Source organism: Nicotiana tabacum, chromosome 22 (genome assembly GCF_000715075.1).
Source record: "Nicotiana tabacum cultivar K326 chromosome 22, ASM71507v2, whole genome shotgun sequence".
NCBI lineage: Eukaryota > Viridiplantae > Streptophyta > Magnoliopsida > Solanales > Solanaceae > Nicotiana > Nicotiana tabacum.
Window position 1 is genome coordinate 74078286 of NC_134101.1, and position 72089 is coordinate 74150374.

Here is a 72089-nt window from a genome sequence, read left to right on the forward strand (position 1 = left end):
TGAATACTCATGACATTCGAAGCCAGGTGGTTGCTTGACAAATACTTCTTCTTTTAAATATCCATTCAGAAATGCACTTTTGACATCCATTTGGAACAATTTGAATTCCATATGAGATGCAAAGGCAATGAGGATTCTGATGGATTCCATTCGAGAAACCGGAGCAAAAGTTTCATCATAGCTAATCCATTCTTCTTGATTATAGCCTTGAACTACTAGCCTTGTCTTGTTCGTTGTTGTGTTTCCAAACTCATCAAGTTTGTTTTTGAATACCCATCTAGTTCCTATAACAGTTCTCTCAGCAGGTCGGGGAACCAGGTATCATACGATGTTCCTCTCAAATTGATGGAGTTCATCTTGCATAGCAATAATCCAGTCAACACCTTCCAATGCTTTCTTGATATTGTTGGGCTCAATTTGAGAAAGGAAGGCCGAAAAGGCAAGTGAGTTTCTTGACTTTGATCGATTTTTAATCCCTGAGTCAAAAGGAGTGATCACGTTTTGAAGAGGGTGTAAAATTTTGTGCTTCCAGTTAGATACATGAATCTCATTGTGAGAGGATCCAGGTTCTTCTGAATGTGGTCCATTGTTGACATGAGTCCCGCTTCTCAGCTCAGCATCTGGGGTTCCTTGCACAGCATCAATAACTCTATTCTCAGCTTCAATTATTGTGATTGAGGGACCAGGTTCCTCTACATCAGTTGGAGATACAACTGTACCATCTTCATTTGATTCCTTGACGTGACTCATCATGTCGGCCTTTCCATTTTCCATAACAATGACTTCACCAGGAACCATTGACTGCTCTCTGTCTTGATCGATCTTATCATGTGAATCATTCCCACATAGGTGGTACGATTCATCAAAGATCATATGTATGCTTTCCTCAATACATTGAGTTCTTTTATTGTAGACTTTGTAGGCTTTGCTTTGTGATGAATAGCCCAGAAAGAATCCTTCATCACTTTTGGCATTAAATTTTCCAAGTGCTTCTTTGTCATTATTGAGGACAAAACATTTGCATCCAAATGTCCTTAAATATATTAGATTGGGTTTCCTCCCGTTTAGCAGCTCATACGGGGTTTTGTTCAAGAGGAACCTGATCATGCACATGTTCACCAAGTAGCATGCAGCGTTAACTACTTCTGCCCAGAAGCTTTTTTCAACGCCACTGTCAATCAATATTTTCCTTGCTATGTCTTTAAGAGTCCTATTTTTCCTCTCCACAACACCATTTTGTTGAGGTATTTTTGGAGCTGAAAAATTATGACTTATGCCATTTTCAGCACAGAATTCATCAAATTTTGCATTGTCAAACTTTGTGCCGTGATCAGATCTTATACACACAACATTATAGCTCATCTTCACCTGGATCTTCTTCACAAAAGCAGCAAATACTGGAAACGTTTCATCTTTGGTTCTGAGGAACAAGGTCCAGGTGAATCTAGAATAGTCGTCCACTATAACAAAAATAAACTTCTTTCCTCTTCTACTTGGCACCCTCATAGGTTCACATAGCTCCATATGGAGAAGATCAAGTGACCTTGAGGTGCTAACTTCCTTTTTGGTCTTGAAGGAGGACCTGACTTGCTTTCCTTTTATACATGCATCACACACTTTGTGATCTTTAAAGCTTGACTTAGGCAGGCCACGAACCAGGTCCTTCTTGACCAGTTTGTTTAGCAAAGTAAAACTTGCATGACCCAATCTTCTGTACCATAGTTATACATCATCATCAACAACACTCAGACATGTGAGATCCCCATTTTGCAAGGACTCAAAATCAGTAACATAAATGTTTTTGTATCTTCTTGCCATCAGGACCACTTCACCAGTCACAAGATTTGTGATTGTGCAAACTTTTGACATAAATTCCACTTTGTTTCCTTTGTCGCAGATTTGGGAAATACTCAGTAGGCTATATTTCAAGTCATTCACATAGTAGACATTTTTAATTGAGTAAGTGAGACTTCCCAATTCTTCATACTCCCAGAATGTATCCCTTTTTACCATTGCCAAAGGACACACTCCCTCATTGCAGGGCTTTGAGTGAAAGAAAATCATCGATGCCTCTAGTTATGTACTTAGAATAACCACTATCCATGTACCATTTTGGCTGTTTCCTTCCACTTCTCACTGCACAAGAAAATTAAGGATTAGACTTAGGAACCCAAACAAGTTTGGGTCCCTTGTAGTGAGGAAAAGGGCGGATTAAACTTCTTTTTATTCAGGCAAGCAATACACGTTTTTTAACAGAGGGACGGGGTTCCTTAACAGCAGTTACCTTTTCAATAAAGACCTTATTTTTCTGTTGGGACTGAATTCTAGCCTTACAGTTTTTTTTAAAGTGACCAGTGTTGCCATAGTGAGTGCAAAACCAGTTATCAGGGACAATAACATACTTGTTATGTGGATTGTAGGGAGTCTTTGTTTTTTGGAACCCGACTCCCTGCCTGTTCCCACCATTGCTTGGATACATGGCAGCAATTATACCAGAGGACCAGGTCCGCTTTAGAAATTTTTCTAGGTCATTTTTAACACTACCTAGATCTTCTTAAAGCTGTCTGTTTCTTTCAAGTTCAGCACACATACTAGATTTCATGGATTTGAGTTCATTTTCAAGCTTAATGTGTGCCTCACTTGCAACTTCCTTTCCCTTTTGGACAGTCCCAGAATTGTTTCCCCTTTTTAATTCCTCTATTGTTTCCTTTAGGTCCATTACGACTACCAACAAGTCATCTCTCTCATTTTCTATGCCTTCAACCTTTTTAATCAGAACACTTTTTTCTTTCATTAAATCCTCGATGGTTTCTTTTAGGTCATCAACTATGATTACCAAATCATCTCTCTCATTTTCTACCTCTCTCCTATCTCTATGGTTAAAGCATTTTTATCATTTATAAGAGTGTGATAAGCATCAATTAAAAAAAATTCCAAAGATATAAGCTTTTTCTGAGAGTAAGACTTCAGATTTCTTTGAACGTCTAGAAAGTTTACCTTTTCATCATCATTATCTTCATCATCATCAGATTTTGCCATCAGGTCAAAGATAGAATCATAATCAGCTGCCTCACTTTCAACTGCCATCATGGAGGTATCACCTTGTGCATCATCTTCTCCAGATTCGCTGGAAGAATCTCCCCATGCAGCAAGAGCTTGTTTCACAACATTGTCAGCGACTTCTTTTCTCTTGAATCTTTTGTCAGGAATCGGGTTCCTCTTGGCTGCTTTGTCTGTATTGTGCTTGTGCTGATATTGCTTGAGGAGAAGAAAATCCTAGATAAAGTGTCCTGGCTTTCCACATTTATGACATAAGTCATACCCTCTTGGCTTGCTGGAGCTACCCCTTTTTGGAATACCTCTATTCCTGCGAACCATTTTCTGAAATCGTTTTGTCAGGTTAGCCATATCAGCATCCTCACCACTTGAGTCATTGTTGTCTATATTGAGGACCATGTTCTTTTCCCTTTTGGGATCTCTTCTCTCCTGATCCTTCTTCTTCTTCTTCTTCTTCTTCTTCTTCTTCATTTCATAAGTTTTTAGATTACCAATGAGTTCATCAATGGTCAGCTTTTGTAGATCTTTTGCCTCCATGATAGCATTTACTTTGCTTTCCCAGGAACCAGGTAATACACTAAATATTTTTCTGACAAGTTTGTTCCTTAGAATGATTTCTCCTAGAGAATGGAGCTCATTGATGATGGAAGTGAAGCGAGTGTGTATGTCCTGAATGGACTCATCATCATTCATCCTGAAGAGTTCATATTCAGTGGTTAGCATATCAATCTTCGACTGCTTGACATGCGTTGTCTCTTCGTGTGTTGTTTGGAGAGCTTCCCAGATCTCCTTGGTAGATTGATAGGCGGAAATCATGTTGTATTCGTCTGGTCCAATACCACAGACGAGGATATTTTTTGCTCAAAATTTCTTTTATATTGCCTTGCGATCAGCATAGTTGTACTCCTTCTTTGTCTTGGGAACTGTCACTGCTGGTTGACCAATAATCTTCATAGAAACGAAAGGACCATCGCAGATAACATCCCAGAGCTCTGAATCTTCAGCCATGATAAAATCATGCATCATTGTCATCCACCATCCAAAATATTGGCCATTGAATCTTGGTGGTCTGTAGGTAGATTGACCTTCTTTAAAGTTTGGTAGAGCAACCATGAAGATCCTTTCTAGGTATTAGCCTAATAGAAAGAACCTGCTCTGATACCAATTGATAGAAACTTAGGGTCCACCAAACTGTATAGAGAACTGGGTTCTCTATCAGTTCCCACAGAACATACACACAAAGATAAGTAAATGAAACAACAGAGTTTTACGTGAAAAACTCCCAACTCATGGGATTAAAAACCATGACCTACACCCGTAGGATTTCAACTTCACTAACCGAGCAAGTTCAGATTACAACCTATTGTAACCTAGGAATTAACACCTTAATCCCTCATTCACTTGTAATAACTCTATTACAAGCCTCTTTGTGATAACACTATTACAAAGCTCACAACTTGACTCACTCTAGTCAAGACACAAATAAAAGGTTTATAATTTTACAAAAGGTTTCCTACACAATGCTTCCATCTAAACTAAGTAGGAATTACAAGTAAATTACTTTAACAAAGGTACAACATAACGAAGGACATATAATAACTTAATGCAAGAACCTGGTCCTTCGTTATGATGTTCTCTGTTCTTGAAGACCTAAGTGTTACTTGCAGGTTGGCAACACACTTGAAAGAAAGCTTGATGAATTCTGGAATGTGCAAGTGTGTTCTTTTCCCTTTGCTTCATGTTAATATTACACAAGTGACATCATTTGAATGATGCAAGTATATTTGGTACAAGGGCATTCCCCATAAAGTGACTGATGCACTGTTTGCACTGTTGTCTGTGTGCAGAGGAACAGTTGCAACAAATTTATAATTTTGGGGAGTTGACTGGTATAGTCAGCAAGGGAACTGATTTCCATCTGTTCCCTCTGTTGTTTCTTTGACTCTGAGTGTTGGAACATGTCCCAGACTTGAGACTTGTTGATCTTGAGCACATTGAGGATATGGAACAAGTTCCATATCTGGTTCTTATCATTAAGTTTGTTAGATCATCAAAACATAACATGACACATAGACACATAACCTATCACTTGTAACAGTGAAAACTTTTATTCTTCCACCTGACATAACTTGAGAAAAGGTTATGATCCGCTTTTCACCTGTCAGGTTATTCTTGCACAAATTTGTGACCAAGTTTAAAAAATTGTCTTAAATGATCATAATCATGCAAAATCTCCCATATGGATTGTAGGCCACGTCTAGTTACTTAGGCGAATGATACAAATAGAATACTTTTGTGCCCTTATTGATTTTTTTATTCCGATAATATACATTTTGGAAAAAGGGCCCGTGCCAGAATTTTAAAGTATCATGGATAGGATTTTCCTTAACAACAGTTATGGTGATTGCGAATATTTTACCACAAATCATGACTGATCAACAGATATTTTTAGCATTGTGACTGAAAATTCTAGTAACTGTCAGAAGTCCTAATGCTTTAAAATAGAATACTACGAGTGCAAGTTCAGTGGTGGAAAAAGGGCCCGTGCAAGACGTGTGGCTTGATTCACAAGTCATCCCTAAGAGAGTGAGTTTCAAGTACATTGGCTCAATTATTCAAGGAATATGGAGATCGACTAGGATGTCACATATCGTTTTGGGGAGGGATAGATGAAATGGAGGCTCGCTTCCGATGTTTTGTATGATAAGAATGTGCCACCAAAACTTAAAGGGAAGTTCTATCGAGCGGTGATTAGACCGGCTATGTTGTATGGGGCGGAGTGTTGGCCAGTGAAGAACCCCCATGTCCAGAAGATGAAGGTAACTGAAATCAGGATGTTGAGATGGATGTGCGGGCTTACCAGGTTAGACAGAATTAGAAATGAAGTTATACGCGACAATGTGGGCATGGTCTCTGTAGAGGACAAGATGCGGGAGGCGAGACTTAGATGGTTCGGGCATGTGAAGAGGAGAGGCATATATGCACCAGTGAGGAGGTGTGAGAGGTTGTCCTTGGAGGGCCAACGGAGAGGTAGAGTCAGGCCAAATAAGTATTGGGGAGAGGTGATTAAGAAAGATATCGCGTTGCTACAGCTTACCGAGGACATGACCATGGATAGGAAGGTGTGAAGGTTTAGAATTAGGGTAGAGGGCTAGGCAGTCGAGCGTTGTCATTGTTTATTACAGTAGCTTTAGTACATTACTTAGTTCCTTTCATGTATTTACATATTTCTAGGCTTCTGTTATTACTTGTTATTGCCTTCGATTCGATTTTCTAAATGCACTAGTGCTAGTTTTGTATTTTCGCTTGGTTTTTGATTGGTTTGCTTGTCATTACCCCTTCCATTTATCTTTCCAGAGCTGAAGGTCTACCAGAAATAACCTCTCTGTATTCTTAAATGTAAGGGTAAGTTCTACATACACACTACCCTCTCCAAACCCCACTTGTGGAAATACACTGGGTTGTTGTTGTTGTTTGTTAAGGAAAATCCTGGACAACGTTCTTTAAACTTCTTGCCAGGCTATTTTCCCAAAGCGTTTCTTAACGGAATTAAAATATAAATGGTGATTTAAACAATAAAAAATTGCACTGGTTGTCCCTCTAAGGGACCGATCTTTAAATATTATCCACATTTTTGACTTTATTGTGAAATAAGCTTCTTCTTCACCAAGAACACCATAGTTCTTTAATATTAGAAGCTTGAAATTCTTGTTTAGCGATGAAAACTGAAAGTTAATAATTGATTATTATTAAAATTGTGTGAATGTTAATAATTTATGCCTAAATGTTTAGTTCAAATACTGATTTAGTAATTTGCTTTAAAAATCTCAAAATTACATTGTAGGTCGTTAGAAAGTATTGAAAAAGACAAAGTGGGTCTTCTTGATGTGTTGTTATTTGACTAAATTGGTGATTAAGGATTTTTTGTGTTGGTATGTGGAGACTTTGTTTCAAATTTGATATCACTTGGAGTAGCTTTGGGTGGTTTTATCGAATTTGGAATTGAAAATTTAAAAAATATAATATTTTACAACACAGACAAATTATGCCTATCGGGTAAACATTGATGAACAATTTAATATATAGTCAATTGCAGTGACAATCAATAAGCATTGTTACACCTCCTCTTTCTCGGGATCGTGGAAAGAAAGAAATTTTTACAATTTAAGTGATATTATTTGAAATGAGATTGGTTTTATTAAATTTAAGAGTCGCCATCTAGAATTATTTATTTTTGGTGTTTCAAGTCACCAATTTATTTTAAATTCCAATTCAAGGAAGTTTTGACTCTGAATATGGTCAGTGAAATGCAAAAGATCGGATAAGAAAATTTATTAATTCGGGAGAAGGTGCGAGACACTCCCAGATTCTGTAGTTTTAGTATGGTCGCTTAACAATTACATTTGGCTTTATAAGTATTTGGATATTTACATATTTTTAGGACTTATGCATTTTACCTTTTATCGCTTTTAATTATATATTTTAAGTAATTGTCGAATTTATTCGTGCACTTGTGATTTTCATTTTGTACGTATTGCAAATCATGCCACGTGAACGTACCCATAATTTACAACATGTTTGGTTATTATTTATTTGAAGTTGATGGTCAAGGCACACGAGCGCACACTTGAACTTGAGGTTACATATCATAGCTACGCCACAGGAACCGTACACATAGTCATGATAATTTATTTTATAAATCGCGTCTGAAGCAAACTACGATTATTCATGAATTATTTTTCGAAACTAGTTTGAGGTTGCTTGTAGAGGTCATAGGTTGTGGAATACATAATTTGTGAAAAAGTGTATATTAAATAGAGGTGGGTCTATAGGTCAAATCAACTAATCATTTGATAGATTGAATTTTGGTTTGAAACTAATCATCGAAGTATGTGAATATAAAGGAGCAATTTGATAAAGAACTTTCAATTAGTTTATCTTAACCATTAAAGGAGTTTGTATTATATAACTAATAAAGCTTAATGATTTTTTGTCACATCTTTTCCTTTTATTTTGCTTAGCCGAAGTTGTTTGATAATTGAATGACAATATGATGGGCTGCATTTAATTGGGTATCACGTTAAAACCACCATCAGGACCATAGCATCAGGCCTTTGCAATAATGCGGGTGGCCACTTCTTGACCTTAATTTATTGGGCCAAACTGATTGTGAGATTCAGCGTCTACTTGATTCTAAAACCCACATATAGGCACATCTGGGTCCATTAGCATGTTCAAAGTCTTGTAAAGGCAAAGTCCCATTAACCTATACACATCCAACTCAAATCTACCCGATCTTTGTATACACAAGTACAAATGGAGGTAATTACATGATATTTACAACTTCAGCACTGTCACGATCTCAATTCCCCTCCGTAGGATGTCGTGATGGCACCTAATCTCTAAGACTAGGTAAGCCTAACAATTTGCGGAATAACTGAATATACAACTGAACTCAAATTCTCGACATATGAATTATAAATAAAAACTGTGATTCAAATAACTACAACTCCCAAAACCCGGTAGAAACAAGTCATAAGCTTCTAAGAGAAAAATAATAAGTGCCTCTATACATAAGAGTCCAAAGAGAATAAGGAGAATAACATAATAAGGATAGAGGGGGACTCCGAGGTCTACGGTCGCTGGCAGATGTACCTTGAAGTCTTCACATACAGTCTAGCTCACTGGTATCTAGTCTGGAAAGCAGTACCTTGATCTGCACAAAAGGATGTGCAGAAGTGTAGTATAAGTACACCACAACAGTACCTAGTAAGTACCAAGCCTAACCTCGATAGAGTAGTGACGAGGTCAGGTCAGGACCCTACTGGAATAAAAAGGAAATGAGGCAGAAATATAATAATACAATGAAATGACAAAGAAATGAACAATGAGAAATTACAGAAAGGTAGCAGCACAACAAATAGAGGTAAACAACAGGAGCGCTCCCGAGGTACCGCCTCGTAGCCCCAAATGTAAATACACAACAGGGGATCTCCCGAGGTACCGCCCCGTAGTCTCAAAAGTAAATATGCAACAGGGGAGCTCCCGAGGTACTGCCTCATAGTCCCAAAAGTAAATATGCAACAGGGGATCTCCCGAGGTACTGTCTCGTAGTCCCAAAAGTAAATACACGACAGAGGGAGCTCCCGAGGTACCGCCTCGTAGTCCCAAAAGTAAATACACGACAGGGGAGATCCCGAGGTACCGCCTCGTAGTCCCAAAAGTCTCATAAACTATGGAACAACGAATTTACAGCAAGGAATCATACAGTTAAAGACTGAATACAAGATCACAGAAGCAAGTAATTCAACTAAGTATGTTGCACAAATTGCAAGTAAGAGTCAAGGCACGTAGACATGCGACATTAGGCTAAACATGGTGACTACACATACTAGAACAACTCAATTTAGGATTTAAAATAAAACTACTTAGCAAGAACCGGATTTTTCAATATTTAACCCGAGTACGCACTCGTCACCTCGCGTACGCGGGCTTCACGTATTTCAGATATCGTAACAGTACCAAAACCTAAGGGGAGTTTCCCCCACACAAGGTTAGACAAGTCCATTATCTCAAATCTCGCTCAATCAGTTGATATGAATGCCTTTCCCTCGACTTTCCAACTCCGAACGGCCCAAATCTAGCCAAAAGCAATTACATACTATAAATACAACTACAAAAAATTAAATTAAATAATGAAACTACGACTTTAGCAAGAAATTAGCAAATCACCCCAAAAAGTCGACCAGACCCACATCTCGGAATCGGATAAAAGTAACAAAATACGAACACATATTCGACCACGAGTCCAACCATACCAATTTTACCAAAATCCGACATCAACTCGACCTTCAAATCCTCAAATCTTATTTTCAAATCCCTAGGCTCAAATCCTCGAATTTCACTTCATAAACACGTAATCTAGTCAAAATACTCAATGATAATTCAATATTATTGACTAACAATGAACACAAGTGATTAACTCAAGTTTTCCCGTAAATTCCCGCTCAAACATTGCCTCAACTAGTGTTTGAAAGGTCCAAAAATGTCGGACCTCTTCTGTTTTGTAGCCTGACCAACGTTTCCGCTTCTGTGGATTACTTAACCGCATCTGTGGTCTCGCAGATACGAGGTCCTCCCCGCTTCTGCGAACAAGAGGTCCGCTTCTGCGGCCTCGCTTTTGCTGTCAACACTGCCATTTCTGCTGAACCAGCTTCCCACTTCACTCTGCATCTGTGGCACCTGGCTCGCACATGCGGGCTCGCATATGCGGAAAGCTTCTCGTACCTGCGACACAGCCCCAGGCCAAGCCCCAAATCCACTTATGCGCCTTGCCATTCACCCCTACGGCAGCGCACCTGCGAGAATAGTTCCGCAGGTGCGATTACACCAGAAGGCAAAAAATCCTAGCTTTGTTCTAAGTCCGATTTCGATCCGTTAACCATCCGAAACTCACCCGAAGCCCCCGGGACCTCAACCAAATACACCAACAAGTCCTAAAATACTATACAAACTTAGTCGAGCCTTTAAATCACATTAAACAATGCTAAAAATACAAATTACACATCGATTCAAGCCTAATAAATTTTAAAACTTTAAACTTCTATATCCGACACCGAAACCTATCAAACCAAGTCCGATTGACCTCAAATTTCGCACACAAGTCATAATTGACATTACGGACTTATTCTAACTTTCGGAATCGGAATCTGACCCCGATATCAAAAAGTCAACTCCCGGTCAAACTTTTCAAAAATCATCCAATTTTTCACATTTCGCCAATTAACGCCGAAATGACCCACGAACCTCCAAATCAACATCCAGACACGCTCCTAAGACTAAAATCACCCTACGGAGCTATCAGAACTGTTGAAACTCTATTCCGAGGTCGTCTTCACACGGTTCAAACTACGGTTAATTCCTAGAACATAAGCTCCCAATTTAGGGACTATGTGTCCCATTTTACTCCGAAGCCAAAAACAAATCCTCCCGGCAAGTCACGTAACCACAAAATGAAATAGAGGGAGCAATAAATAGGGGTTCAGGGCAAATACTCTCAAAATGACTGGCCGGGTCGTTACATCCTCCCCCTCTTAAAACAAACGTTTGTCCTTGAACGAGTATAGAGACATACCTGAAGTAGTGAAAAGATGAGGATAACGGCTGTGCATATCCTGCTCGGTCTCCCAAGTCGCCTCCTCCACCGGATGACCCCTCCACTGAACCTTCACTGAAGCGATGTTCTTTGACCTTAAATTTCGAACCTGCCAATCCAAAATGGCCATCGGCTCCTCGACATAAGATAGATCCTTGTCCAACTGGACTGAGCTGGAGTTTAACACATGAGACGGATCGCCGTGATACTTCCGGAGCATGGAAAAATGGAATACTGGATGAACTGCAGAGAGACTATTTGGTAGTGCAAGTCTGTAAGCCACCTCTCCAAATCTCTCAAGAATATCATAAGGCCTGATATACCTAGGGCTCAACTTGCCCTTATTTCCGAACCTCATAACACCCTTCATGGGCAAAACCCGGAGCAAGACCTGCTACCCAACCATGAATGCAACGTCGCGAACCTTCCGATCCGCATAACTCTTTTTCTGGGACTGGGCTATACGAAGTCGATCCTGAATAAATTTAACCTTTTCCAAAGCATCCTGAACCAAATCTGTACCCAATAGTCTAGCCTCACCTAGCTCAAACCAACCCACTGGAGACTGCTTTCGCCTACCATACAAAGCCTCATGTGGTGCCATCTAAATGCTCGACTGGTAACTGTTATTGTAGGAAAACTCCGCAAGTGGAAAGAATTGATCCCAAGCACCCCCAAAATCCATCACACATGCACAAAGCATATCCTCCAATCTCTGAATAGTGCGCTCGGACTGTCTGTCCGTCTGAGGGTGAAATGATGTACTCAACTCGTCCCGATTACCCAACTCACGTTGTACGGCTCTCCAGAATCGCGATGTAAACTGCGTACCCCAGTCAGAGATGATAGATACCGGTACGCCATGAAGCCTGATAATCTCGGGAATGTAAACTTGAGCCAGCTGCTCTGAAGAGTAAGTAGTAACCACAGGAATGAAATGAGCGGACTAGGTCAATCTATCCACAATCACCCAAAATGCAACGAACTTTCTCTGAGTCCGTTGGAGCCTAACAATGAAATCCATAGTGATCCGCTCCATTTCCACTCTGGAATCTCTAGCTTCTGAAGCAATCCCCCTGGCCGATGATGCTCATACTTCACTTGCTGACAATTTAGGCAACAAGCTACGTATTCCACTATGTCATTCTTCATCCGCCTCCACCAATAGTGTTGCCTGAAGTCCTGATACATTTTGCGGCACCTGAATGAATGTGAGTACCACGAACTGTGAGCCTTCTAGAGAAATAACTCATGTAATCCATCTACGTTTGGCACACATAGCCTGCCCTGCATCCGTAATACATCGTCACCTCTAATAGTGACTTCTTTGGCATCACCGTACCGAAACCGTGCCCTTAAGGACAAGTAGATGGGGGTCATTATATTGATGCTCTCTGATACGATCATAAAGAGAAGACTGAGAAACCACACAAGTCAAAACTCTACTCGGCTCAGAAACATCTAATCTGACAAACTGGTTGGCCAAGGCATGAACATCCAAGGCTAAAGGCCTATCTGCTACTGGTAGATATGCTAAACTGCCCAAACTCTCTTCCTTGCGACTCAAAGCATCGGCCACCACATTGGCCTTACCGAGATGATAGAGGATGGTGATGTCATAATCCTTAAGCAGCTCCAACCATCTCCGATGCCTCAAGTTAAGATCCTTCTACTTAAAGAGATGTTGTAGACTCCGGTGATCGGTGAAAACCTCACAAGGGACACCATACAAATAGTGCCGCCAGATCTTCAAGGCATGAACAATAGCTGCTAACTTGAGGTCGTGGACAGGATAGTTCTTCTCACGCACCTTCAGCTGTCTGGACGCGTAGGCAATCACCCTACCGTCCTGCATCAACACCACACCTAGACCAATCCGTGAGGCATCACAATATATAGTATAAGACCCCAAACCTATAGGCAATACCAATACTAGGGCTGTAGTCAAAGCAATCTTGAGCTTTTGAAAACTCTCCTCACAATGCTCGGTCCACCTGAGCGGAGCACTCTTCTGGGTCTATCTGGTCATAGGTGCTACAACAGACGAGAAATCCTCTATGAATCAACGGTAGTACCCAGCCAAGCCAATAAAACTCCTGATCTCCGTAGCTGAGGATGGTCTGGGCCAACTCTGCACTACTTCAATCTTCTTCGGATCTACCTTGATCCCCTCACTTGATACTACATGACCCAAACATGCCACTGACTCTAGCCAGAATTCACACTTCAAATATTTTGCATATAACTTCTTTTCTCTCAAGGTTTGAAGCACAGTCCTCAGGTGCTGCTCATGATCCTCCCGACTCCAAGAGTACACCAGAATGTCGTCAATAAACACAATGACGAAAGAGTCAAGATAGTGTTGAAATACACTGTTCATCAAGTGCATGAATGCTGCTGGGGCATTGGTCAGCCCAAAAGACATCACAAGGAACTCGTAATGACCATACCAAGTCTTGAAAGCAGTCTTCGGGATATCTGGCTCCCGAATCTTTAACTGATGATAGCCTGAATGCAAGTCGATCTTAGAGAACACTCTAACACCCTGAAGCTGATCAAATAGGTCATCAATACATGGAAATGGATACATGTTCTTCACTGTAACCTTGTTTAACTAGCGATAATCAATACACATCTGCATAGAGCCATCCTTCTTCTTTACAAACAAGATAGGAGCACCCCAAGGCGACACACTGGGCTGAATGAAGCCCTTATCGAGCAACTCTTGCAACTGTTCATTTAATTCTTTCAACTCTGTTGGAGCCATACGATATGGTGGAATAGAAATGGGTTGTGTCCCCAATAATAAAATCAAGGCCAAAGTCAATATCCCTATCGGGTGGCATGCCCGGAAGATCCGTCAGGAATACATCTAAATAGTCCCTCACTACCGGAATAAACTCGACGGTAGGAGTATCAACACTAACATCCCTCACATAAGCCAGATATGCATCACACCCCTTCTCAACCATTCGTTGAGCCTTAAGAAATGAGACAACCCTGCTAGGAACATGATTTAAGGTACCCCTCCACTCTACCCGCGATAGACATGGCATAGCCAATATCATCATCTTGGCGTGATAATCAAGGATAGCTTGATAGGGCAACAACCAGTCCATGCCGAAAAAATAACATCGAAATCCACCATACTGAGCAATAATAAATCGGCTCTATTCTCAAAACCACTAAGAACAATCAAACACGATTGATACACACGGTCAACAACAATAAAATCACCCACTAGTGTAGATACATAGACAGGTGAACTCAGAGAATCACTGGATACACCCAAATACGGAGCAATATAAGATGACACATAGGAATAAATGGAGCCTGGATCAAATAAGACTGATGCATCTCTTTGACAGACCGGAATAATACATGTGATGAAAGAATCGGATGCAACTGCCTCCGTCCTAGCAAGAAGGGCATAGTATATGGCCTGGACTCCCCCTCTAGGGCGACCTCTACCTGCTCGACCTCCACCTCTAGCTGGCAGTGCAGGTGGAGTGGTAGATGGTGTTGTAATCATAGCATGAGGACCTAGTGGAGCACGCAGTGCCTGGGAAATCTGTGGAGGTGCACCCTTGTTGAGTCTGGGGAAATCCCTCAGCACATGACGAGTGTCACCATACTCAAAACAAGCTCTCGGAGGACATGACTGCTGCGACTGGCTCGGGCCCGATCGACTGGATTGACCACTGAAAGCACCACGTACAGGAGGTACACTAGACACTGGCGATGCATAATAGGGATCCTAGGGCCTAGGATTGTCCAGAGCACCACTGGCAGCTCGAAGTGCTGAATGAACAAGGCGACCCATATAACCCCTGCCCTGACGAGCTGCAGCTGGGGCACGAGTACCACCATAAGTGCCAGACTCTCGAGACCTCTTGGCCTCTCTCTCCTCTCTCTCCCGAGTCAGCATACCCTCCAACCTCCTAGCAATCCCCACTACCTACTGGTACGCAATATCAATCTCCAACTCTCGAGCCATGCTAAATCTGATACTGGGGTTGAGCCCCTCAATAAATCGACGAACCCTCTCCCGGACAGTAGCAACCAAGGCAGTGCATGCCTAACCAAATTATTGAATCAGACCGCATACTCTGACACGGTCATAGAACCCTGGTGCAACTGCTCAAACTCTGCGCGCCATGCATCTCTGAGACTTTGGGGAACATACTCCCTCAAGAACATATCTGAGAACTGAGTCCTAGTGAGTGAAGCTGCCTCGGCCAGACTACCCAACCCATATGCTCTCCACCAATGATAAGCCATTCCTCTAAGCTGGAACATAGTGAAAGAAACCCCACTAGTCTCTGCAACACCCATAGTACGAAGGATACGGTGGCACTCCTCAAGGAAACCCTGGAGATCCTCTGACACCAAGCCACTGAAAGTAGGCGGGTGGTACTTCTTATACCTCTCGAGCCTGAGCTGCTTCACCTCAGAAACTATTACTCTAACCTCGGGCTGATCTGGAGCTACAGGCTGCATCAGTATGATCTCTAGAACCTGGTCGACCTGGACCCGCTGCTCTGGGGTACCGGCGACGGGAATCTGTGTTCCTCCCCCGGCCTGAGATGTAGCAAGAGCAAGTAGTATCAATCCTGCCTGAGCCAAGGTACTGAACATGCTCAGAAATCCGGCTAGAGTCTCCTAGAGGGCTGGTGTAGTAACAGGCATCTCAAGTGCCTGCCCTCCAACTGGAGCTACTGGTGGCTCCTCTGTAGCAGCCCGTACGGGTGCTCTGACTGCACCACATGGATGTCCTCGGCCTCTACCCCGCCCCCGGTCTCTCACGGCTCTAGCAAGGGGCGCAGGTGTGTGGTCATCTGATCAAGTTGTACGTGTCCTCACCATTTGTGAAAGAATAGAAAGACAGAAATTTAGAATTCGAAGACAAAATCTCGCACGATAAGGAATCAAAGAAGTGAAGTTTTTCCTAACAGTTTCATAGCCTCCCAAAGATAAGTACAAACGTCTCCGTACCAATCCGCGAGACTCTACTAAACCTACTTGTGACTCATAACACCTATGAACCTAGTGCTCTGATACCAACATGTCACGACCCCAATTCCCCTCCGTCGGATATCGTGATGGCACCTAGTCTCTAAGACTAGGTAAGCCTAACAATTTGCGGAATAACTGAATATACAACTGAACTCAAATTCTCGACATATGAAATATAAATAAAAATTGTGATTTAAATAACTACAACTCCCAAAACCCGATAGAAATAAGTCACAAGCTTTTAAGAGAAAAATACTAAGTGTCTCTATACATTAGAGTCCAAAGAGAATAAGGAGAAGAACAAAATAAGGATAGATGGGGACTCCGGAGTCTGCGGTTGCTGGCATATGTACCTTGAAGTCTCCACGTACAGTCTAGCTCACTGGTATATGGTCTGGTAAGCAGTACCTGGATCTGCACAACGGTACCTAGTAAGTGTCAAGCCTAACCTCGGTAGAGTAGTGACGAGGTCAGGTCAGGGCCCTAGGCAGAAAATATAATAATACAATAAAATGATTGAGAAATGAATAATGAGAAATTACAGAAAGGTAGCAGCACAACAAATAGAGGTAAACAATAGGGGCGCTCCCAAGGTATAACCTCGTAGCCCCAAATGCATATACACAACAGGGGAATCTCCCGAGGTACCACCTCGTAGTCCCAAAAGTAAATATGCAACAGAGGATCTCCCGATGTACCGCATCGTAGTCCCAAAAGTAAATATGCAACATGGGATCTCCCGAGGTACCGCCTCAGAGTACCAAAAGTAAATATACGAAAGGGGGAGCTCCTGAGATATTGCCTTGTAGTCCCAAAAGTAAATACACGATAGGGGAGCTCCCGAGGCACCCCCTCGTAGTCCCAAAAGTAAATACACAACTCATAACCTATGAAACAATGAATTTACAGCAAGGAATCATACAGCTAAAGACTGAATACAAGATCACGGAAGCAAGTAATTCAACTAAGCATGTTGCACAAATTACAAGTAAGAGTTAAGGCACATAGACATGCTACATTACGCTAAACATGGTGACTACACAGACTAGAACGACTCAGTTAAGGATTTAAAAGAAAACTACCCAACAAGAACCATATTTTTCAACATTTAACCCGAGTACGCACTCGTCACCTCACGTACGCGGGCTTTCCGTATTTCAGATATCGTAACAATACCAAAACCTAATGGGAGTTTCCCCTACACAAGGTTAGACAAGTCACTTACCTCAAATATCGCTCAATCAGTCGATAAGAATGCCTTTCCCTCGACTTTGCGACTCCGACCAAATCTAGCCAAAACCAAGTACATACTATAAATACAACTACAAGAAAATAATTGAAGTAATGAAACTACGACTTTAGCAAGAAATTAGGACATCACCCCCAAAAGGTCGACCCGGACCCACGTCTCAGAATCGGGTAAAAGTCATAAAATACGAACACCCATTCGACCACGAGTCCAACCATACCAATTTTACCAAAATCCGACATTAACTCGACCTTCAAATCCTCAAATCTTATTTTCAAATTCCTAGGCTCAAATCCTCGAATTGCATCTCAAAAACACATAATCTAGTCAAAATACTCAATGATAATTTAATATTATTGACTAACAATGAACACAAGTGACTTACCTCAAGTTTTCCCATGAATTCTCGCTCAAATATCGCCTCAACCCATGTTTGAAAGGTCCAAAAATGACAAAAATGTCGAACCCCTTCTGTTTTGTAGCTTGACCAGTGTTTCCGCTTCAACAGAGTACTTAACCGCATCTGCTGTCTCGCAGATGCGAGGTCCTCCCCGTTTCTGTGGCTTTTTCCGCTTCTGCGGACAAGAGGTCCGCTTCTGCGGCCTCGCTTTTGCGGTCGACACTGCCGTTTCTGCAGAACCAGCTGCCCCCTTCACTCCGCATCTGCGGCCTCTGGCTCGCACTTGCGAGCTCGCAGGTGGTGAAGCGTGCGAGCTCGCAGATGCAGAAAGCTTCACGCACCTGCGACGCAGCCCCAGGCCAAGCCCCAAATACGCTTCTGTGCCTTGCCATTCGCACCTGCGGTAGCGCACCTGCGAAAATAGTTCTGCATGTGCGATTGCACTAGAAGGCAAAAAATCTCAGCTTTGTTCTAAGTCCGATTTCGATCCGTTAACCATCCGAAACTCACCCGAGGCCCCCGGGACCTCAACCAAATACACCGACAAGTCCTAAAATCATACTAACTTAGTCGAGCCTTTAAATCACATCAAACAACGCTAAAAATATGAATTACACATCGATTCTAGCCTAATATATTTTAAAACTTCAAACTTCTACATCCGACGCCGAAACCTATCAAACCAAGTCCGATTGACCTTAAAATTTGCACACAAATCATTATTGGCATTATGGACCTACTCCAACTTCCGAAATCATAATCTGACCCCGATATCAAAAAGTCAACTCCCGGTCAAACTTTCCAAAAATCATCCAATTTTCCAACTTTCGCCAATTAACGCCGAAATAACCTACGAACCTCTAAATCAACATCCGGACATGCTTCTAAGACCAAAATACCTTACAGAGCTATCGAAACTGTCAAAACTCTATTCCGAGGTCGTCTTCATATAGTTCAAACTACGGTTAATTCCTAGAACTTAAACTCTCAATTTAGGGACTATGTGTTCCATTTCACTCCGAAACCAAAAATAAATCCCCCGACTAATCACGTAACCACAAAATGAAATAGAGAGAGCAATAAATAGGGGTTCGGGGCTAATACTCTCAAAACGACCGACCGGGTCATTACATATCACTACAATTATTTTACTACTAGAGTATCCATTATATCTGAATTTTACATAATAACCAATTGTATAACATTAACCACTTCTAACTTCATACTCTTCCTATTCAAAATGTACCCATTCTACGAATGTGCAACATGAGCTTTGTCACTATTGGAAAAAAAAATACATTTTCAAACTTTGTCACATCCAACAAGTTCAACGACCCACTAACCAGAAGAAAAATATGAAATTCACACACCTATTGCACGTATCTACTTATGCTTCATAGGTACCCAAGATTCAACAAAATAAAAAGATAAATCACAAGGATTCATGTCTCAGGTAAAGTGATACAAAAAATATCTATAGTTCATATAGCATAGTTGAACAGGGGTGAAACCATGATATTTTATTTATGAAGAAGGAGAAAGTAATGACTAAACAGAAGAAAATGGGTACCTAGAAATGGATATAAAATAAAAGTAAATAGATACATCAAGGAACAAGATAATGAAGCTCAACAACTCAATTGAAATAACAGCAAGCACAACAGTAATTGTCTACCAGCTTTCAAACACTTGTTTCCCATAAAATCAGAAGACTTTTGATACTCTAAAAGACCCCAAAAAGTGAATTGAACACCGACTGATCTCTTTCCACTTAAGACATGTTAAGTATCTTTTCGATCTTCCTCCTAAATATCGATCAGAATCCCTTTATCCCTCTTTTCTTTTTCCCATAAAATTTCTCTAAGAGTTTTTGCTTCCAGCTCAATTAAATTCTTCTAGAACCTCCCCTATTTTATTTTTTTACCTCTCATTGTTATCTTTTTTTTTTTACTTTAAACCTGCCTGACCTCATAAAATTAGGCCTAGATCTATTACCTCCTTTATCAAACCTTATACCTAGTCAGTCCACCTTTCTAAATTCAATGCAGAACTAACCAAATCCTAGAAGACCCATTTATCAATTAAATGAAACAGAAAACCAACTAAGGAACTGATTTAGTATTCTAAAGAATGGACGATGACCTAAACAATAAGATCAAAAGAAACAGGACTAATCATGAAATTCGAACCATTCAACATGCTCAATAATAATTAATCATGTGACTAACATCAATTGTATTCAATCAATCGATCAAGAAATCTAAATACTCTTAGCATGCCGTGGCTACAACTAATCATGCTTAAAAACTAATATGAAACAAAATAGATAATAAGTCATGCCTTTTAAGCTAGGTAGAGATACAAGAAAGAAACAAATAATAATACAAATAAAAGCCAAAAGAAATAAAGGGAGAAATGTACCCATCGGAGTTCAAACGGATCGGCCAAAAGGATTTCCGGCAGGCCGAAGGGATTGTTACACTAACACTGGCCGAAATTTCCTTATGCAAGCCAGTGTTACATGTAACAATACCTCTAGCAAGCCGGAGGAATTTGGAAGGGGTCTAGCCGGATTTTGGGGGTCATGAAATAGTTTGGGACTAACACAAATCGATAGTTCTCATCGAGACTAGTCGATTGGTGTAGGTTTCATCACCAATTGGGCCGTGATTGAAAAAGAATCGAGAAAGAGGCAGATTGGATAGGTTCTCAATTTTTAGATCTGCTATTGAAGGAGTTCTGTGTGTTTTTAGAGGAAACTAATATCAGAATATGGATGGGGAGAGGATAGGGAGTGTATGGTGATAAATTAGGGATGTCTGGAGGTTTCCTGTGGCGGCGGAGGGCGACGAAAATGATTTTCGGCCACCCCGGATTCCAAATTGGGGCGAAGAGAATTGGGGTGGCTTCAAAGGTGATTAATTTTGTTTTAATGTGGTAAATTGGCGATACAACATAGTTTTGGAATGAAACTACGCCGTTTGAAACTCTTAGGGACTCGGGTGTGGATTGGGTGATGGGCCAGATGGGTATAGGGTTTCAAATTGGGCCATCAGACTGGCCAGGCCAGTTTACTAGAGCAGAAGTGGCCCCTTTCCTTTTCCTTTCCTTTGCACAATTAAACTCCTTTTAATTCTAAATCCAATTAAATTCTCCTTTTTGCACAATTGTCCTAATCACATAATGATCTAATGATCAACCATTAAAATTAAAATTAACCTACTATGCTAATTAATTATGCAACTAACAAATCCTAAAAATTGCAAAATGAATGATGATTAATCCTTTTTTATGATTTTTGTATTTTTAATGCAATCAAAATGCGGTTAGTGCTAAAAATACAACTAAAGTCCTAAAGTACAATAAATAAATAACAACAAATATTTTTTATTATTTAAAGTGTTCCTAATTATGCGAAAAATGCAAATAAATACAATAAAATGTAGGGGAAAAACACATGTGGACAAAATTTAAGAAATATTTTCAAAAACCTAGCAACAATAGGTATTTTACTAACATAGCAGCTAAATAAATACATATCTTATCAGAAAGCTATAAACATGGATCAATAATCACGTTTAAGAAAATATCCAAATAATTTCATTCCTAAAAAAGTGCCCAAAGTGATTCAGTTTTCTAAGAATGAGCAATAGTGCTAAAAATAAGCAAATATGACTGGAAACTTATTGGGAGGATTATTTCATTCCAAAAATAACTCCTTCCTCCCGGTCGGCATAGTATACCCTTTTTTGAGCGAAAATCTTATCACAAAAAGAATTTAATTCAATAAAAAAGTTATTTAATATTATTTAAAGTATATTATATGTTGAATTTTATTTACCGTATATTTATACATAAGGAATAACAATGGTATACATAAGCATGTAAATATTAAATTTGTTACTATTTATACAATTAATGTATATTGAATAATAAATAATAGATACCTCATATATATAAAAATATATATTCTATATGTCAAATATACATAAAATATATTCAGATTTTGTTAAATATAGATAAATTATGCATTAAATATATAATACATACACAGAATATGTACAAAATTATATATATACACACACATATCAAATATATACTATATAAATTAAAAGATATGCGTGTATTTTGTATATTTGTTTGAGAGAATAACAAAAATGTGATTTTAAGAGCAACTATTTATTTGAAGAAACATTACATAGACAAACGGTAAGTTTAGAAAGTTCAAATTAATGATGAGAGAGAATTGTGGATAGATTAATATGGCACAAAATTAATCCCTTAAATTGTAGGTTAGTGTTTAAATGTTTAAGAAATTGATAGCTATTAAATAAGGTAAGGAATCTTTAAAACTACTATAACTGTAAATTGAATGTGCTTTTTTTTGGAATAAACAAAAGTACTACTCTTTGTATAAAAAATATTTAATAAGAGTCCTACCATGTAAAAATCTCTAAAATAAAATAAATGTACACAAACAAATAAAGAGAAATTCTTACAATTCTATAAAAGTAAAAAATGATAAAAAGACCATTTTGAAGTATTTTAGGAGTAATTTCCATTGAGGCAAAAATTATGTACTCACAAGTATAAGTATGTGTGAGTCCAAAGGTTACTTTTTAATCGGGATCTTGGGCTTGAAGGAACACTATGATCATTTCTGCCTCATCCATCGGCGGTTTGACTCTCGCCGCTTGTTGTCTCCATTTTTTGGCGTATTAACGAAAACTTTCCATGGACTTCTTCTTCAAATTTGGAATAGAATTCTTATTGGGTGCAATATCCATATTGTACTGAAACTGGCGGACAAAGTCTCGAGCCAGGTCATCCCACACGTGCCAGTGCGAGTTTTATTGGTCCATATACCATTCTGAAGCAATCCCAAAGAGACTCTCACTGAAATATGTCATCAACAACTCTTTTTTACCACTGGTGCCCCTCAACTGGTTACAGTATCTATTAAACTTTGGTCACGTAGATCTTCTATTTCGCCGGAATTCGTTGATTGCTCCGTACGAATTTACAATGGAAAAACTCCTGTTCGTTGTAAGATTATTGAAGGAAAGGTTGGTCATAAATTTGGAGAGTTTACTTCTACACGGAAATGAAGACCTTCGATAACAAATATAGGACTGGGAAGAAAAAAAGGGAAAAACTAAAGTCTAAGCGCATATGGCACGAAAAGAAAATCCTATTTCGGTAAGACTTGATCTGAATCGTAGTTCAGATTTAAGTTGGTTTAGTGAGGGCGAAAGGTCACCACGCGCACCGTACTTCTCAAATTTAGGAGTTTTAAATTCGGTAGGTAGATGCACATGTGGGAACATGCACAAATCAGAGTAAGAAACACTTTTCTGGCCATTTAGGCCTTGCATGTTCTTCACGCTCTGTTCTAAACTTTTCATCTTTCAAGCCATTTCCTCTTGCTCAACATTCTTAGAAGGTCTCTCCACTTCAACTGAAAAGTTATACTGAGGGGTTTGGTTGAATGAATCGGGTGTAGCATTGGTGATCTCGAGCGAAAAATAAGAACCCTATGGAGTGAAAGTTGGTGGCTCAGTGTATGATCTTGGTATGTTTGGTTGTAGGATGGTGAAGGTGGGAGCCGCAGAAATGACCACTAGTTCTACTCTTGGTACCGATGCTTGGGGACGAGCAGCATAAGGCATTTTAGTAACACTGTTGGGTGTGGGACCGTACCCATAAGGGAAGAACGGGTTTGGCATGGGGACACTTGTAATCCTGGATGTCCTAGGAACCATTTCTGGGAACCCACGGATAACAAAAGGGGTTTTTTCCATTCACCCACACATCCCACATTTCTATCATGCGGACTCGAAGTAGTCTATTCTCTTCGGTTGTGGCTGATTCTGGCGGAATGTATGGTGTTAGACTATCTTCTAGGTTGACAAAAGGCAAGTTGCTTTTATAGGCCATTGGTGCACTTCTCTTTGAACGGGTGAAATATGGATGAGAGGCCACATTACCACAAACTAACCACCAAAAAAGTAAACTTTTTTGACACATACAACAAACTCGTTAGTTTAGAGCAATTAAAAGATAAGAAAATCACACGTAAAGATGCAATGCACCTAGCAGTTAAAACGCTTCTATCATTTGTTCGAACGGTTGCATGCCTCATTCCGGCTTCAGTTATTATTTCACTTCTTTCATATCCCTCTTTTCTTTACCTTTCTAACAACCTCTCTTTTGGTTTTATTACTCTCTGTTTTTTATTCTTTGTTTTGCTTTTCTTACTCGGGTTTTATTCATGGTTTAGATCGGATCCTTCGGGGATTGCCTACGTATCATGACGCCGCATGAATCACACCATTACATAATTCAGGGAAATGAATGCAAAAATAAAAGAAGACTATTTTTAGGTTTTTAATATTTTCATTAAACAAAATCTTTTTGGGTTTATCATTACATGACTCGAAAACGGCATCAAAACAGAATTCAAACTGAAAATACATTGAAAAGAACATAGCAGACTCAAAGTGGGAAATAAACAACAGACTCGACAATCATAAAGTTGATACAAGGAAAAAATAAATTGTCACGACCCAAAAATCACACTTGTCGTGATGACGCCTATATCAATACTAGGAAAGCTGACAACATCAATAACCCATATTTTTTTTAAATACTGAAAACATAATAATTAAGTTTAAGAGAAAATCCCACAAATACTGGATATAAATACATTCCCAAACCCTGGTGTCACTGAGACATGAGTATCTAAATGATAACAATTTCTGACTGCTAAAAACACTGTCTAAAAATTTAGAACAGTACAAAAACAGAAAGAGAAGAGGGTCAAGGTCTGTGGACGTCAAGAAGCTACCTCGATAATCTCCAACAGATAAAAATCTGAGAACTAGCAATCATCGTATACGAAAGTACCTGGGTCTGCACACGAGGTGCAGAGTATAGTATGAGTACAACCAACTCAGCAAGTAATAATACTAAATAAATAACTGAAAGTAGTGACTAGCTTCTCAGCTAAGTCCAATTACAATAATTTCCAATATAAGAAAGTAGGCATGCTTGCAAGTTCAACAATTAAGGCCCAAACAGTAATTTCATATCAGGTTGACTGAAACAGGAGATAATATCTTTCAGAAATTTTCCAGAACAGGGATATATGACAATTGTAGTACAAATCATAGAGATAATATCATCTTAGAGAAATTGTCACTCAGTCATCCCACTCACTCAACACTCGCACTCAGTAGGTACTTGCACTCATTTGGAGGGGGGGGAGATGTACAGACTCCGGAGGGGCTCCTTCAGCCCAAGCGCTATAATCTGCACGGACAACTCATGTGCTAGTATAATATCTGTATCCGCACGGATAACTTGCGTGCTATAGTATAATATCTCACAACCAGGCCCTCGGCCTCACTCAGTCATAAATCTTTCCAGTCTCTCGGGCTCTCAATAATCATGAAAATTAGCCCAAACAACAATGATATGATGCATCAATAATGAACAATAGAGACTGAGATAAAATAAATAAGTAAATTGTGACTGAGTACAAAACTACAATTTAGCAGATAATTCAATATGTACACGACCTATGTGGGTCCCTACGGTGCCAATACATAATCTAAACATGATTTATGGTTCAATTTATCCACTACATGGAGAATGTACAGATAACAACAAATTATTCAATTACATAGTTCCATAAAATTTGACCACGTCACAATTCCTACGGTGCACGCCCACAAGTCCGTCACCTAGCATGTGCGTCACCTCAACACCGATCATATAACACATAATCTGGGGTTTCATACCCTCAAGACCAAATTTAGAACTTTTACTTACCTCAAACCGTATAATTCTTTATTCTGCTATGCCTTTGCCTCGCGAATCGGCCTTTGAACACCTCAAATCTAGTCACAATTAATTCGATTCAATCAATTCAAATTATAGAAATTAATTCCATATGAAAATAAAATATTTTCCAACAAAATCCGAAATTACACTAAAAACTCGCTCGTGGGGCCCACATCTCAGAACCGAAGAAAAGTTACAAAATATGAACGTCCATCCAACCACGAGTCCAACCATACAAATTTCACCAAATTCCGACATCAACTCGACCCTCAAATCCTCAATTAAAGTCTTTGAAGATTTCTACCATTTTCAACCCAATCTTTACCCATTTGAACTCAACAATCTTTCTACAAACCTTATTGGTACGTGTATGTATAATAATATTTTCATACCCAAGAATCGTACTCTCAATCACCCATCTTTAGCCATACTCGAAATTGAAGACTAGGGTTAGAACCTTACCTCTTAGGTAAAGATCTTATGATATTTCTTATTGGATTTCAAAGCTTGAACAAGTGATGAACAAAGCACTTGGGCTTCTTTCTCTCTCTAGAACACTCTCACTTCTCTCTAAAATATCATATTTTTGCCTTCAAAATGAGCCCCAAAGGCTATTTATCAAAATAGAGGTCGGGTTATTAAAACCATAAAATGAAGCTCCGGGACAGGATCTGCGGTCGCATATGCGACCCCATAATGCATCTGCGGCCCGCGAAATGGCCCCTGGGAACTGGGCACATTCTTATTGAGTATGCGACCATTATGTGGTCCACATACTGATTCTGCGGTCACAGAATGGACAGCAAAATACTTCTGCGGCTGCATAATGACCCAAAATTTGCTCGAGTTTCCGCTTCATTCTTCGGTAAATCCGCGGTCCACATAATGTTTCTACGGTCGCAAAATAGACCGTAGAATGTCCTTCTTCTGTCAAAAATTTTCCTCAACACTTAAGTGCATTCTTCAACCCAAAAAGTTCGAGAAATTTCTACAACCTTTGTACTAATTAATCTACCTCGGCACCACAAAACCTTAATTTCCTTAGCAAAACTTTCCGGGGTCGTTACACATAAGTCCACATCCGGTCAACCTTTTCAACTTAAGTTCTAAACCTTGGAACTAAGTGTTTTAAATCATTCCAAAATCTCACCGGACCCGAACCAATTACCCGGCAAGTCAAATAACAACCGTAAAGCACAATTTGAGGAGTAAATGGGGAGACAGGGTCGTAATACTCGAAACGGCCGGCTGGGTCAGTAGACAAACTCTAGACTCAAAGCAAAACTCTAGCAAACACCTCTGGTGACATCCGTCAGTCACTACTCTGGCATGTTCTCAATCTCGTCATATAGGACCTCCAAATCAGTCATAACCTAATGAGTGAAATTCAACGTTGTGGCGAAAAACATAGCTTTAGTTATCTTTTCACAGTCATTGTACTTCTTGGCAGTGTAATTATCTATCTCCCGAATTCTAGTCTTTGTGGCCCTTTGATCCCGAAACATCCTTTTGATTTGCTACTCTCGGACTTCCACCAACTGTTGGGCTTAATCTCTCTGATTTCGCAGGTTTATCACATTCCCTTCTAGCTTGTTTAGCAAGTTGTAACAATGCTCCCTTTGTGTCTTAAAGTCTTTGTCTTGTCGACTTATTTTGTTTTCAAGGGCACTCAGATCTTTCCTTAAGCCAAAAACCTCTTCTTCAAGGTTATGTTTTGCTTGGCGAGCCAGCCTTAGATGATTCTCCACGTCTTCTCCCAATTTGATTATCCTCTATCGGGCGCTTCCCCGTTTTTTCACAGTTTTTGTCAAGTCGGTTGCATAGTCAAATATTTTCTGCCTCAAGTTGGCAGTGATCTTTTGATCCCTTTCACTTCTCACCGGTATCACCGATGCCCTCTTGATTTCTCGGAGTTGGGCTTGAAGGGCCTCATTTTTGCGAGCCAATATCTTCTTTTCTCCCTCATCCTCGTGGGCTTGCAACTCTTTACCAAAGTTAAGGACTCTTAATTGCTCTTTTAACTTATTGATAGTGGCCCGGTATTCTTCCTCCTTGTCTACTCAGGCCCATTGTTCCTTTGCCCCATCAGTAAACTGTTGGACATGCGACCTTTTGGCGGGCCTTTCTGGCTCCTTATTTACCCATACCATATGGTGTAACCTGATTTTACCTTCTTTTTTGATAAATCTTGCACCTGTGTGTGGGGCTCCAAACACCTACATCAATGTCAGACCATGTGAACCATATCATCAAAAACATCAGCTCTCGGACGCAATTCGACCACCTGTGTACTCAAATCTTCATCATGAGGGACCATTTGGTACCTACCCAGCTGACTTAAAAGCCTATGTGAGGCATAAGGCTGAACGCTCTGAAGCCCCATAAATAGCAAAAATTAGTGATCGACTGATATGTAAATAACTTCCTTAACTGAGAGCCAATCGAAAGTGCACTGGATTTGCCTTACAGTTAATGAAAAAGGTATGTAAACCAAGATTCGGTACCCTCTAGAAATTTGTATCCACTTATCCTTGTTTCGTATTCCTCAATGCAACTGACCCTACCTATCCCGTAGTTTATGTATCTGGGATGGTGACAAAGATGCTCTACCAACCACATTTGCAATAGCAAGTCACAACCCTCAAAGAACCAGACCACAACCCTGCAGGATGTCAAAACTTGATACATTCCTGAGAGAGCCATTGGCACGAGAGTACTATTGGTATGTTTGGTCAAGATGAAGGCGATTCCTGCGATGCGTAGGTCTATGTTTCCATCTTCCTTTAGGAACACTAAAGTTTGTAAAAATGCAACTATCAAAGTCAGGCTTCTGTGTGACTCCCACTTATCTTTCTTCTCTTTGTTGCACAACCCGGTGTCTTGAACCTCAAATCTCTTAGGATCCCTATACCGACTATGTAAGAAGATAGAACCCTTCAGCCAAATTTGTGCTTTTCACATGTCGAATGATACTCAAGAGATCCAGAAATTTATGAGCCTTGGTCACTGAACTTTGCCCCTCTTTTCCCAAGTCATCCCACCACATTCCAAGTCTCAAGGGAACCTCATCTATGACTTTGAACAGTGCTCATTCTGCACAAGAGATATGATAAAAGGAGTCAAAACCGACACTATTTTCAAAAATAAACGGGGTGACTTACTTTTGAAAGATTCATTTTAATGAAAGCGAAAACAAAAGGGGTAGTTATTTTTACAAATACAACCCTTCAGCATTTGAGGAAAGTTTTTAGGGTTGTGTTCACCAAATGGTGTGGATTTTGGGAGAATAGACTTACACAGGTTGACCTATGGCTATCCTTAGAAAGGCGGTCTTTCGGCGTTCGGGAGAACGTATTGAGGCTGCCTCGACAAGAACGGCTCAGAGGTGATGAAAAAGTTATTACATGACTCTATTTGAAATGTTTTTGATGTATTTTCATCTTTGGGTTATTTTGCAAAAATGAGGCCGAACTCAATGAAGGTTGCCTTTGTATCTCACGGCTAGTGAGAATCAAACCCGCGTAGTTTGGTGGGTTCCTAAATTAGGGGGTAATGCATGACACTCTTTTTTTGAAAAATCAGGTTTATTTTGCAAAAGTCTTTGAGAAACATTTTGACAGGGTCTTGGTTTTAAGATACCGGGAATTTAAAGAAAAAAGGTGAATTCCCCTCTTATTTTATCTCCCTTGATTGTTCTCCATTTTCGTTCCCTATTCTAGAAGATAATCAACATGAAAACCGAATAAATAATGTACAAATAGAACATAAGATGCAACATGATGGTCTTTAATTTGGGGTACACTTATCCTAGACAGACCAAGCCCCTGTGTTGTGTTGTATGTGATGCACACAAGCATTCCTACTAGGGATCCGACATGAGGACATATTCTTCTAGGGTTAAATCCTACAAGAAGTGAAGTTCTAGACCTAGCTTATCCGAGCGGATAACTCGAGCCGGGATGGGGGTAACATACCGGAAATACAGAAGCTTTACCGGCTTAGCAACTAGTCCATTTCTCATTCTAAAATTATGGGTGTGACACTTATAACATAAAAGGGTCATGCGTATATGTACTCCCAGTATATGTAAAAGACTCAGAGAGCAGAAGAGTTACGTAACAATTTATATAGACATTTCACGCAAATATCAAAGCAGTAAATGAGCGACAATTAACACATTAGAAAAAATATATAATATCAGATAAATCACAAAAGCAAAATATAAAAAGCACTCTAAGCTCAAATTCTGAACCCTAGACAAGAGATTTTGGGTTTGATCTCCAGCAGAGACGCTAGAGTTGTCACACCTCCTTTTTAGAGGGATTGTGGAAAGAAAGGAGTTTTTCAATTTATGTGACATTATTTGAAATGAGATTGGTTTTGTTTAATTTAAAAGTCGCAACTTGGAATTATTTATTTTCGGTGTTCTAAATCACCGATTTATTTTAAATCTAAACTCAAGGAAGTTTTGACTCTGAATATGGTCCGTGAAATACAGACGACCGGGTAAGGAATTCTATTAACCTGGCAGATGGTGTGAGGCACTCCCAGATTCTGTGGTTTTAGCACAGAATAATTATACTTGGATTTAAAATTATCCGGATATTTACATGTTTTTAGGACTTATGCATTTTACCTTTTACCGCTTTTAATTATATATTTTAAGTAATTATGAAATTTATGTTTTAAACAAGCCACGATATCGTGCACCTGTAATTTTCTTTTTGTACGTATTGCAAATCATGTCACGCGAACGTACCCATAATTTACAACATGTTTGATTATTATTTATTTGAAGTTGAGGGTCAAGGCACACGAGCACACACTTAAACTTGGGGTTACGTGATAGCATCCTAGGATACGTTATCATTATGTATCATAGCTACGCCACGGGAACCGTACCCATAGTCATGATAATTTATTTTATTAATCGCGCCAGAAGCAAACTACGATTGTTCATGAATTGTTTTCCGAAACTAGTTTGAGGTTGTTTTAGAGGTCATGGGTTATGGAATACATTATTTGTGGAAAAGTATATATTAATAGAGGTGGGTCTATAGGTTAAATCAACTAATTATTGGATAGGTTCAATTTTGGTTTGAAATTAATCATCGGAGTATGTGAATTTAAAGGAGCAATTTCATAGAGAACTTTCGATTAATTTGTCTAAACCATTAAAGGAGATGTATTATATAGCTAATAAGGCTTAACGATTTTTGTCACATCTTTTCCTTTTATTTTGCTTAGCCAAAGTTGTTTGATAATTGGATGACAATGTGATGGACCAGATTTAATTGGGTATCACACTAAATCCTTCATCAGGCCGAAGTGTGAATATTATTGGGCCTGGATGTATAACCCATAGCATCAGGACTCTGCAATAATGTCGATGGCCACTTCTAGACCTTAATTGGTTGGGCCAAATCGATTGTGAGATTTAGAGTCTACTTGACTCTAAACCCCACGCACAATAATGTCTAGGTCCATAACCATGCCCAAAGTCTTGTAATGGCAAAGGCCCATTAGCCTATACACATCCAACTCAAATCTACCCAATCTTTGTATACACGAGCACAAATGGAGGTAATTATAGGATATTTACAATTTCAGCACCCAATTGGCATCTCAGAATTTGCATTAATAACCATATCTGAATGTTACAGAATAACCAACTATAGAACATTAACCACTTCAAAATCCTGATAGTCTTGTTCCAAATGTACCCACTGTACGAATGTGCAGCATGAGTTTTGTCACTACTGGAATAAAGAAAGCACACTTTTAAACTTTGTCACATCCAACAAGTTCAACGGCCCACTAACCAGAAGAAAAAATAGGGAATTCACACACATATTGCACATATCTACTTATGCTTCAAAGGTACCTAAGATTCAGCAAAATAAAGAGATCAATCACAAAGAATCATGTCTTAGGTAAAGTGATCGGCAAAATATCTATAGTTCATACAACATAGTTGAACATGGGTGAAACCACGATGTTTTATTGATGAAAAAGGATAAAGTAACAACTAAACAGAAGGAGATGGGTACCTGGAAATAGATTAAAATAACATTAAATAGATACAATAAGGAACAAGGAATGGAGCTCACCAACTTAGTTGAAATAACAGCAAGCACAACTATAATTGTCTACCAGCTTTCAAACACTTATTTTCCAAAAAATCAGAAGACTTTTGACACTCTAAAAGACCCTAGAAAATGAATTAAACACTGACTTATCTCTTTCCGCTTAAGACATGTTAAGTATATTTTGGATCTCCTGCTAAATATTGATCGAAATCTCTTTATCCTTCTTTTTTTTTCCCCGAAAATTTCTCCAAGCGTTTTCGTTTATCATTGCTTTCTTATGTAATTTTCAGATTTTCAGTTGTATTTTATGGCTGATGCTCTATGTTAAAAATGAGGGGAAATGGTTCTTTATAGGCCACTTCTTAGGGTTTCCTTTTATCTTTTTCTTTTTCTTTTTCACCTCCACTCCCTTGTATTTTTCATTTTTCAGGCCTTCTTATCCGACCTATTTCTAGAGGTTTCAAACTTTTTTCTTGCTAATTTGTCCTTCCTACGCTCTTTCCTTGAAGTTTCTTGATAGTTACTCAAATATTTCGTAAGTCAAATTCTATAACGACCCGACCGGTCGTTTTAAGAATTAGCATCTTGTTAAGTGGCTTAAGGTCTCGAGTAGCTTCGTGTTATATATTATGACTTGCGTGTGTGGTCGAGTTTGGTTTTCAGATGATTCGAGATTTGGAAGGACGATTCTTGTCTTAGAAGCTTAAGCGGTAAGAGTAAACCGGAGTTTGACTTTTTTGTAGACGACTCCGGAATGATATTTTTATGATTCCAATAGCTTCGTATGGTAATTTTATACTTAAGCATATTTTCGGATTTGGATTTGGAGGTCTGTAGGTTGATTTGATATATTTTAGCAAAAATTGGAAAGTTTGGAAAGTTGAGAGGTTTGACCGGGAGTTGACATAGCTCTGTTATGTCATTTGGGACTTGCATGCAAAATTTGAGATTATTCTGGGTTGATTTGATATGGTTCAGCGCGAGTTGTAGAAGTTAAAAGTTCATAAGTTCATTAAGTTCGATTTTAGGTGCGATTCGTAGTTTTGATGTTGTTTGATGTGATTTTTGGCCTCGAGCATGTCCGCGTTATGTTACTAAACTTGTTGCTATGTTCGGATGGAGTGCCGAGGGGCTCGTGTGAGTTTCGGGTTGGTTTCAGACCATTTTTAGGCCATTTTTAGTTGCTGATTTTTGGTCACAGGGGTATGCATCGCGATTGCGGACTTTGGATCGCGTTCGGGAAGAGCAGATTTGCTATTTAGGCATTGTGAATCGCGATCGCTGAAGCCTTTTCGCGATCGTGTAGAGAAAATTTTATTGTCACTGACCCGACTTTAGAAGCTTATATCTTGCAATATATAAGGATATTGAAGATGATCCAAAAATGAAAGTTGTAGCCCTTTGAGTCTAGTTTTTAAAAAATTAAACCGTTTGTTATTTGTAGTTTTATACAAAATATTATGGTTATTACAGTATAGACTATCTAAGAATAGTTTGGGAAGGGTAATGGGAATTTATTCATCGCGATCGCGAAGAGTAAAATTTGTGCTAAAATTTTTTTGAATCGTGATCGTGAAGGGTACCTCTAGAGCAATATTTAGAGTACTCTATTTCAAAGGTCTTGGTCATCTTATCATATTTTGAGGATTTATCATAAACTTTTAAATATGTAAAATGCGAATTTGAAGGCCGATTTGATGTCTGAATTGGATAATTTTGGTATGGTTGGACTCGTATCGGAATGGGTGTTCGGATTTTGTAAATTTTGTCAGGTTCTAAGGTGCGGTCCTGGGTTGGCTTTTTAGTTTTCATTAAATATCGAAGCTTTATTATCCAGAATTATTTCCTATCATTTTTATTTATGATATTAAGTTATTTTGGCTAGATTTGAGCCGTTCGGAGGTTGTTTCACACGAGAAGGTTATTTTAGAGTATCAATTTAGCTTCTTTGAGGTAAGTATCTTGCCTAACTTTGTGTGGGGGAACTACCCCTTAGGATTTGAGTCGTTTGTGCCATTTGTGTTATGTGAAAGCCGTGTACGCGAGGTGACGAGTACGTACTCGGGCTTATGTGTGGAAAATTGACCGTCTTAGACTCTTAGGCTTCTTTCATGTACTTATTTAGAATTATGAGCACATGTTATATCTTTTATTCGTCATGTCTACTATCACACGCTTTATTTGAAGTTGTCGTTACATGTCACATTCTTCACTTTTCGAGTTTACTCTTACATGCTTTATTTGAAGTTGTTATCACTTTTCTCATTATGTGATTTCTTTTATTATGGAGTTACTCTTCGTTGAAATTGTTGTTATATGATATCCTTTTGTTGTCGGGTTATTCTCATGCATTTAGACGTAGTGCTAGTTCGTGCCATCTCTTTCATTGTTAGCCTATTCATATACTAGAATCTGAAGTTTGTCATTTCATAAAAATACTTTCACTATTGAGTTTATCCTTAAACAATTAATTGGAATTGAGGTTATCGAAAGTCATTAATCTATTTTAATTGAAGTTGTGTTTAAAGGGGGTGTTGTTCCTTGTTGAGTTACTTTCCCGTTCATTTTGTTGTTATTGAGATTCTATACACATTGTATTGAGCCGTGGGCTATTTGTTATAGAAATATTGATATTGTTGGATCTTTGAAAAGGTTGTGGCCTATGGAACTTGTGATATAAGTTGACATGCCGTGTTGTTGTGATGTTAGCATATGTGAGTTGTTTTGTGGTTGGTTGTTGTTATGCGGAGTATAAGGGCGACATTTCACCGTTGTTATTATGCGAGGAATAAGGGTGGCATCTCACTGTTGTTGAATGTACGGAGTGATATGAGTGGCTATTATACAGAGTGATACATGTGGCTATCGAAGATATAAGGGTGGAAATGTCTGGGATAGTGTGTTATGGCTTGGGGACATTGTGTTGGTGATTTTTGTGTTATGGCGTGCTTTTCCTTATGTATGTCATATACCTTGCGTGATTTGTTTTGTTGCTTCGACGAGCTACTCGATGTCTTTGATATTACTTGTTGACTTGGGCTACAGTAGTATACTTGCACAAGCATACACCGTAGCATGCCACTTATGCCAATTATTAATCATACCCATGTGTTCTTGTATTATTGGTTTTCATATTGATATTGAGCCTGTGACCACGCCAGGCACATTGTGATTATGAGCCTATGATCATGCCGGGCGGATTATGATTGTGAGTATGTGACCACATCGGGGGGATTGTGATTGTGGGCCTGTGACCATGCCGGGTGGATTGTGAATGTGAACTCATGATCATGCCGGACGGATTGAGATATTGGCACGTGAGTTTTCCGTGCAGTTGTGATTTAAAATATGGGCACAAGGTATCGTGAGCATAGGATGGTTGGTTGAGACTCGTGACTTGTGATTATCAAATGAGGTCTTTGCAGGTTTTTTGAGAGCGAGAAGCGCAAAAAAGCGACAGAGGCTCGCCTCGCTTCAAAAGCGAAGCACACGCTTCATTGAAGTGAAGCGCAATTCTTAAAAAACATAATATAAATATTGCAAAGACACAATATAAATAATCAAAAAGTTCAATTTAAAAACTTAAAAGTAGGTACCACTTCAATTTGTATTATTTTTCTCATTAACTTTATCGCGATATCGCCAAGCTGGGTCTTTCTCTTTCGAACTTTGAGACATTTTGAAATCCCTATTATGATATAAGAAAATACATAATCAAATAAACTGAAAATACATATAATATATATAATAATTAATTTTATAAACTGAAATACACATTTAAAAAATCAAATAAACTAAAATATAATAATTAATTTTATAAACCGAAATACATATTAAAAAAATCAAATAAACTAAAATATAACATATATAATTTTCTAAAATGAAATACATATAAAATTAATCAAATAAACTAAAAATATAACATATATATAATAATTAATTTTATAAACTAAAATACATATTAAAATTAATAAATAAGAAGAATAAAAGGGGAGAAAAAAAGAAAACCAATGCCTGCCCCCAGTGACTGCCCTAGTTGTGCAGACGCTGGACGAGAAAAGTAAAAAAGAGAAGAGAAGAAGAAGAAAGAAGAAAGAAGGAATAAGAAAGAAAAAAAGATAAAATACCTTAGCAGATGCTGGACGGGAACAAGAAGAATAAAGAAGGAAGAAGAAAGAAAAAAAGGAGAAGAAGAAAAATTACCTGGAGGAAGTTGAAACCCTAGCAGCAGCAATGGTCGATCAATTTGGGAAGAAGATAGAAATGGTCAATTTGGTCTTAGGGGTCTGTTTTGTATAATAAAAAAAATAGAACCAAACTTTTTTTTAAAAAAAAGGCCCCTCTGAACAGAAGCGAGCGCTTCTGCGCTTCACGATCGCTTCGTCGCTTTGCGCTTCTTCGACTGAAGCGAGCGCTTTATCTGGTCGAGTCACCTCAGGCATGGAAAAGTGAGAAACCATCGCTTCGCGTTGCTTTTCGCTTAAAGTGACGAAGCGATCGCCTTTTAAAACACTGGTATCACAGAGTGATTTTGTTGTGAAACTTGTGTTAGAACGGCTTGATTAATTGGTTGTTCTTTGTGTTCCTTGTTTGGTTTTAATGATACTTCATGGTGTTCTTATTGCTTTACTATTTATATCACTTGTTGATTCTTGTTGCCATTTACTGATTTCTGCTTTCATTATTAGCTTTATACTTCTATACTGCACATGTTATTTTGTCTAGTGAGTGTCTTGACTTGTACCTCGTCACTATCGAGGTTAGTCTTGATACTTACTGGGTACCGACCGTGGTGTACTCATACTATACTTTTACACATTTTTGTTCAGAGCCAGGTATTGGAGATATCGGACTCGGACAGAGTTAGCATATTGGTCGCGAGGATTCAAGGTAGAGTTGCTTGGTCGTCACAGTCCCTTGGAGTTCTTTCCTTTTATTATACTGTCAGCTTGTTATTTGAACAATATTGTATTTCGATCTTTGAGATCTTTCCATGTACTTAGCTAGAGTTCGTGACTCTGTATTACCAAATCTTGGGAGATTATTATAATTATTGTCGCGTAGGCTTATTACGCTTTTGTTTCGGTATTCATATAAGACTCGGTTTCAAATTATCATTATTAAAAATTTGCCTAATCGTTGTTAGTAATCGGCTTACCTAGTCATAGAGATTAGGTGTCATCACGACGCCTGCAGTGGGTTTTTGGGTCGTAACAAATTCCTAAGACACCCCTTTGACCCCTATTATTTACTCACCTCCAGCTCAATTAAATTCTTCTAGGACCTCATCCCCTTTTATTTTTTACCTTTCTTTTTTACTTTAAACTTGCTTAACCTCATAAAATTGGGCCGGGATACATTACCCTTTTTTATCAAACCTCATACTTTTTTTGTCCACCTTCCTAAATTCACTCAGAACTAACCAAATCCTAGAAGGCCCGTTTATCACTTAAATGAAACAGAAAACAAACTAAGGAACTGACTTAGTCTTCTAAAGAATGGACGATGACCTAAACAATAAAATCAAAAGAAACAGGATTAATTATGAAGTTGGAACCATTAAACATGCTCAATAATAATTAATCATGTGGCTAACATCAATTGCATTCAATCAATCATTCATGAAATCTAAATATTCTTAGCATGCAGTGGCTACGACTAATCATGCTTAAAAACTAATGTGAAACAAAATAGAAAATCTGTCACGACCCAAAATTCATTAAAGGTCTTGATGGCACCGGACACCGCTGTCAGGCAAGCCAAAAATAAATACTTAATTTGGTTCTCATTTTAATATTTTTGAAATCATATTTTCTTCAATTAAATAGTAAAAGATGGGATTTACAGAGTAAATAATAATATTTTTAACAATTTCAATACAGGACAACTCATAATCACCCTAAAATCCCGTGTCACAAGTGCATGAGCCTCAACTAGGAATGTAAAATAAAATACAACATCTGTCCGGAATACAAATTAGACAGGAAAAAATATAAATACTCTGAAGGAGACTCTGCTGACTGCGGATCGTAGTATAGAATGCAGCTCACCTAAGTCCCCGCGATAACTATGCCCCTGCGCCCACGAAGCCACTAGACATATATGTACCTGCACAAAAATGTACAGCAAGTGTAGTATGGATATGTAAATCAACGCGTACCTAGTAAGTATCCCATCTAACCTCGAAGAAGTAGTGACGAGGGGTCAACTCCAACACTTACTAGGGGCAAACAATATATACTGATATTATACTTAAGCATGGATTGTATGAAATAACTGTAAACTGAATAACAAGAAGTGAGTGGACAATTCTTTTATTAATAGGAATTTTTTTTCCAAACTTATTCTCGTCATTTAATAATTTATATCTCAAGCCAAAGAAGCAATATAAATTATAATTGGTTCCAAAGATTTATCATGCGCAAATTATGCCGAGGTCGTATGGCCCGATCCAACATAATATTTAAATTGTGCACTGCCGAGGGTCGAACGACGCTAACCATAGATGCATCTATCTGCTACCGAAGCGTTTGGCCCGTTCCACAAAAGAGAAAATATATTAAACAACCAATTCAAGATTTATTAAGCGGCAAATATTCTAAGAATTTCAAATTCTCATTTAACGGTCACGTAAATGAAGTTTAACCTTTTTACAATTCCTTTATCGAGTTTCTAAATATTTTAAACAATTAAATTAACTAGTAGGGTGCAAACATCACAAGTACAACATGATATGGGTCTTAGACTACCCAAACATAAGCATAATAGTAGCTACACACGGACTCTCGTCACCTCATGCGTACATAGCCCCCACAAATAGAAGCACATAATGATTTGATTCACCTATGAGGTTAATTCCCTCTTACAAGGTTAGAAAGGAGACTTACAACGCTCCGAAGTTTCATAGCCGGCTCCCAAGCCTTTAAAACGACTCAATTCGATGCCCAATGCTCCAAAACTAGTCAATAAAGGTGCAAATCCATAAATATATACTCTAATACTCATTATAATTCAATTTACGACAACTTCCAACTCTATTCGAAAAGCCGATAAAAATTACCCTCGGTCCCACGTGTCCGAATTTCAAAAATTTTCGAAGATAAACATTACCCATAAACCCACGAACTCAAATATATAATTCATTCCAAATTTCATATCCAATTTCGTGGTCAAATATCCAAAAATATAAATTTTTAGATTTCTTTCAAAATCCCATAATTTCTATCAATTTTCATGCTTGAATCCATGTATAAATCTTGTATTTAACTCACAATATACGGGAATCACTTACCTCATGAAGGATGATAAAATGGCACTCCAAAAGTGCTCCAAAATCGGCTCCCATAGATGAAATGAAGTGAAATTGAGCCAAACCCTAGTTTTAAAGAAACACACTGCCAAGCCCGACCTTCACACCTGCGATCCAATAGCCGCTCCTGCGGTTCCGCAGGTGCGGTCCAAATTCCACTACTGTGGTCCTCACTGCCCAGCCAAGAACTCGCACCTGCGGAAGTCTTTTCGCTTCTGCGGGCATCGCAGGTGCGACCTGCTCTCGCGCATCTGCACAAATTTTATGCACCAGCGGTAGCTTCCTCGCTCTTGCGCACTTCTCCAGTCCGCTTCTGCGGCTCCCCCAGCTCCAGTCCATTCTCGCTTCTGCGAGCAATTCGCCGCACCCGCGATCTCGCACCTGCGGCCAAAGTCACGCAGGCACGATTACACCAGAAGCATTAAGCTTCAGAAATTCTTAAGTCCAAAAATCGATCTGTTAACCTTCCAAAATCTACCTGAGGCCCTCGGGACCTTAACCAATTATACCAATGCGTCCCAAAACTCATTAAGAACTTAGTCGAGCCTTTGAATAACATCAAACAACGCTAAAACCATGAATCGCATCCCAATTCAAGCTTAATGAATTTTAGAACTTCAAACTTCTGCCTTCAATGCCGAAACCTACCAAATCACGTCCGATTGACCTCAAATTTTGCACACAAGTCATAATTGATATTACAGACCTACTTCAACTTCCGGAATTGGAATCCGACCCCGATATCAAAAAGTCCACTCCTGGTCAAACTTTCCAAAACCCTTCAAATTTCTATTTTTTATTCGTCAAATGACCCCTGAACGACCTACGGACCTCCAAATCCACTTTTGGATGTGCCCCTACGTCCAGAATTACCATACGGAGCTATTTCCATTCTCGAAATCCCAATCGTACTTTGAAAACATTGAAATTCACTTCAACCCAAATTTATGAAATCCTTCCAAAATGCCAACTTTCCACAATAGGCGCCGAAACGCTCCCGGGTCATCCAAAACCCGATCCGGACATACGCCCAAGTCCAAAATCATCATACCAACCTGTTGGAACCTTCAAATCTCGATTCCGAGGTCGTTTGCTCAAAATCAACTCGTAATCAATTCCTCCAACTTAAAACTTTCGAAATGAGAGTTTCCTTTCCAAATCAACTCTGAACTTCCCGAAATTCAATTCCGACCACGCGCGCAAGTCATAATACCTTAAGTGAAACTACTCAAGGCCTCAAACCGCCGAACGATGCGTTAGAGCTCAAAACAGTCAATCGAGTTGTTACATTCTCTCCCACTTAAACATACGTTCGTTCTTGAACGTGCTAAGGACTGCTCTGGAGTTGTCTGAAATCACTATTTAACACCTCGTGCACCTACCCATGCTACCACAACTTAGTTGAGCACATTAGCTCGAGCAAATCTGAAGATCCTCCCCTTTATTTAGGAAAATAAGCCTTAGACCCAAATTCCGACATCCGAAATTATCGACTAGGCCTGCTTCCAACATACGAACACCGTTTCAATCACTACACGATGTACCAATACATGATTGTATACTCTCACTGAATTCACACCATGCACCGCATTATTCACATGCCCATAATAACATCCTGTGATAACAATAGCCGAAATCCCACGAATCTGATGCTAACGACACACCTCATGACACCTATAAGTCTTGTTCCAACTCTTGAAATGCCACGACAGAGAAGATGTATAGAACTCATAGCCACCTGCCGAATTACAATTTATGGAGTCTCTCCTCCCGATAAGAACCATTACCTCATTCTGGAATGAATAACAATATTTACTCTTTAATATGCTTCATATAAATCTGATTGCATTGATCCTAGGTCCAAAAATCTTGTCTCACCCAGTACAAGCTGCTCAAACAATAAGCCACCTCAAACACTGCCAAAAGTCTCATGTGATGCCACAATGTGCCAACAAGCTACAAACTCGAATGTGATACATAAGGAAACGAACTCTGGAAAGATCTACTCAACCCACGTAACTAATTTAAACAACCGAAAAGATATTATGAACCTTCCTCAGGAACTGAGAAGCAAAACACACAATAATAGATATGGGAAATTGTACTTAATATCATATTGTTGCAGCGTGCAACCCGATCCACACATGATACCGTTGCGGCGTGCAACCCGATCCAACCATGATACCCGTGGTGGCGTGCCACCCGATCCAAACAATATATCTGTAGAGGCGTGCTACACGATCCAACCATATACCCATGGCAACGTGCCACCCGATCCACACATAATAATCTAAAGAAAACACACATCGAGCCGCAACGCTTATACTCACGAAATGCCCGAATATCAACCATAAGCACGCTAAGTGCATAATACAAATCCTGGGGAGACGGGTAGCATCATATGCTATAAAACTCAAGCACAACTAAGGTGCGATATATGATCTACATCTCGAGAGCCATCCTGTTCACATAACACCACCGCTATGCGGGACCTCAGCACATTGTACAAATAATCAAGCTGTCTCATAACCCACACGGCACAATAGAGTATTACATGAAGTAGATGATGATGAAAATAACATCCAACGCCCGAATACTCCTCCATAACGAATGCTATGCTGAATGAACACACCTAGGTTGGTGTAAAGTACACATCCACATTTGGACCCATCAACGAACCCCAAATCGATTCTGATCATACCATGCTTGGGCAAATACCCTCTCAAGGACCCACGATGACCTATTCACGACACATAAGAACATCCATCAAATCCAAAACAAACTCACATGGTCCACAACCCAAAGAATAGAATGCCTCTCAGGCATAAACTCTCGCACTTGTGATATTACCATGACCTACATATTCGGTCTCAATCTTTAACAATCAATTGACTGACATGCCACACTTATACAAATATCCCCGTGGGGCATGCTCCTACGGCCATTCCGCTCAGGTAGCAAGGTCCACACATCCATACCACCAGCCGTTCTAATTCTGTAGAGTGAGTTAAAAATCTGCAAGTCAATACACAAAGCCTCTTCCACAAGATACCGATCTTAGGTGACGCTAAAGACAATACCAGCTTACTCTAAACATCTGAATTCCTCCCCGGTCATCCGAACTCTTGACATTCTTGTCGACATCAACTGCAACCTTGATTCTCAACTTTCAATTCCCATGCCGCCCACTACAGCTAACATACCAATACGTGAGAGTACAAGAATTCCATCATAACTTCTGATCCACTAATAGAATAAATACTCCATCACATAACAACCTTTTACTTAACTCATTTCAGGAGAACCATTGCAACACGCGATTGAATTTCCATAACCGCAGAAAATACAATCCTCAAGTAGTGGTCTAAACCACCATAACTCTCCCAGGTCCCATCTACACATAACATGCCATAATACTTGAATGCCTTCAAATAAAATTGATTACGGCGGTCGTAAAGCCTCGCACGTACCGCCACAAATCACATGTATAACTTAACGCGCTGAAGGAACTGATCATTGCCACCATCGTGCCAATTCAACCATTACTAACCGATTCGACTTCTTCTAATTTATTCTGGACTTGCCTTAGAAATAATAATAATAATAAATCCATTCAAAACATCATGAACCCAAATCCGCACTTACCCTGAGTGACCTTATTTCACGAGACCACGCTGTCTCAAAACCCACGAACCATCTCATACCCTCCTTGTGCGCATATTCACATTTTCAACTTGTATACACATTCTGATAATTCCTCTATGAATCCGAAGTTACTTTCCCCCATTCCTCCAATGCTATATCGTAGACCGAAGATAACGTAGAACATTCCCGGCCACTTTTCATAATCCACTGCAAAAGCTCAATACTTAACCATACTACTGGCTCGAAATCCTTAGGCACCGCACTTTGAATCTTTGAACCCACTAGAACTATTGTTGAGAGTCACTCACTCTGACTTGTTCCCAATTATAATCAAACTCCAAGGCCCTGCTTAGCACATGAACACCTTCTCAAAGAAGCACTCGGCTGACTCACTTTCCTTGTACATCACATCTACACGAAGCATAAATTCCGAGTCTTCCCAAAGCCTGAACATGAATCGATAAGGCCAATTGTAGCCCACATTCCTCAAATCCTTGGCTCAAATCACCATTGATGTTCTCTTTCCTTAGTCTTAACAACCCACCAATATGTCGATAACCAGAAATCTCACAAGTAGACAACCATGCAATCCAATCGCAGGCGTTGGGGCTTTCCAACCGCCTTGGATTCCAAATTGGGGCGGAGAATTGGGGTAGCTTCAAAGGTGATAAAATCCGATCTTTACATCTTATTTTGTTTAAATAGGGTATATTGGCGATACAACATAATTTTGGAATAAAAAAGCACCGTTTGAAACTCTAAGGGACTCGAGTGTGGATTGAGCGTTGGGCTGGATAGGTATAGGGTTTCAAAACTGGGCCATCAGAATAGCTAGACCCAGTTTACGAGAGAAGAAGTAGCCCATTTCCTTTTCCTATCCTTTGCACAATTAAACCCCTTTTAATTCTAAATACAATTAAATTGTCCTTTTTACACAATTGTCCTAATCACCTAATTATCTAATGATCAACCATTAAAATCAAAATTAACATACTATGCTAATTAATTATGCAACTAACAAATCCTAAAAAATCCAAAAATGAATGATGATTAACATTTGTTTTGTGTTTTTAATGCAATTAAAATGCAGTTAGTACTAAAAATACAAAAAGAATCCTAAAGTGCAATAAATAAATAGAAAATAATATTTTTGATGATTTAAAGTATTCCTAATTATGCGGAAAAAAAAAACAAATAAATGCAATAACATATACACAAACAATTAAAGAGAAATTCTTAAAATTCTATAAAAATAAAAAAAATGATTAAAAGACCATTTTGAAGTATTTTAGGAGTAGTTTGCATGAGGCAAAAAATACGTGCTTACAAGCATAAGTACGTGTGAGTCCAAAGGTCATTTTTAAACATATTAAAAAATAAAGACAATATTTAAAGACCATTCGTGTTAATTACCCTTTAAAAAAAGAATTAGCTTAAATATGTGTCTATTCAAGCGATTAAACTTAAAATAGCCAGCAAATGTATAATATATCTATAATTCATGTGTAATATATTTATGATCGTGTATAATTATTGTATAATCTATATATACTGGCTAAAAAAGTAAACACTGAATTCGACAGGCTATTTGTGTAAAGATCCCTAGAAAAAGGTTCTATCTAAATTAGTAAGGAAAATGACGCGACACATCAAATATTTACATTGTATTTACCATTCATAGCTATACTTTCAGCAAATTTACCATTCGTAGCTATATTTTGAATTTTATAGCAAATTTATAAAATAAGAGATTAATTATTTTGAACTGAAACAAGAAAGCAACACGCTCTCGTAGCTCAGTTGGTTAGAGCGCTTGTTTAGTTAGCGGAGGTCTTGAGTTTAACTCTCTCAACAAGGACATTTTATTTTTCTGTTTTATGTATTTTACCTTAGTTGTATTCGTTGCGTGAACAAACATATTATATTCGTTGCACGAATAAATACAATTGCGCGAATGAATACAGTTGATACGTGTTGTATTCGTTGCGCGAACGAATACAATTGACACACGCTGTATTAGTTGTGCATTTGAATACAAGTGATACAAGTTACTAACAACTGAATAGTAGTTACGAATGGTAATTTATGAAAGTTTCCATATGAAACACCTAACGCACTTTCTTAAAAAGCCCAATAGATTGAAGTTGGTATCTTAAAGAAGGATCCCGAGCAACTAAAAGATCAGATTCAGAAACTAGAAGTGATGAGTAAGTTGCTGCACATTTTGAAATTTGTTGTATGCTACTTGTATATCTAGCTGGGTGGGACAGGTGTGGGACATGGCTGTTTTTTTTTTTTTTTTTTTTTATAAATATTTGTGTGGTGATGTTAAGATTGTGGAGCTGGTGTAGGGCAGTGGAAAAAGAGTACCTTGGTTCTCATATACAGGACAACAGACATAAGAGTATTTAAAGTTGTGCGAACTACCGTTGTTAAACTTACGAGACATTTAGAGAAACTTTGAGCAAGACTGATAGAACATAAATATCTTGCACCTGCTTGGTGCTTTGTTCTAGAAAAAAAAAACTTATTCTCCAAAAAAATGATGAAGTATAAACTTAGGGAAATTGCAAGAGTGACAAAGAACTAGTTTGGATTTGTTGAAAACCTAATTAAGTTAATAAAAATACCCATAAAAAATAAGTAAATAAAAGTGTGCTATTTTTAACTATTTTTAAATGAGATAGTCATACACTTCAACATGATATCAAAGCAAGGTCTTCTGTTCGACTCTCACACGTCATTCATTATCAAAAAGAATTTTTATGTGTTTGGTTCATAAAAAAGAATCACACTTGCATGTGAAAGAATAAATAAAAGTGTGCTCTCTCTAACAACTTAAGCTTTTAGGTGAAATAGTCACACTTCTATAGGATATATGCCCTGATATATTACATAAGAGATAATATTTATACTAACACTATTGATAGAAAATTTTAAGAGAGGTAGAAGGACCTTCACGTGATATTCATTGGCTTAGGAAAAAGTTGTCGTGTGTGATAATGTACAGACAAGATGTCCCCGATAAACATGCGTTTATACTTTATATTAAGGATCTGCCTTGAGACCTGTATTTGTTACCCTAGTTATGGATAGACTAACCAATATAAGATGATATTGTGTCAATTGACTAAAATAAAGAGAGAGTCAACCAAAAGTTAGAACTATGAAAAAGCACTATATAGAGTTAAGATTCTAGGATAGGTAGAAGTAATTCAATATATCATTTTAACACCACAAACATATTGATAAGACACATGAGGCGCTAAGCAAAAGCATGAAGTAAAGCACATGCTTCTACAAACTTCAAAGTGAAGTGCACTATTAATTGAAAATATATATACACATAAAATTGCAATTAAAATTAATATTTTAGCATCCAATATACAATAGTGACAATATTAATGCAATAACTCAATTGAAGCATTACCAAAATATAATTTTAACAAGGTCAACTAAAATGAGAGAAGGTCAGTTGAGATGGTTTGGCCATATCGTAGATCATCATATGCAATTATATGCACTTGTTCTAGGTGCGACAATTTGATTACTGAAGGTGATAAGATGAGACGAGGTAGATTTAAAATTTAATGAGAAGAAATTATATTAAAAAAATGTATAAGCTCTGGAAATCAATGCGAACCTAAAGGATTCATATAGACAATACCAACTACAACTAGTTGGGATTAAGGCTTAGTTCTGTTGTGGTACTTACATTAGGTCCGGTGCTTGTTAGGTGACCTTTATTCTAACTAGAGATTTTGTACAGGGTAGTGTGTGATTTTGAAAATATCTATTTTTAGAGAATTCTTATTGCTTGCGAGTCATTTTTTTTAGTAATCGCATGAAATGACTTGAATAGAGTGGGATGGGTATAGAGGATTTTTATTGCCAAATCCAATGTCCTAGGCTGGCTATCATGCTCATGGAATAAAATGGCATAAGAATTAGTTGTAGGGCTGGCTATCAAAATGTTCTCATGCTCAGGGAATAAAATGACATTAGAATTAGTTGTAGGGCTGGCTACGAGGAAAAAAAGATAAGTTGTTGGAGCTTGGATTGTCCAGAATTCCGTTTAAAATTTTGTGTGTCTTATTCTTATTTTATAATATGAAGATGTTTTGACATGCACAGAGGCTGAGGGTGCTCTAGACAAAGCAAGGAAACATAAAAAGAGACAATTTGAGGATACACTTAATCTTGTTCTAAAGAAAAGAAAGGTAAGGTTTCCTATGCAAAATATTCAGATACCTCTGTGCAGATTGAGTTATTTGAGATCTAATATAACCCAAAAAGAATAAACTAGAGTTTATTTCTTAGTTTTTCACAACTTGAGTTACTTAAATCTGTATTTTTTTCTTTCATGAGAAGCTAATCATTATGATCTAAATTTAATATGTGCAACTCATTGCTGCATGGCAAGGTTCTAGAGTTATGACAGGAAATGTAAATGTTGGAATACTACTACCCGGGCGAATTTTCTGGTCGATTTGAAGAGAGAATAAGCTATCTTTAAATGAAAAAGAGGTTGTTCACTAGCTAGGATGCATTAGATGACATTCTTCTACAAGTCTCAAAATTCGCAGGCCAAAGATGTCTGACGGTCTGCTGATGTATCCTCCACCGCCACCGTTTGACAGTGTGTGTTTTTTCCTTATCCTCTCTATATACATGTACAAGTTTATGAAAAAAATTCAGCTTAACTATTCTTAAAACCAAAAAAAGAAATATATATGATACCACCTCTGATCCAGTTTACGGACCCCATTTCCTTTTTAGTTTGATTTATCAATAATGACCCCCTTTTAGCCTTAATGACAAGCTTTTATAGCCACACAAACGTTATGACATGTTTGAAACTATAAGTTTTAAAAGTCTTATAGCCACACAAATGTTATGACATGTTTAACACCACAAGTTTCAAAAGTTTTCTCTTCTTTCTCATATTTCAGTCAAATAAGTTCACCTAAATTGAAACAAAGGGAGTAATAATTAAGATTTGGAGTAGGTATAGATATTGAGAGTGCCAATTAGCTCGTAAAGATATACAGATTTTTGGTGATATCAGTACTACTCGTCTTTCGTACTAGCTATTTGATAAAGTGAAATCACATGGAGTCGACAAATACTCTGGATTCTTCTGGAAACTCCTAATTTTGTTCCTCCACCTGATTGACAACATAGGTTGAAAGGTATTTTTTTTAGATTAATTCTTGTTTGATGTGTTGAAGTGTGTGACAATCTCTATTCTTGATTTACCCAATGTTGGACCTTATGTCATGTTGTCCACACTCCAGATGTCTAGGCCATTTGGGGGTGTTTAGAGTCTTACATCGAGAGAATGAGTTGTTTCTCCTTATATGGTTTTAGACAATCCTTACCTCATGAGCTAACTTTTGGAGTTTGAGTTAGGCTCAAGGTCCATTTCTTAACACGATATCAGAGCAGGTAGAGGTACTAAGTTCAAATTACATCGCCACCCATTATCAGAAAAAGAATTTCCAGATGCTTGGTCATGAAAAAGAATATGGCATGCACGTGAGGAGACATATTGAAAATATAATTAAATAGTAAATAAAAGTATGTTCTCTCTAACAATTTAAGATTTTAGATAAGATGATCACACGTTTCAGCACCCTATGAGGTGAAAACAAGCCAGACTCCTCTAATTGAATGTCTTGATTTAACCAATGAACGAAGAGTTGAAGTTGCATCATCTTAATTGTTTACAGGAGGAATCTGTCATTCACTGTGCTCTCTGAACTCTTCACTTTCTAGATAAAGTATCAAGAAGTGTAAGCAAGTCTTTTTTATTTCTATTCTCCCATTATATCTGAATGTTATGGTATACTGACCAATAAAATTTACCATTTCAAGAATTTAGATGTATTCTCTGTCATTTTAAAATGAAAGGACATCTGATTTCTGATGGAAAGGTTAAGGGGTTGTTTGGTTCAAGGGATTAGGTGGGTTACTACTTACTGGTATAAATTTTGGAATTTTATTTATCTCGCATTTGGTTGGAGGTATTAGTTAAAATCGGTATTTTTTAATACCAAAATCTTGGTATAGCTTATCCCATATAGAATGTGGGATATGTTATCCAGGTTTTAATCCTGGTTTTAGTCCCAGAATTATAATCCTGGGATATCCTGATTTTAAACCAAACAACCCCTAATTATTTTCACTAGGCTTGAATCTTTGAAGAATTAGTTTTAGAAGATACATCATGGTAGGCATGCTCCAAGTTTGGTGATGATATCTCTCATAGTTTAGCTGGTAGAGTTCAGTGGTTTTAGTTGGACTGTACAGGAAATAAATATACATTCAAGTTAATTAACAAAAGAATATACTTTCAAGTTAAATTTGTTTTGCTCGGTATTGGGATGTTTATGTTCTTTACCCTTTGATTTTATATCTTGATTTTGATGTCTTGTTGCTCACTGGTATTGCGTTTTTAGGAATATGAAGAGAGATTGAAAGAAAAGGGTGAAAAGCCAGTAATGTTTAGGTAAGAGAAGGCCTCTCTTGTATTATTGATGTTGTGAGAATTCCCCTTTCTCCTTAATACTTTATTACATCTGTTGTTCCTACTTTCTCTGCAGTCACCTGCCCCTCCCCCCCCCCCCCAAAGGCGGACCACTGCGGAAGAGGAAGAAAGGGTCAATCACCCTATACTTGAAGTAAGGTCTTGCTTCACTCTTATGTTTTATGGAAGTTGCTTTTGCCGATCCATGAATAACATGGCATATGTGGATGCAAGACTCGGTTTATTATCACCCTACACCGAATCCTACTGGAGCTCCTCCTCCTGGAAAACCTCCCATGTTTAAGTCAACAATAGGTGTCTATAGTTCATTTCTCATGTTAAATTCATATTGCTACTCTCTCTCCAGCTCTGATCCCTCATGTTTCAAACTACAGGACCTAGAATACCATTATCAGCTGCTTCATCTAGTAGTGCTGCATCATCTTCAAAGTTAGATGTGGAAGATGGCGCTTTACCAGCTCTTTCACCACCACCTCCGCCACCTCCATTGCCCCCAACTGGTGATGCAGATTCTGTGTATGGGATGCCTGCATCTTTACCTTTACCTCCTCCACCTCTTATGCCGCCAAAGCCTGTAGTGACAGACATGGGTGCTTCATTGCCACATTCATTTCCCCCACCACCTCCTGGTCCCCCACCAAAGGAACAAATCTCTACTCATCCTCCACTTCCTCTACCTCCTCCTCGACCCCTTCATCAATCTGCTCGACCTCCTCCTTATCCTTGCACAGGTAGAAATGAGAGGGATAAAAATCATTCTGAACTGGATGAGATGGCCTCAAGAGAACAAAATCAAGTACACGTTTAGTGTGTGTGTATATATATATATATATATATATATATATATATATATATATATATATATATATATATCCCGCCTGGAACATTAAAAGTGAACTTGTTTGTGGTTGCTACTCCCTGGCCCTAAAGTTGTTCACGATCTCTTTAACTTCTCAGGCATCAACTGTGCTTCCTCCTCCGCCACCTCCAGAATGCCATTGAAGTCAGATTGCATGCCTGCTGAATCTAATGCTAAAGCTTCAGAAACGAAAAGTCATCTTTAATTGCCGCCGCCACCTCCACCACCTCCACGGCAACAACCTCCAGTCTTTGGACCTGCCATGGTCCCAACTTTGCAGCCTGACATATTACCTCCTGGAATATCTCGATTCCCTCCACCCCCGCCTCTAACTGATATACGGCCACCACCTGGAATTGCGATCCACCTTGCTCCACCTGGAATGATGGTCCCTCTAATGCCAAGACCACCTTTTGGACCTCCTGCGGGACCTCCACCAATGATGAGACCACCTCTTCCGCCTGGTCTTCCTCCTTTTCAAGAAGATGGTGCTAGACTACTTGCTCCTCAAAAGCCATCATATGTCAAATCAGCTGCTTCAATAGTTGTTAAGAGGCCTCTAGCTCAGCATAAACCAGAACTTACAACAATGGTGAGTAATCTTCCATTTCACCCTTTCTTATACCTTTGTTATCCTGCATTTATTCGCATCAACTTTCGAGTGTATTTGAAGGAAAGGCTGAAAATTTATATAAACTGAAGTAGAGGTGTTTGTGTCAATTAGTTATGTGGTGTAACCCCACGGATGTATGTGAACTTAGATAATATTTCCCAGACTTTTTAGCAACTCTTTAGGAATAGATAGGATATATCTATAAACAACTTTTTTACCTTCACAGCGCTATCTTGTTACTGGTTTTTGGTTGATTAATAAAACCTTTTGCCTAGTTATCATTGAGAAAAAAATATTATTAGGTCAAATTGTCAACAAACAAAATCGTAGCCCTTTATTGTCGGTGATGAAACCCTATAGCCTGTTAAAAGTTTGCTTTAAGGAATGCACGTGACATGTTAGATTTATGTTTTATTTCATTTCCAGATTTTTTAGATAAGTCATTCATAGTCAAATTGGTATTCCTATTTTATGGGAAACTGTTAGTCGTTTTCAGATTTTCAGCATAGCAAATAGGACTGCTTCAGTTTCGCATATTTACCTACTTTCAGTTTGTATATCGACTATTTAACCAGAAGAAGATATTCAATAAAAGTAAGCTATTTTCACTGGTAAAGCAACTCTTCTGCATTTATATTCTCTCAATCCTTTTTTAGTTTCTCTTGCTCTGTTATTTTCCTTGTTTCTTCTTTTACAAAACCTACAATTGATATCGGGGTTTCTCTTCTTAAGGGATCTGTGAGTAATGGAGACTGAAACCAGTTTTTTTCAAATAGCTCCTCCTGTCTTCGATGGTGAGAATTACCAACTTTGGGCGGTGAGAATGGAGACCTACCTTGAGGCTTTGGATCTTTGGGAGGTTGTGGAAGAGGATTATGAAATTCCCCCACTACCAAATAATACCACCATGGCCCAAATCAAGAGTCACAGGGAAAAGAAAACGAGAAAATCCAAGGCTAAAGCAACTCTATTTGATATTGTTTTGACAACAATTTTTACAAGAATTATGTCTCTCAAATCAGCAAAAGAGGTCTGGGATTATCTCAAAGAAGAATATGCAAGAGATGAAAGGATACAAGACATGCAAGTGCTCAATTTAATAAGAGAATTTGAGTTGCAAAGGATGAAAGAGTCTGAAACAATCAAAGAGTATTCAGATAGATTGCTTGGCATCGTCAATAAGGTGAGGTTGCTTGGAACCAAATTTCTTGATTCAAGAATTGTTGAAAAAATTCTTGTAACGGTGCCCGAAATATATGAAGCATCTATAACCACCTTGGAGAACACTAAAGATATGTCCAAGATTACCTTGGCGGAATTGTTAAATGCTCTACAGGCACAAGAACAACGAAGGCTTATGAGGCAAGATCGTCACGTAGAGGGAGCTTTGCCCGCCAAACATGAAGATGGTGGAAGATACAAAAAGAAGAAGAATAAGAAGTACCGGCCAGCAGATGGAGAAGGTGCAACTCGCAAAAACAAAAGCAAAACATGTAGCTCAAAAGGAAACTACCCTCCTTGTAAGCACTGTGGCAAGACCGGACAAGCAACATATAAGTGTTGGAAAAGGTCGGATGCTAAGTGAAGTAAGTGCAACCAATTTGGGCATGAAGCAATCATTTGCAGGAACAAAATTCAACAGCAGGATGCGGATGCTCGGGTTGTTAATGAACAGGAGGAGGATCAACTCTTTGTCGCATCATGTTTTACAAATAATATTTCAAGCGAGTCTTGGTTGATCGATAGCGGATGCATAAATCACATGACTTGTGATAACGAACTCTTCAAGGAATTAAAGCCTACTCGAGCTAAAAAGGTTAGAATAGGCAATGTCAGTCATATTCCAGCAAAAGGAATAGGCACCATTGCAATTGAGACACAATCAGGTACTAAAACAATATATGATGTTCTTAATGTACCTGATTTAGATCAAAACTTATTAAGCCTTGGTCAACCGTTATAAAAAGGTTTCAAATTGTATTTTGAATATAACTGTTGCTTAATCAAGGATCCCTCGGGGAAAGACTTGTTTAAAGTCAAAATGAGAGGCAGAAATTTCTCATTAGATCTATTTGAAGAGCGAATGGTGTATTCAGCAAAAGAAGATGTTGCTGAGTTATGGCATAAGAGACTCGGTCACTATCACTATCATGAGATTGTCAAAATGCAAAAATTGAAGATGGTAAACTTATCTGACTTGGAAGTGAATTCTACAGAATGCGGAGCTTGCCAATTTGGTAAACAGCACATAAAGCCATTTCCCAAATCAACCTTGAGAGCCTCACAAAAGCTACAACTAGTGCACACTGATATAGCGGACCTCAAATAACTCCATCATTACAAGGTAGCCTTTATTACGTTCTTTTCATTGATGATTTTTCAAGAATGTGCTGGATTGTTTTCTTGAAATTCAAGTTAGAAGTTGTTGGCGTATTCTGGAAGTTCAAATATTTGGTGGAAAGTCAAAGCTGCTGCAAGATACAAGCTTTAAGGTTTGATAATGGAAAGGAATATACCTCAGCATAATTTAATTCATTCTGCGAGGAAGCTGGCATTGTGCATCAGCTTACAACACCATATACTCCAGAACAAAATGGAGTTAGTGAAAGAAGAAATAGGTCAATAATGGAGATGGCCAAATGTATGTTGCATGAGAAAGAGTTGCCTAAAACTTTTTGGGTTGAGGCAACGAATACTGCAGTTTTTCTGCAAAATCGGCTTCCAATGAAGGCTTTGGAAGATAAAACCCCATTTGAAACTTGGTACGGGTTTAAACCTTCACTGAGTTTTCTTAAAGTGTTGGTTGTGTGTGCTTTGCTCATGTTCTTCAGGTTAAGCGTGATAAATTGGACAAGAAGGCAATTTCAGGCATCCTTGTGGGCTACAGTTTAGTTTCTAAAGCCTACAACATTTATCATCCTCAAATACAAGAGTTGTTCATTTCAATGAGAATGAGTAGTGGGGTTGGAAAAATTCTAAAAGATCAGGAAAATTCTCACAAGAAGCAAACAATAGCACTTCTTGTAACGATCCGGCAGGTTGTTTTGAGAGTATTAGCCCCTATCCATTGCTCCCTCTATTTTATTTTTGGGTTTTGTGACTTGCCGGGGTGCTTGGTGTCGGATTCGGGAGAGTTTCAGAGTAGAATGGGACACGTAGTCCCTAAATTGGGAGTTTAAGTTCTAGTAGTTTGCATTATGTGAAGACGACTCCGGAATAGAGTTTCGATGATTCCAATAGCTCCGTAGGGTGATTTTGGTCTTAAGAGCGTGTTTGGATATTGAATTGGAGGTACGTAGGTCATTTTAGCATTAATTGGCGAAAGTTAGAAAATTGGATGATTTTTGGGAAGTTTGACCGGGAGTGGACTTTTTGATATCGGGGTTAGATTTCAATTCCGAAAGTTGGAATAGGTCCGTAATATCAATTATGACTTGTATGCAAAATTTGAGGTCAATCGGACTTGATTTGATAGGTTTCGGCGTCCGATGTAGAAGTTTGAACTTTTAAAGTTCATTAGGCTTGAATCAATGTGCAATTCGTATTTTAGCATTGTTTGATGTGATTTAAAGGCTCGACTAAGTTCGTATGATGTTTTAAGACTAGTTGGTATAATTGGTCGAGGTCCATGGGGCCTCGGGTGTGATTCGGATTGAATCCGGAACAAATTTGGACTTGTGAGAATGGCTGAAGGTACCAGTTCTGGTACAATCGCACTTGCGCAAGGTTGACCGTAGGTGCGAGCTCGCAGAAGCAAGCAGGCGATCGCAGATGAGGGATGGTGAGGATGGCTAGTGATCACAGGTGCGACGCGAAGGCTGCAGAAGCGAAGTCGCTTCTGCGGAAGATTGATCGCAGAAGCGGACGAGTGCTTAGGGGTCCTGTCTGTAGAAGCGGACGTGCTTGCACAGATGCGCACCCGCAGAAGCGGGCTTTGGACCATAGAAGTGGTTGGCCAGCGGCAGTGACCTTCCGCAGAAGTGGACGAGGGACCGCAGAGGCGGATGATTGCACGTAGGTGCGGAGTCTGGGAGTTTAAGTGAACTCCGCAGATGCAGAGAATTCACCGCAGAAGCGGATTTGTTACCGCAAAGCCGAAAAGCCTAGGCAGATTATATTCCAAAATCGAGGGTTTGAGTTCATAACACAAATTGATTTTGGGAGCTCTGATTGAGTCAAAATTTCGAGGTTTTTCAGAGGAAACATTTGGGTAAGGATTCTTGACTTGTTTTTTATTGGTTCCCACTAAGATATCATTTATTCTTCCTTTAATTAAGGATTTAGGTAAATTGTGAAAAAGGTAGGAAAATCCTTAGGCCGAATTTTGAGGTTTTGATCGGGAATTTTGTATCGGATTTGAGTAATTTTAGTATGGGTGAACTCGATATTAAATTGGTGTTCGTATTTTATGACTTTTACCCGATTCTGAGATGTGGGCCCGGGTCGATCTTTTAGGGTGATTTTTCGATTCTTTGCTAAAGTAGTAGATTTATTATTTGAATTAGTTTCTTGTTGTTGTATTTATAATATGTAAATGCTTTTGGCTAGATTTGGGCTGTTTGGAGTCGGAAAGTCGAGGGAAGGGCATCCTTATCAACTGATTGAGCGAGATTTGAGGTAAGTGACTTGTCTAACTTTATGTGGGGAAAACTCCCCTTAGGTTTTGGTACTGTTACGATATCTGAAATACGTGAAGCCCGCATACACCAGGTGACGAGTGCGTACTCGGGTTGAATGTTGAAAAATTTGGTTCTTGCTGAGTAGTTTTCTTTTAAATCCTTAACTAGGTTGTTCTCATTTGTGTAGTCATCATGTTTAGCCTAATGTCACATGTCTACATGCCTTAACTCTTATTTGCAATTTGTGCAACATGCTTAGCTGAATTACTTGCTTCCGTGATCTTGTATTCAATCTTTAACTGTATGATTCCTTGCTGTAAATTCGTTGTTCCATAGGTTATGAGTTGTGTATTTACTTTTGGGACTACGAGGCGGTTCCTCGGAGCTCCCCCTATGGTGTATTTACTTTTGAAACTACGAGGCGGTAGCTCGGGAGCTCCCCATGTCGTGTATTTACTGTTGGGACTACGAGGCGATACCCCGGGAGATTCCCTGTTGCATATTTACTTTTGGGACTACGAGGCGGTATCTCGGGAGCTCCCCCTGTCGTGTATTTATTTTTGGGACTCCGAGGCGGTACCTCGGGAGCTCTCCCTGTCATGTATTTACTTTTAGGACTACGGGGCGGTACCTCGAGAAATCCCCTTTTGCATATTTACCTTTGGGACTATGAGGCGGTACCTCGGGAGATCTCCTGTTGTGTATTTATTTTTGGGACTACGGGGCGGTACGTCGGGAGCACCCATGTTGTTTACCGCTATTTGTTGTGCTGTTACTTTTCTATAATTTCTCAGTCATTTCATTGTATTATTATATTTTTTGCCTCATTTCCCTTTTATTCCGGTAGGTCCCTGACCTGACCTCATCACTACTCTACCGAGGTTAGGCTTGACACTTACTGGGTACCGTTGTGGTGTACTCATACTACACTTCTGTACATCTTTTTGTGCAGATCCAGGCACTGCTTACCAGACCAGATACCACTGAGCTAGACCAAATATGGAGACTTCAAGGTATATCTGGCAGCGTCCTTAGACCTCGAAGTCCCCCTCTATCTCTATGATGTTGCTTTCTTTGTTTTATTAGACTCTGATGTATAGAGATACTTAACATTTCCTCTTAGAGGTTGTGACTCGTTTCTACCGTGGTTTTGGGAGTTATAATTATTTGAATCGCAGTTTTTATTTGTATTTCATGTATTGAGAATTTGAGTTCACTTGTATATTCAGCTATTCCGTAAATTATTAGGCTTACCTAGTTTGAATTATATGAAGACGACTCCGGAATGGAGTTTCGACGGTTCCAATAGCTCCGTAGGGTGATTTTGGTCTTAGGAGCGTGTTCGGATGTTGAATTGGAGGTCCGTAGGTCATTTTAGCGTCAATTGGCGAAAGTTGAAAAATTGGATGATTTTTGAGAAGTTTGACCTGTAGTAGACTTTTTGATATCGGGGTCGGATTCTGATTCCGAAAGTTGGAATAGGTCCGTAATGTCAATTATGACTTGTGTGCAAAATTAGAGTGTAATTGGACTTGATTTGATAGGTTTCGGCGTCGGATGTAGAAGTTTTATGTTTTAAAGTTCATTAGGCTTGAATCGATGTGCAATTCGTAGTTTTAGCATTGTTTGATATGATTTAAAGGCTCGACTAAGTTCGTATGATTTTTTAAGACTGGTTGGTACAATTGGTCGAGGTCCGGGGGGCCTCGGGTGCGATTCGGATTGAATCCGGAATAAATTTAGACTTGTGAGAATGGCTGAAGGCACAAGTTCTGGTGCAATCGCACCTGCGCATGATTGACTGCAGGTGCGAGCTCGCAGATGTGGGATGGTGAGGATGGCCAGTGGTCACAGGTGCGACGCGAAGGCCGTAGAAGCGGAGTCGCTTCTGCGGAAGATTGATCGCAGAAGCGGACGAGTGTTTGGGGGGCCTGTCCGCAAATGCTGGCTTTGGACTGCAAAAGCGGTTGGCCAGCGGCAGTGACCTTTTGCAGAAGCAGACGAGGGACCGCAGAAGCACTTTCACAGATACGGATGATTGCGCGCAGGTGCGGAGTCTGGTAATTTAAGTGAACTCCGCAGAAGCGGATTTTTGACTGCAAAAGCGAAAAGCCTGGGCAGATTATATTCCAAAAACGAGGGTTTGAGTTCATAGCACAAATTGATTTTGGGAGCTCAGATTGAGGCGAAATTTCGACGGTTTTTTAGAGGAAATATTTGGATAAGGATTCTTGACTTATTTATTATTGATTCCCATTAAGATATCATTTATTCTTCCTTTAATTAAAGATTTAGGTTGAGAAATATTTAAAAAAAGGTGGGGAAAATTATTAGGCCGAATTTTGAGGTTTTGATCGGGAATTTTGTATCGGATTTGAGTAATTTTGATATGGGTGAACTCGATATCGAATGGGTATTCATATTTTGTGACTTTTACCCGATTCTGAGAAATGGGCCCGGGTCGACCTTTTGTGGTGATTTTTTGATTCTTTGCTAAAGTCGTAGATTTATTATTTAAATTAGTTTCTTGTAATTGTATTTATAGTATGTAATTGCTTTTGGCTAGACTTGGGTCGTTCGGAGTCGGAAAGTCGAGGGAAGGGCATCCTTATCGACTGATTGAGCGAGACTTGAGGTAAGTGACTTGTCTAACCTTGTGTGAGGGAAACTCCCCTTAGGTTTTGGTACTATTATGATATTTGAAATACGTGAAGCCCGCGTACGCCAGGTGACGAGTGCATACTCGGGTTAAATGTTGAAAAATCTAGTTCTTGCTGAGTAGTTTTCTTTTAAATCCTTAACTGAGTTGTTCTAGTCTGTGTAGTCATCATGTTTAGCCTAATGTCTCATGTGTACGTGCCTTAACTCTTACGTGCAATTTATGCAACATGCTTAGTTGAATTACTTGCTTCTGTAATCTTGTATTCAGTCTTTAACTGTATAATTCCTTGCTGTAAATTCGTTGTTCCATAGGTTATGAGTTGTGTATTTACTTTTGGGACTACGAGGCGGTACCTCGGAGCTCCCCCTGTCGTGTATTTACTTTTGGGACTACGAGGCAATACCTCGGGAGATCCCCTGTTGCATATTTACTTTTGGGACTACGAGGCGGTACCTCGGGAGATCCCCCTGTTGTGTATTTATATTTGGGACTACGAGGCGGTACCTTGGGAGCGCCCCTCTACCTCTATTTGATGTGTTGTTACTTTTCTGTAATTTCTCATTATTCATTTCTTACTGATTTTATTGTATTATTACATTTTCTACCTCATTTACCTTTTATTCCAGTAGGTCCCTGACCTAACCTCATCACTACTCTACTGAAGTTAGGCTTGGCACTTATTGGGTACCGTTGTGGTGGTACTCATACTACACTTCTGCACATCTTTTTGTGTAGATTCAGGTACTGCTTACCAGACCAGATACTAGTGAGCTAGACCATACGTGGAGACTTCAAGGTAAATTTGCCAGCGTCCGCAGACCTCGGAGTCCCCCTCTATCTCTATGATGTTGCTTTGTTCGTTTTATTAGACTCTGATGTATAGAAACTTAACATTTCCTCTTTAGAGCTTGTGATTTGTTTCTACCGGGTTTTGGGAGTTGTAATTATTTGAATCGCAGTTTTTATTTGTATTTCATGTGTTGAGAATTTGAGTTCAGATGTATATTCAGTTATTCCGAAAATTGTTAGGCTTACCTAGTCTGAGAGACTAGGTGCCAATACGACATCCTACGGAGGAAAATTGGGGTCGTGACACTCCTGAAGAGCAAAGAACAGAACAGTGACAGCAGGAACTGTTGAGGTTTTATTTTTTAAGATGTAATATTCTTAAAATGAGGGTGAATGGGAAATGGAGGAAAAATGAAATTTTGAGTAAAATTTTAAGTTTCCCCTCTTAACAATGAGACATTGTCCCATATTGGAAGTGGAAGACATTTTTGGTGGGTATATATATAATTGCTCTTCTTGTAGCTCTTAAAGAGTTAAGAAGAAAGCAAGCCTCGCGCCGTCGTCGTCGTCGCTCGCTCGGCTCGGCTTCGGCTACGGCTACGGCTTCGGCTTCGGCTTCGGCTTCGGCTTCGGCTTCGGATTTGGATTTGGATTTGGATTTGGATTTGGTCAAATGATCGATTGATTGATTAATTTTTTGGACCAAATTTATTTGTTAATAGTAAATATTAACGTAAGATTATCCGTATTTGTAAACGGATATTTTCCAATCCGTGTATTGATAATTTGGCAGCCGGATAATGGTCTTCCCACCATGAAGTGCTTGCTCCACAAATATGAAGTGCTTGCTCCACAAATATGTAATGCTTGATCCACCATGAAGGGTGGACGTTTGGTCTTGCACTCCTTCTTGACTGCTATATATATATGAGCAGCAAATGTTGAAGAAATACTCAACTCAACATACAATTCGCTCAACAAATTGGCTATACATTGCACTCCTTCCTCTCAGAACTTCCATACATTTTTCTGAGTATATACTCCTTCGTTCTGCATTGTTTTTTAACTTCAAACAAAGCAACTGTAAGTGTGATTTGCTACCGAACTTTGTGTTCGCCGAAACACTGGGGTTTGAAGTACCGTTACACCAGTGTGTTATTCGTTCTATCCTGGGAGGAAATAATCCATTACCTTGGGTACTAGGAGGGGATTAAATTCCTTAAGGAAACACTGTGAATTCAGTGGGCTCGAATTTATTATTATTGTTTCATTACGTTAACTTATATTTTACAGAATTAATATTTACAAATACAGCAATATTGACCGGGAATAACAATCTTAAGGAATTTAATATTTATTTCTGTACTTGTGTTATTCTTATTATTCTGCAAACTAAAACCTTTGTGGTTTGTGTACTCCCGTTTTGGAGAGTTAAGCCTTCGTGGCGTTTTGTTGGATATTAAAATCTACGTGATTTTTACTCCAGTTTGAAAACGTGTATTAAACGTTTGTTTGTGTCATTCTTTTCTGAAAAAGATGATGACTGAAAACGAAAACCAAGCTGTTCCGATGGCGACTGCCAACGCAACGACAAGCCGAACACCGGCGTTGGCACCGGCAGAAAAACCCGGAAAATTTTCCGGGATTGATTTCAAACGCTGGCAGCAGAAGATGTTCTTCTACTTAACTACGTTATGTCTACAGAAGTTCATCAAGGAAGATGTTCCTGATCTGCCGGATAAAACTCCAGATAATGAACGCTTTCTCGTGATTGAAGCGTGGAAGCATTCTGATTTTTTATGCAAGAATCTGTATAATGTATACTGTAGCATGGAGACATCCAAAGAATTGTGGAATGCGCTTGAAAAGAAATATAAGACTGAAGATGCCGGGATGAAGAAATTCGTTGCCGCAAAATTTCTGGACTACAAAATGATAGATAGCAAGTCTGTTATTACTCAAGTCCAGGAATTGCAAGTGATTATTCATGATCTACTTGCTGAAGGTCTTGTAATCAACGAAGCATTCCAAGTAGCAGTAATGATTGAGAAGTTGCCTCCGTTGTGGAAGGACTTCAAAAATTATTTGAAACACAAACGAAAGGAAATGTCCCTTGAAGATCTCATTATTCGGTTGAGAATCGAAGAGGACAATAAAGCTGCTGAAAGGAGAGGCCGTGGAAATTCAACAATAATGGGAGCAAATATTGTTGAAGCTAACAAAAAGAGGAAGAAGGCTTCTGGTCTGAAATACAACCCAAGCAAGAAGCGGTTCAGTGGAAACTGCTACAACTGTGGGAAAACCGGACACAAATCTACGGAGTGTCGTGCTCCGAAGAAAGACAAGAAAAGGGGTCAAGCAAACATGGTAGTAAACCATGATGATGTTGATAACTTGTGTGCCATGCTCTCTGAATGTAACTTGGTGGGAAATCCTAAACTGTGGTGGTTTGATTCAGGAGCCACTCGCCATGTTTGTGCAGTTAGAGAGGCTTTTGCTACCTATGCTCTTGCTGAACCCGGAGAGACAGTTTATATGGGAAATGCTTCAACAGCAAAAGTTGAAGGATATGGGAAGGTATTTCTAAAAATGACTTCTGGCAAGGTCATGACTTTGAACAATGTCCTTCATGTTCCCGAAATGAGAAAGAATTTAGTCTCTACTGGACTTCTTGTTAAGCACGGTTTTAAGTGCGTTTTTGTATCCAACAAGGTTGTAATTAGTAAGAATGAAATATTTGTGGGAAAAGGTTACCTCACCGAGGGCCTTTTCAACCTAAATGTAATGGTTGTTGAAAATAATAATAACATTTCAGCTTCTTCTTACTTACTTGAGTCAAATGATTTATGGCATGTACGTTTGGGTCATGTCAATTATAAAACCTTGCGGAAAATGATTAACTTGGAAGTACTGCCCAAGTTTGAATGCGAAAAATCAAAATGTCAAACATGTGTGGAATCTAAGTATGTTAAACATCCTTATAAGTCAGTTGAAAGGAATTCAAATCCTTTAGACTTAATTCACACAGATATTTGTGACATGAAGTCAATACCATCTCGCGGTGGAAAGAAGTATTTCATAACTTTTATTGACGATGGTACTCGATATTGCTATGTTTACTTACTGAATAGTAAAGATGAAGCAATAGACGCATTCAGGCAATACAAAAATGAAGTTGAAACGCAACTTAACAAGAAAGTAAAAATGATAAGAAGTGATAGGAGTGGTGAATATGAATCTCCTTTTGAAGAAATATGTTTAGAATATGGAATTATTCATCAAACAACAGCCCCTTACACGCCCCAATCTAATGGGATTGCGGAAAGAAAGAATCGCACATTAAAGGAGATGATGAATGCGTTGTTGATAAGTTCTGGTTTGCCACAGAACTTGTGGGGGGAAGCCATTCTTACGGCTAATCGAATATTAAATCGAGTGCCCCATAGCAAAACACAATCCATTCCTTATGAACAATGGAAAGGAAGGAAGCCCAACTTGAATTATTTTAAAGTGTGGGGGTGTTTGGCAAAAGTGCAAGTTCCTAAACCCAAAAGGGTAAAGATAGGACCGAAAACCGTTGATTGTGTTTTCATAGGATATGCGACAAATAGTAAAGCATATCGATTTCTGGTTCATAAATCAGAAAATCCCGACATTCATAATAATACGGTTATAGAATCAGATAATGCTGAGTTTTTTGAAAATATATATCCGTATAAAAAGGAATGTGAGTCGTTTGGTGAAGGATCTAAACGACCTCGGGAAGAAACAAAAGAAAGTACATATAATCAGGAGAATCCAAGACGTAGTAAACGTCAAAGAACGTCTACTTCATTTGGACCAGATTTTGTGACTTTCTTATTGGAGAATGAGCCTCAAACATTTAAAGAAGCTATGACTTCTTCGGAATCATTGTTTTGGAAAGAGGCAGTCAATAGTGAAATAGAATCCATATTGAACAACCATACATGGGAATTGGTTGATCTTCCTCCTGGAAATAAACCTTTGGGTTCTAAATGGATTTTTAAGAGAAAAATCAAAGATGATGGCACTATTGATAAATTCAAGGCAAGGCTCGTAGTCAAAGGGTATAGACAACGAGAAGGTCTAGACTACTTTGATACATACTCTCCAGTTACAAGAATTACGTCCATACGGATGTTAGTAGCATTAGCTGCAGTGTATGGTCTTGAAATTCATCAAATGGATGTTAAGACGGCCTTCTTAAATGGAGAGTTGGAGGAAGAAATTTACATGGAACAACCTGAAGGGTTTGTGGTTCCAGGTAAAGAAAAGAAGGTATGTAGACTTGTTAAGTCTCTTTACGGACTAAAACAAGCACCCAAACAATGGCATGCGAAATTTGACCAAACAATGTTGTCAAATGGTTTTAAGATAAATGAATGTGATAAATGCGTGTACATTAAAAATGTTCCAAATCACATAGTCATTGTTTGCCTATATGTGGATGATATGTTGATAATGAGTAATGACATTGCCAACATAAATGCTACTAAGCGTATGCTCAATAGCAAGTTTGATATGAAAGACTTGGGAGTTGCTGATTTAATTCTGGGAATTAAGATCAATAAGACTCCTCAAGGTCTGGCATTGTCACAATCTCATTATATTAAGACAGTACTTGAAAAATTCAAGCACTTGGGCTTTAAAGTTGCAAAGACTCCAATTGACGTGAATCTTGCATTAGCAAAGAACAAAGGCCAAAGCATATCACAATTGGATTATGCTCGTGTATTGGGATGCTTAATGTATATCATGAATTGTACACGACCAGACATAGCTTGTGCTATAAGTAAACTGAGTCGATATACGAGCAATCCAGGCCAATCTCATTGGATGGCAATGAAACGAGTTTTGGGATATTTAGAACATACCCAGAACTTTGAATTACACTACAGTAATTTCCCTGCGGTGATTGAGGGATACTGTGATGCAAATTGGATCACCGGTTCAACTGATTCTAAGTCCACGAGTGGATATGTATTCACTATTGGTGGAGGAGCGGTATCTTGGAAGTCGTCCAAACAAACATGCATTGCCCGCTCTACAATGGAGGCTGAATTCATAGCCTTAGATAAAGCCGGTGAAGAAGCTGAATGGCTCCGGAATTTCTTGGAAGACATTCCATTTTGGCCCAAACCGTTGGCACCAATATGCATACATTGTGATAGTCAAGCGGCAATTGGAAGGGCTGGGAGCGTCATGTATAACGGTAAATCTCGTCATATACGACGAAGACATAAAACCGTTAGGCAATTACTCTCTAGAGGAATTATCACAATTGACTATGTAAAGTCAAGTGATAATGTGTCGGATCCACTTACAAAAGGCCTAACTAGAGAGGTAGTTGAGAAATCATCAAGGGGAATGGGGCTATGGCCGAGAACAAGTCATTGTGGCGGTAACTCTACCTAGAAGACTGGAGATCCCAAGATCTAGGTTCAAAGAGATCAAACAAAGTCATTAATGACGGTTCAACATTGTCAAATAAAATTTTAGTCCATTCTCGTGATGAGACAATGTTCAGTACCAAGGATAAAGCATTAAGGCTTTTTAATGATTTCTAAATTTGATACGGGGTATATCAAATAGTGTATCTACAGGATGACACGTTTAGGAATCACCTATTTAAGTGTGAAGTGTGAGCCGCTTCAAGGAGAACTTTGTAAGGCCAGTTCTCTACGCACTTATGAAACCAGGCGGTGTTCATGGCTGAAACGAACACAACAATGAGAACCAAAGACGGTTAAGGGTTGATTGTGTGACTTATGGTTGTCTAGGTATACACCAAAGATCGACGGTTCAAAGATATCAAATCTACCGATTGACCGAGTATATCCGACATAAGTTTACTACGGAAAGTTCAAAGGGAAACCTACTTATCCAGATGCAATTAATCCTTGCTTGTAAATCACACAGTTTTTTCATGCATACTTCCGTGATATAGCCATTCCCCATTCATGTGGGGGATTGTTAAGGTTTTATTTTTTAAGATGTAATATTCTTAAAATGAGGGTGAATGGGAAATGGAGGGAAAATGAAATTTTGAGTAAAATTTTAAGTTTTCCCCTCTTAACAATGAGACATTGTCCCATATTGGAAGTGGAAGATATTTTTGGTGGGTATATATATAATTGCTCTTCTTGTAGCTCTTAAAGAGTTAAGAAGAAAGCAAGCCTCGCGCCGTCGTCGTCGTCGCTCGCTCGGCTCGGCTTCGGCTACGGCTACGGCTTCGGCTTCGGCTTCGGCTTCGGCTTCGGATTTGGATTTGGATTTGGATTTGGTCAAATGATCGATTGATTGATTAATTTTTTGGACCAAATTTATTTGTTAATAGTAAATATTAACGTAAGATTATCCGTATTTGTAAACGGATATTTTCCAATCCGTGTATTGATAATTTGGCAGCCGGATAATGGTCTTCCCACCATGAAGTGCTTGCTCCACAAATATGAAGTGCTTGCTCTACAAATATGTAATGCTTGATCCACCATGAAGGGTGGACATTTGGTCTTGCACTCCTTCTTGGCTGCTATATATATATGAGCAGCAAATGTTGAAGAAATACTCAACTCAACATACAATTCGCTCAACAAATTGGCTATACATTGCGCTCCTTCCTCTCAGAACTTCCATACGTTTTTCTGAGTATATACTCCTTCGTTCTGCATTATTTTTTTAACTTCAAACAAAGCAACTGTAAGTGTGATTTGCTACCGAACTTTGTGTTCGCCGAAACACTGGGGTTTGAAGTACCGCTACACCAGTGTGTTATTTGTTCTATCCTGGGAGGAAATAATCCATTACCTTGGGTACTAGGAGGGGATTAAATTCCTTAAGAAAACACTGTGAATTCAGTGGGCTCGAATTTATTATTATTGTTTCATTACGTTAACTTATATTTTGCAGAATTAATATTTACAAATACAGCAATATTGACCGGGAATAACAGGAACTAGAAGATGATCCTCCAGTCAAAGGAAGAAGATTGTTGTTAGACATCTATCAGAGATGTAATGTAGCAATTTATGAGCCTGCTGGACTTGTAGAAGCTCTTCAGGATCCAAAGTGGAAGAAAGCAATGGAGGAGGTGCAAATAGCTCCATCAACAAATACAAAGCCAGGCTTGTAGTTAAAGGGTATGCACAAATTTATGGTGTTGATTATTTTGACACGTTTTCTCATGTTGCAAGATTAGACACAATCAATTTTTTGCTCGCAATAGCGGCACAAAAAGAATGGAAGGTGTTCTAACTCGATGTCAAATCAGCCTTCTTAAATGGCATACTAGAGGAGGAAATATATGTCGAGCAGCCATCAGGATTTGTGAAACAAGATGATGAAGATAAAGTCTATCTGCTCAAAAAGGCTCTTTATGGCCTAAAACAAGCGCCAAGAACTTGGTATAGCAGGATGGATGATCATTTGTTGATCCTGGGCTTTGTAAAAAGCTTATCTTAATCCACCCTTTATGTAAACAATAAAGAGAATGATATTCTTATTGTGTCTCTTTATGTTGATGATCTTCTGGTGACAGGAAATAATACAAGGCTGTTTGAGGAGTTCAAAGAAGAAATGATGCAAGTTTTTGAAATGACAGATCTTGGTTTTATGTCCTATTTACTTGGAATGGAGATCAAGCAGCGCGAAAATGAAGTATTCATTTGCCATAAGAAATATGCAAAGGAAGTTCTAAAGAAGTTTCAAATGGAAGAATGCAAAGCGATGAGCACACCCATGAATCAAAGAGAGAAACTGTGCAAAGAAGATGGAGATGATAAAGTTGATGAAGGTTATTACAGAAGCTTGATCGGATGCTTAATGTATCTCACTGTAACAAGGCCGGACATTCTATTTGATGTAAGTCTCTTATCTCGATTTATGTATTGTGTCAGTGAAATGCACTTAAGAGCAGCAAAAAGAGGATTATCAAAGATATTGTTGACTGCGGTGTCAAGTCCGAGAAATGTCAAAGCTTCAAGTTGTATGGATTCTCGGATTGTGACTGGGCCGGATCCGTTGATGATATGAAAAGTACTTCAGGATATTGTTTCAGCCTAGGTTCAGGAATCTTCTCATGGTCCTCTAAGAAACAGGAGATTGTTGCACAGTCCACTGCAGAAGCTGGGTTTATAGCAGCAACATCAACAGTAAACCAAGTCTTATGGCTTAGAAAGATCATGTGCGATTTACATATGGAACAGAAGGAAAGTATTGAGATTTTTGTTGACAACCAAGTAGTTATTGCTATCTCAAACAATCCGGTGTTTCATAGGAAAACCAAGCATTTCAACATCAAGTTCTATTTCTTGAGAGAAGTGCAGCAAAATGGAGAAGTAACTCTAGTCTACTGCAAGTCTGAAGATCAACAAGCAGACCTATTCACAAAGCCACTTCCAGTCAGCAAGTTCGAGCTTTTGAGGCAGAGCATTGGAGTTTGCATTTCCTAAAGTAAGGAGGAGTGTTAAAAGTTTGCTTTAAGGAATGCACGTGACCTGTTTGATTTATGTTTTATTTCTTTTCCAGATTTTTTAGATAAGTCATTCCTAGTCAAATTGGTATTCCTATTTTATACGAAAATTTTAAGCTAGCGTTTGGTCATAGATTTTCAAATTTGTTTTGAAAAATTTGATTTGGATTGAAGTTTGGTTTGAAAATGAAAATATGTTTGGACATTAGTTTTCAAAACATATTTCCCAAATTTATTTTGGAAAAATATGAAACATGACTTATACCCACAAGTTCTAAAAACTATGACAAATACCCAACAGTACCATTATCAATAATGTTCATTATATTATTGCAAACCATAATTTTTAAAAAAAATAAAATTGATACAAAATTATCATTTTTATAATGAACTAGTGTATCATGTAACCGAGAAAACGAAGCAGCATTGTTACAAAATAATAAATGGTGAGTTCTTATATAAAATACAAAAGATTGGGGCAATTTTTAAAAATGTAATAGTGATATTTTGGCCCGAAACCAACTATTGAGCTGGTTTTGGGATTTGAGATTTGGGATTTTGTCAAAATATAGGCAAAATCTATGGCCAAACATGTGTTTGCCAAATAAAATCTAAATTTATTTTGACAAAATTTATGGCCAACGGGTCCTAAGTCGTTTTCAGATTTTCAGCATAGCAAATAGGACTGCTTCAGTTTCGCATATTTACCAACTTTTAGTTTGTATATCGACTATTTAACCAGAAGAAAATATTCAATATTTTCACTGGTAAAGCAACTCTTCTGCATTTATATTCTCTCAATCGTTTTTTAGTTTCTCTTGCTCTGTTATTTTACTTGTTTCTTCTTTTACAAAACCTACATAGCCTTTGTCTTTAAGCACCCCAAGCATATCCCTAGCCAACTCATCGTTATCGTTAAATGTCACCATATTCGTTGTCCTCTCTGTCGACCCATCAATGGAATTTGTGATATCTCTTCATACGGGAGAAGAAGGTATAGGGGGCGGGGAAGGAGCGAAAGAGATGGGGAGGTGAAAGAGGGAAGGGGGAACCTGGAGAAAGGAAAAATTCCTAAAAATATCTCTATTTGTAAGTTGGGAGAAAAATTGTCATCTACTCCCCGGATAAATTAAAATTAAATAATCTCAGGTTTTTGGCGGAATAATCCAAACGCAGCTTTATTCAGAGCTGCTAAACTACTTGCCAAAGAGACGATCCAGTGGGAATGTGTGGATTATCTCCCACATTTTTTCTCCTACTTCAATATGTAATATACCCTCTTTCAAACCTAGGAGATAAAGAAGGAAAATGTTCCTTATCCAACTTGAAAAAAGAAAATGTTAAACATGTACTGATTCCATTATTTTATTATAACTAGTTTCTTGCAAGTGTATGTCAAGTTTTGTAGTAAAATAATATTGTAAAATATTATTAATAATATTAAAATAAAACTTCAAAAGAAAAAAGTATAAGTTTCTATGAATGATCAATGTAGATCATTATGTGGTTACCTATTTGTCAAGGTAAAAATGATCACCTAAACCTATAAATATGAATATGCCCAAATTCAAAGTTTAAATTTGGGCAGTAGGAGACTTTTTTTAGTAGTATTTGTTGCTATATCGGTCACTATCATAGTTTGTTGTTGGACACAATCAACTGAGTTGGTAACACCTTTTCTCACTTGGTTATTCATCCGCAAAATACCTTAAAACACCATTAAACTTGGCGCGAATTATTGGTTACATCCTTGAACTATTCATAGTTTTAATTGCCCCTGAACTTGGTTATTCGATAGTTGTTATCCCCTTGGACAATCTCATCCTAGGAAAGAGGCATGCACTCGCCCGACACGTAGTTGTTTCCTGACCATGTGGCATTTTTGAATAATAAAATATATAGTTGTAACAAATAAATCATTATATATGACTATGTGATAATTAACGGTTAAATAATAACCCACTTGAAAGTTATTTTTTGTATTTTCTTCACTTTTACACGCTTAAAAGAGAATGTATCCATACTCTTTGCCACATCAGCGTCCACCGGAGTAATGCCTATCTGATAGTCAAGTTTAGGGGGGTGACCGCGAATAGTTTAGCAGTGTAACTAATAAATCAGTGCCAACTTTAGTGTGGTTTTAGGGTATTTCGCCTTATTCATTTTTGGTTTACTATATGTGTTGTTGCACATATATTGTTATTATTGTATTGAGGATAAAACTCAATGCAACAAAGTAATGTTCGAACAATATTAGTTATTCTAGTATATCAAAATTTATGTTGATCATTTCCTTATTTTTAGATATTTTAACATTGATTATAGTTGCAAATATTTCACGTGTTAAAGTTTTTGCCTTGTTTTTAAGAAACTGTAGCTTCTTTTTTACAATCTATCAAAAGTTATTTTCAAAATAAAGTATTATTTCGATATATTAATTCGTTCATCATATGTCTTCCTTAGAATGGCTAGTATATTATTGTCAATTTTATGATATATACTTAAAAAGATATAAATATTATTAGTGATAGAAATACTTAATAATTACATTATTTACTTTTCAATGTCGATTATATATTTTTTTTTACATGTCATTCCTAATGATAATTTTACTTTAGCATAAAAGTATAATTAAATATTTTTTTCACAAAATGTAGCATATGTGAATATATGTACATATATATGGATTTTGCATGCGCGCACACACATATAATTATACATATACATGTAGGTAATTTTATTTTTCTTTTACTCAACCCAATAAGAAGAAGAATTCTTAAAATTGGAGTAGTAGATTCAATAAAGAAAAATAGCAATACACACGTCTAACTCTCAAGATTGGATTTGGCATAATAGTTAAGGAGAATGTCATATTGTTTTGTATAACCGACCAAAAGGAACTATTAGAAAGCCAAAATAATAGCTATTCTTTTTATGTCATTAGAAATCAATTAAATAAATATGATTCTTTTTTTTAGAATTGACACTTTAAATTAAATTAGTTTATATTTTTATATTTCTCTTTCTACTTTTATGATATCTAACTCAATAATCTCTATATGCTCTTTAATTATCAATACAACTTTAACATGTGAATTCTATTATTCTAAGTAATTACTTATATTAATTTACTTTTAAGAGATCTAATAGTGTAAAAAGTTTTATACTATTAATGCATAAAAGTTAAATTTTATTTATAGTACTAATTATAATCTTTTACATGTAACCCTTGAAATTTTATATACAATTTTTTTAGAAGCCGAATTATGTTTTGAAATAGTCAAAAATCAAATAATCAGAAACAATCGCAAATTTAGAAAATTCAACAAGCGTTGGTAACAAATATGATACTTATTCTTTTCTTTAAATTGAGGAAAAAAGTTAAAAACTCACGTGATGTTTATGTTGGTCCATAGGATGATGTTCCGATGAAACCCTTTGGAAGGCCGAAGATAATATCTTTCTTCTTTTCCTCTACTTTGTGATCGGTGCTCCCACTTCCCTACATCGTTGTTGTTCGAAATCTTCATGCTTTTGCTCTTGAGATTTAAACAAATGGTTGAATAGATTTTATTAAAAACGATAGTTAGTTGCTTATTAAACAGACACAACTTTTTAGAATGGACACTTCAAATTAAATCAGTTTTTTTCTTCTTAATAAGTATTATTATTATTATATATTTATTTATAAGTAGGGTATTTAAGTTTTTAAGAAGGATATTTTAGTAATTCAACTTTTTAATTAAGGGCTTGCGTTGCACGTGTATCTCTTGTTAAAGTATAAAACTCAAAAATAAAATGTTGTAATGCGCACGCGCGCGCCCGCACACACACAAAGAGAGAGAGAGAAACATGTGATTTTGTGGATCACTGAATCAACCTTGTTAAAATTGAAGCAATCTTTGTTTCTTGTTATGGGTAATTTTTGTTTCACAAAGAGGACATAAATATTACCAATCGTGTTTGGTAGCCATTTTTTGTGTTCTATATAAATAAGAATCACATAACTTATGCAGGGCTTTATATATTATTTATTGTAGCAATATTTGGATCATTTCACCTTCATAAAAATACGCAATTAATAGGAATAAATACCCTTATAGTATGTCATGTAATTTATCCAAACTGAAATGCTACTGTTAGCTAATTCTCTCTTGTGACTATTAGACTACCACCGCACCGCACACAGTTATATGTAATCCTGGTAATTAAGGAACTGAAATATTGTACACGACATAAAATATATACCATATATATTGAATCTTATAAAAATAAAAATAAAGCGTTTTATAGACTTCACAACTAAAATTTCATACTCGGATTAGGATTCTAAAATCACTATTAACATTCCAACAAGTGCCACATGCATCGGTATGTTGATTCCATGTAAAATATGAGCACTCTAATTATTTTCTTCCATTGTTCCTTACAGGTTTCTTGTTTGAATCGGTGAAATTATCGACCAAAAGTAAAATTCAAGCACGTTTTCGGGGGAAAAAATATATCATAATAATCAACAGCCTTTCAAAAACAATTCTTTTTTTTTTTGCTTCTTCAAATTAATACAAGATGTGTAAGATGAACTGTTCGGAAAAAAGGTTGATTTTATATATAGTTAAATATTTGAATGACTGACTAATAAAGTAAAATGATCATAACTACAAGTTAAAAGGGTGAAGGAAAACGTACCCCGAAACTGTCTTGAGGTGGCTATAATGTATAGGAAACTTGTCAAAATTTT

General features: G+C 38.2%; 1 protein-coding gene, 1 long non-coding RNA gene and 1 pseudogene across 2 annotated transcripts; 2 read left to right on the plus strand and 1 right to left on the minus strand.

Annotated features, from left to right (window-relative positions):
* Window positions 1-16149: 16149 nt before the first annotated feature.
* Window positions 16150-20779, minus strand: LOC107775768 (uncharacterized). Its single transcript, XR_001645818.2, has 2 exons — window positions 20299-20779; window positions 16150-16642 (listed from the first exon to the last, which is right to left on the minus strand). It is a non-coding gene; the product is annotated as an uncharacterized LOC107775768 (long non-coding RNA).
* Window positions 20780-35159: 14380 nt separating this feature from the next.
* On the plus strand, window positions 35160-50874 carry LOC142175929 (protein EARLY FLOWERING 5-like; annotated as a pseudogene).
* Window positions 50875-51532: 658 nt separating this feature from the next.
* LOC107825324 (uncharacterized) lies at window positions 51533-52372 on the plus strand. Its single transcript, XM_016652173.2, has one exon. The coding sequence runs from the start codon at window positions 51533-51535 to the stop codon at window positions 52370-52372; it is 840 nt and encodes a 279-aa protein (XP_016507659.2).
* The last annotated feature ends 19717 nt before the right edge of the window (window positions 52373-72089 follow it).

Coding starts and splice junctions, on each gene's coding strand:
- LOC107825324 (XM_016652173.2), top strand. CDS start 51,533: ATGGAGACTGAAACCAGTTTTTTTCAAATAGCTCCTCCTGTCTTCGAT.